Source organism: Typopeltis vanoorti, chromosome 23, assembly GCF_054136105.1.
Source record: "Typopeltis vanoorti isolate ZY-2024b chromosome 23, IOZ_Tvanoo_1.0, whole genome shotgun sequence".
In the NCBI taxonomy this organism is placed as follows: Eukaryota; Metazoa; Arthropoda; class Arachnida; order Uropygi; family Thelyphonidae; genus Typopeltis; species Typopeltis vanoorti.
In genome coordinates, this window is record NC_143571.1 from 93,273,225 (window position 1) to 93,345,313 (window position 72,089).

General features: G+C 37.7%; 2 protein-coding genes across 2 annotated transcripts; both read left to right on the forward strand.

The window, feature by feature from the left end:
- Window positions 1–8,418: 8,418 nt before the first annotated feature.
- LOC150094069 (protein ZBED8L-like) lies at window positions 8,419–25,343 on the forward strand. The gene is made up of 2 exons (XM_090412944.1): window positions 8,419–8,547; window positions 25,011–25,343. Exons 1-2 carry the CDS (start codon window positions 8,419–8,421, stop codon window positions 25,341–25,343), a joined length of 462 nt encoding a protein of 153 aa, XP_090269070.1.
- Window positions 25,344–25,370: 27 nt separating this feature from the next.
- On the forward strand, window positions 25,371–25,880 carry LOC150094070 (protein ZBED8L-like). The gene has a single exon (XM_090412945.1). The coding sequence runs from the start codon at window positions 25,371–25,373 to the stop codon at window positions 25,878–25,880; it is 510 nt and encodes a 169-aa protein (XP_090269071.1).
- The last annotated feature ends 46,209 nt before the right edge of the window (window positions 25,881–72,089 follow it).

A 72,089-nucleotide genomic window follows, 5' to 3' on the forward strand; every position in this document is an offset into this window, starting at 1 on the left:
TTTGTATTATAACTTTTAATTATAACTGTATTATATTCTGAAAATAACTGAATGTAGAGCTACAAGTATAACAAGATTACGCTAGTGAGCTTTGGGTAAACAATAATCTGTAAGGTCACTGAATTATGGGAGTTTTGCCGCCAAGACCTAAAGTAAGTGTAGGTGACGTCAAGGCGCTTCCGGAAAATCTAGGAAGTTTGAATGGTAAGACAAGACGTCGAATCATATAAAAGGCCATGATTGAGGGCGAAGAGGCTTTTTTCCAATTTTTCTGGAGTCTTGGGGGGAGTCACTTGGGGGGAGTCACTCGAGGAGTCGTCCTGGAGATCTTGGGAAGTTCGCTTGTAGGTTACCCCAGTGTAAGGGGTAACCTATCAGTCAGGAGAGGCCGTATTTAAAGGAACATTTCGAGATGTTCTTCGACGAAAGTACCGATCTACGTGCATGCTGATATGCTGCAACAGTAGCAGTTCCTCGCATCGCTGAAGAAATATATTACTTTTCCAAAAGAACTTGCAAGATGACAACGGTCGAATGGTGCCTGAACGCAGCCGTTTCGCATGAATGAGGAAGGAGCCAGCAGAACTCACCCACACCCCTCGAAGACCCTAGGACTTTACAAGATACTGAGAGCTAGTAAGTAGATTGCTCTATGTTAATGTCCAAGGTTGCACGTGTAGATAATCGATTCTAGTCTTGTTAATCAATTGTAGTACGTAGCAAAGAAATTAGAGAGCCGAGCGTCAGTCTATATGTGCATAAATGATTGGTTTAAGTTGTATATTGCTTGTGTTAACTAACGCATAGAAAGTGTTACATATAATTTGTCTTAAATTTTTATAAAATTGAATGCACGGCTTTGCTGGCTAAGGACCATTCACGCGCTAATTTAGTTGCGTGTGAGATTTCTTTGTTAAATGTCTCAAGTGATTAGCTTTACTTCATAATTGCGATTCAAGCACGTGATATGCCCATTTCTGTTTGCCTTAGTTGAAATAAACATGTTTTGTAAATAGCTTACCTGATCTTTATTAACCAAAACACTGTCTCATAAAAACTAATCGGACCTGTGTGACCAAGGTAAAGTAACCGCCGCGACTATCCGAGTTCATCATCATCATCATCACGAACCATGGGCTCACTGCCCGTTGATGTCTGATGCCTGTTTACTATCTTCTTGCACCTTTCTTTGTCCAGTGCACAGTGTCGCAGTTTTTGTACACCCATTCCACACCAGTCTTTTATATCGTGTATCCATTCTCTGTATGGTCTACTTCTGTTTAAACCATCCAAAATACCGAACATAAATGTCTTTATCTTCCGGTCCTCACTCATTCTACAGATGTGTCCAAATAATATAATCTTCTGCATTAGATTCTGTTTTGGTTGTATCTTCTGATAGGGCTCTTCATTGGTGATTTTCTGTACCAATTCTATTCTTAGAATCTTCCTGTAACAAGTTCTTTACTTGTTACAGGAAGATTCTTTGCAATCCTGATCTTTATTTCTTTTTTACAGCCCAAGTCATATGTCAGTTTACTTCCCAAATATTTGAATTGTTCTACATTTTCTATATCAGTTCCATCCACTTGTATCTTTTGTTGCATGTTATTCTCACCAAATACCACTGTCTTTGTTTTTTCCAAGTTCATAACAAGTCCAAATCTCTTCCCTTCCTCCTTTAACAGTTCCAGTGTTTTTTGTAGTTCTCTTTCGTCTTCTTCAATAATAACAATGTCATCTGCAAATCTCAGATTGTTAATTCTCATTCCATGTAGATATTCCTTTTGCATCTTCCTTCAATTTGTCCATTGCTCTTTCTAAATGTGCGATGAAAATGCTTGGTAATATTGGGTCTCCCTGTCTAGTACCTCTGCTTGTTTTAAACCATTTCCCCAAATCATCACCTATTCTAACTGCTGCAACTGCATTCTGGTAAACATCTTTTAATATAGCTATTAGTTTTTTTATCAATTCCATAGGATTCCAGAACTGCTAATATCACTTTCTGGTCAATAATGTCAAATGCTTTCTGAAAATCAACAAAGCAAGTATATATGTTGTTGTTTTTTTCTCCTCGCTTTCTGTGCTATTAACCGCATTGTCAAAATCTGTTGAATTGTATTTCTTTCTTTCCTAAATCCTGCTTGCTCGTCTGCAAGGTATGCTTCCAATTGTGTTCTCAATCTTTCTGTCAATATGATCATCATCACGTTACCAAAGTGACTTATCAAGGCAATTGTTCTATAAGTTTTACATTCTAGCTTATTTCCTTTCTTGTATAATGTATAATGTATAGTGGGTGAAATCAATACTAATATTGATTTCACCCACTCCTCTGGCATTTTCCCTTCTTTCCATACCATATTACATCGTTGGTGCATTTCTGTAACCATACTTTCACCACCACATTTAATCATTTCTCCAGTAATGTTATCGTTACCAGGACCCTTGTTGTGTTTTAGCCGTCCTATTGCTTTTTCTACCTCTCTTCTTAAAATGTCCATATCATGCTCATTACCTGGTGGTGATATCTGCTTCAATTCTTTAGTCAGTTTCCCAACGCTATTTGAATCTAGTTTTTCTTCATATACCTCACTACCGTTTCTTGTCCACCGCTGTACAATTTTTTCTTTATTCATAAATACTTTGCCTTTTTCATCTTTAATTGTGGTCTGTCTTGGTTGACACTTTCTATTAATGGTTTTGATCATTTTGTATACCTCCCTTGTTTTATGCTCTGCATAGTATTGTTCTATATCGTTGCATTGGGCTTCTAACCATTTCATCTTATCCATTCTGACTGCTTTTTTCACCTCATTACACTTTCTTCTATATTGCTCTTCTATTTGTTCTGATGTATCCCTTCTTATCGTCAACATTCTTTTCTCCTGTACTAACTTCAGTGTTTCTTGTGTTATCCATTTCTTCTTGATCTTCTCTTGTTCTGGTACTGTTTCTTCAACTGCATCTTCTATCGCCTTTATTACTCTTTTCACTCTTAAATTTGAGTTTTTTCTTTCTCCACACTTTTAAGTTTCTCTGCTAACACTGTTCTGTACCTTCTTCCTATTTCTGCTTTACTTATTCGTGCTATATCTATTCTATTCTGATGTTGGAGTTTATATTTCTTTTTTAATTTCATCTTGATGTTTGCAATCACTAAACTATGGTCCGAGTCTATATCCGCTCCTTGAAAAGTTCGACATTGCTGTATTGATGTTATCCATCTTCTTTTAATCATAATCATATCAATCATGTTTTTGGTTTTCCTATCATTTGATCGCCACGTCCATTTACTACACTCCTTTTGTTGGAATCTTTTGTTACAGATCATCATCTCGTGGTCCACAGCAAATTCTAACAATTTTTCACCTAGTTAGTTTCTTTCTCCGAAACTATATTTTCCCATGACTCTTTCCCAACCATCATTATCTATTCCAACTTTGGCAATCCAATCTCCTTCAATAATTAGCACATCTTGCTTTGGTATTGTTTCTATTGTCTCTGTCAGATCTTCGTAGAATAAGTCAATATCCTCATCTGTGCTGTCAGATGTGGGTGCATATATCTGGACTATTGATATGTTGAATGGCTTTGCCTGAAATCTTGCTACTATGATTCGTTCATTAACTGGTTTGTAGCCTAACAGTGCCTCTCGAGGTCTTTTGTTAAGAAGGAAGCCAACTCCTGCTTCGTGCATGGTGTCATATCCTGACCATATTACTTCGCATCCATTGATCTCTCCAGATGATGTCCATCTCATCTCTGCCAATTCTAGTATATCTCACCGATATCTCTTCATTTCATCACGAAGTAGTTCTAATTTTCCTGACATCCAGAGTGTCCGCACATTCCACGTTCCTACAGATAACAGTTCTGTTAGTTTCAGTTTCTGTTTATTTTCGGTATCCCACTTTTCGATCCAACCCCGATCGCTCGAGTGGTATCGCGGGCCTTGTTTATCCGAGCGACGCCCGAGCCGGCATGTTGTAGCTGTTGGTTGTATAGGCATCAGATAACAATCGTGTTTTTCCTTTACGGTCAGAGCATCGACATTCATCTGACCGACTCTCCTCCTTTATCCAGACTTGGGACTGGCATGAGACCCCTAAGGATCCCATGGCGGAGTTTTTTCCGAGTTGCTTGATATTAATGAACAAAGGGCTCTTATATGTGCTTAGCAGATGAATTCTGTAAAGAATATAAATTTTACATAGTCCTTGATGACGCAGTCGCTAACTAATATAAAATTTTTCAAGGACTACTAAACATGAGCATTAGCAATCTAAATTGAGGGTTTGGCCTTAATTAGAGGATTTATCCTTATTTTACGACCCCAGCACACATAAGGGTATACCTCATGGTTTAAGTTGTATATTGCTTGTGTACAATATACAAATTGTGTGTGTGTGGGGGGGGGGGAGTACGTTAAGCGGATTACAAGCAGAATAAGGTTAAGTATCAGTCGTGAGTTTTAAGATTAGAGCATTTTAGGCAAAGATAGAGGTCACCGTCTCCAAGGGAATTTTACGTAAACTCAAGCAGACACATAGTATCGATGTAAAAAAAGGGGGAAGGGTCAAGATAAGAGTAACTAGAAAACAAAGACAATTACAAATGGCGCAGTTCGATATAATAATCACAAATTAAATAAGATATATAATAATATTTACACTGGTATTGTGACCTGGAAGTTAACTGTAGTTATTGCATATTGAGGATAATGAGGATTAGTTGATTAAACCATGCTAATCCCTCTTGATAATATTCAAAGCTATGGTTAGCTTTCATGACGAGAGTGGGATTAGCCTTCAGTATTTATTTTGTTTGGTACTGTTTATGGATCGAATGTAGGCGTTGGATGCCGGTGATTTGTGAATTGTATATAGTTGTGAATGATATATTATATGTGTTGATATAGCTTCCCCAGTTCTTGTTTTAATATTCTGTAATTGTTTGTGTCCTAAGTTTTCTTGCAGGTTGTTGAGTACTGTGGGTATGAGATGTGATCTCACTGCAGAACGCAAAGAGTTGTTGAAGAATCTAGAGGTGTAAAGAGTTGTGGTGGGTCTTGTTATTCGACAGGTGTCACTTTCGTTACGATGTTCTCAGGTTATTCATTAGTAGCATTACGTAGTGTTTCAGATTTTTAATATTCAGGATTTCGTTCATCGCAATAAAGTGTTCTGTTATTAGCTGTTGTACGAGGGTAGTCTGAAAAGATCTCGGCCTAATAATGAAAAAACGAATTTATAATTTCAAAATTATTTTCATTTTTCAACATAATCTCCCTTAAGACTAATACATTTATTCCAACGATGCTCCAGCTCTATTATTACATAGCACCTCCAGGGAGTCCAAGGATTTATCGAGGGAGGGCACCTACTCCACAACTCTCCGTCTCCACCACTCAACTACATTCATCGTCTACACCAACGCCATCTGCCGCCGACCACCGCCACTAGTATTTTTCACAGAGAATGACAAGCTTCCATGCCCACGGCGGGATTCGAACCCGCAGCATTTTGACTGGAGAGCGGATGCGGATACTCTTACCACTCGGCCAACCAGGCTCAACCAGGTGTAATTGAGCAGAGTTGTCAATGTAAGCCAGTGTTTCTTTATACTTCTTATGTTTTTGTGTATGATGGTGAAATCGGTATTGGTGGAGATGTTGTGTGTCCATTTCTTCAAAGAGTCAAAAACGTCTGACTGGATATGTTCGCCTAGATTTGAGATCTCCATGATATAGTTTTTAAAATAATTTTAAATCTTGTTCTTAAGGATGAGAAAAGTTGATGTATTTTATTGGTAGACTGCGTAGGTCAGATTCTTTCGCAGTTATATAAACTTGAGTGTTTTCATTCTATTATTGAGTGTTTATTTTCCTTGCTGTGTATAAAAGATTTTTAAAGTATGGAATCCAGTATGCAGAGAAATAGATTGGAGTTAGGAGTTCCTTGTTAGTTAGGATCGATGTTTTTGGTCTTGTGTTCTTGATTGCTGTAGATTGCGGTCTCTCAGATGTTTGTGGTAAAACAAGCGATGATTAGTAGCGGACTCTATTTTTTGTGGTCATCGACTGGAATGCCCATTTTGTTGCCCATCAGTTTACTATGTGCTTGAATCTTCCATCTTTTCTTTTCTTATTTCATCTATTTGAAGGTCTTTTTTTTTTTTTCTTTTTGTTGTATATGCTCGATTTGGCACTTGAGAATATTTAACTCTTTCCGCAATTCTTCATTTTTCATGTTTTCTTGCTCTGCTATCGCTATCGTTAGTTTCTTTATTATGTCTAACACAGGTCCAAGCATTTCTAGGAGTCAGTATTGTGCTGTATGTGATGTTCCTACTCCTCGAATTATTTGTTAATTGTTTTTCTATTTGACTGCTAAGAAAGTCTTTAACCATCAGTTTGAATGAATCTAAGTTATCTCTAATCTTAGTTCTTTGTTCTTCATTTTTCTCATGGCATTGTGGACAGCGCCATTCGCTACGTTTCGCTGACGCCTTTACTTTCCACGTGCTTTCCGAGATTCCCAGCCACTGGTAGTGTAATCTGTGATTGCAGTCTGAGCAATGCAGTCTGTCCCCTTCATCGCTTGGCACACTTGTTACATGACATTTTGTTTAGTGACCTTCAATGTCCCGGTGTCGTTTGGACTTTCTTTCCCTGAGCAACCGTGAATGTGTGATAAAATGGCGACGTCCTTTGTTCTTCGCTAGTTAGTGATAGCAGTCCTCTTTGTCTAAGACTTTCAGCATACAAAATGTGAATACTACTTAGTCGATTTCAATGAATTGTACATCTCTGTCGTCAGCGTCACATGTAGAATTACCATTACCTTGCAACACTTATAAATTAAAACCTGAATTTAAAACCACTTTATACCTATAAAATTGGGAACAGCGATGTCAGTGTGCATTTACCCATATACTTACACAACAATCTCTAATTTAAAAAATATAGTAAATAATAAATTATGTAATAAAATATAGTAAATAATTGTTAATTGTAAAAAAATATTATTAGCTAATCATTTTTATTATTACAGGCTGTGCAGCTATGTGGATTTTCATTCATAGTGCAATGTTACCAGAAAGAAAGATGTTCTAAGTTCGATTCTAGCAGTCGAGTTGAGAAACTATCCTAACCCTTTCCTCGACCGGCTGCCAAGGTCATCGTTCTTCCTCCCTGTGGGCCAACCTCTTCATGGTGGAGAGGATCACTAAGTGATAGTAATAATGGTCCCTTTCATTCTTCTGCTTTCCCCCCCTTCCTCTTTGTTCTTCTTCTCGTATTCTTCGCTCTATTTATCCTGACTGACTCTTTTCTGCTATCCATTTTTTCCACACTACTATCGTTGAGACCAAACTCTCTGCTGCCATGTTCACCGTGCGGTGCGATCTGGAGAATCCGGAAACGGGGATCCCAGTAGTCTTGCACCACTTTCGCACCTGCTTCGGCAAGAGGGGCGATAGTGGATGTCCTGGCTAGAGTAAATCGGCTAGTTGTCTTCCCTACATGGATCAAAGGTGTTGTAGTAAGTCTCTCATCCCAAGATCCGGGATAGAGACCTAAGGCTTGCTGTAGTGCTGGTATAATGTCCCGGGTAGCCCTGACGTTCCACTCCCGAACGTAGTCATTGCTTGTCAGTTAATGACATTCATGTGTAGCTCCTTGGTGAGTGAGGAACTTTGAAGCTGAACCGAAATCCTTGATCATGAATTCGTCATCCTTAAAAGTTTCAGCTGTCATAAGATGGTCCCAGCCGAGTGTTGATATGATACACAAAATATTTGGTAACAGAAGTAAGAAACAAAAGATACGTGATACCTGTACAAATGTACCAATGTTTGTATCCGCACGACAGATGAAAAGCTAATAGGGAAAATAGCATCCCTTCTTTATTCAAAAGGGTTTGCAAGGACAAGCAGCATTTTCTGAAACTGCTAAGAAATTACATTCTGGTAATATCAGAACATGATATGATATTATGGCATGATATTAACTTGTGGTAATATCATGTCAGCAACGGATCATTTGATCAACCAGGAGCATCGTCCTTACATTATACACACCTAAGCCTTCAACTTCTGCAAAAGCAGGGCACACCTCAACTGTCCTGTTATATTGTACATCGCTAATCCACTAAGATGCTTTAAATGCCAGAAATATGTTCATTCCCAAACTGCCTGTTGTAGCTCTACCGCCTGTGCCCGATGTGGTAGTAAAGATTATGATAACAAATCTTGCTCTGCAAAGAAAGCTAAATGTTCCAACTGTCAGGGAGTTATCACCCGGTTAGAAACTAAAAGAGTACAATTATACCACATCAGGATGTAAAAAAAAAATAAAGAAGTGAACTGCCCCTACACATGTTCTGAGATCATCTTATGCTGAGAAGATGGCAGATGGCAGCAAGAAAATGTCAAGATCATCTCAAAAACGTATGTCTACGCCACCGCTTGATAATTTCACCATTTTTAGAGGAAGAGATGGACTTTGGTCGTCCATCTTCCCAAAATCTAAACCTCAGAAGGGTAAGTCCTCAATCCCCGGAAATCAGACACGTTTAATAAGCCTAAACAACAAGAAATTTTAATATGAAACTGACTGTCGTCAGTTTCATATTAAAATATGTTTCATATCGTCAGTTTCATATTATAATCGATATTATCAAGCACCTGCTGACTGTCGTCAGCAGGTGCTTGATAATATCGATATTCTGGGTTTTTCCAGAATATCGATATTATCAAGCACCTGCTGTTAAAACAGAACCGGAGATAGTCCTGCTCATGGAGGAGCAGGACTATCTCCATATCTATCATAGTCGACAGTCATTAGCCTATCCATCACGTCCAGCTTAATATTGCTCTGGAAACAGTAGAGATTCGCTTATTATTGGGATTTGTTGTTATAGTATGTTCAGTTTATTTATCACCGGTTGCCAAGATAAATGAAATTGATTCTGATAACCTTATTTTGCAACCACATGAATCCATACTTCTTATAGGCGACTTTAATAAGTACAACAGTATGAGGTGTAGTGTCAACACAAATAGACAAAACAGTATCATTGAACGAATTTCTTGACGATAACGTATTCTCTCTTTTGAATAATAGTCTCAACACTCTCTTCCAGATGCCTACTCGCTCATATCTGCAATCAATCTTACAATATGCGATCTGCCATTCTTCCCGCAATCCTGACTGGAACACTTTTCTAATCTTGCAATCTTGCAATCAGTTTCTGTCCAAAACCTTAGTGGAAATGAGAATGCCAGGCAGCCAACAAAGATCATAGGGTATATTTCGTAGATTCCCCATCACATCGAACTCAATACTTTTTATGCATAACCGGGCTAAAGCACGTCATGTCAGACGTTAGAGTCAAAAGTAATCTTGGATCTAATTTAGCTCATCAATTAATCAAATAGCCAGTGAAAAAATTATAAGGGATAAAATTTGGAAAATGAAAGGTAGATACAGAAAGATGCGATTATCTCCCCTGGACCGTAATGGATATGTCATTGCTGATCACAACTGCGGACAAAATGGTAGAAACCTTTGCCATAATTTTAGCAATACCTTCATATACCACTGAATTTTCAATATTGAAACATGAGAAATTTCAACAAGAGAAACAGCGCCAAATTTTTCTATCAATAGGCTTGGTCGTTTCTGTCGGTCATTTGTTAAGGAGAGAGTAAAAACGATTTTTTTTACTGTCTCACGCTAATTCAGAAGGTCTCGATGATATCCATTATGAAATGATAACACATCTTTAACCATCTTCTGTCGATCTCTCTTAATACACAACAAAATGCTTGCAGAGGAAGAGTCTCCAGATTCTTGGAATAAGTCAGTTGTTGTTGCTATTTCAAAACAAGGAAAGGATCCAGCACAAGCAAATAATTATCGACTTATTGTTCTGACCAGCTGCCTTTGCAAGATATTGGAGAAAATGGGTAATTATTATTATTATTAACCTTACAAACTACAATAGACTGAAAAGAGCTCTAAGGACATACTACGAACAAGAAACACGCACCCAAAATACCATACAATCTTAATGAAACACAATATATTCGTTCAGGCTTCCAGTTCAGCGACGCATCAATACATTCCAAGTTATTGTGTGTGTGTGTGTGTGTGTGTGTGTGTGTGTGTGTGTGTGTGTGTGTGTGTGTGTGTGTGTGTGTGTGTGTGTGCGCGTGCGTGCGTGCGTGCGTGTGTGCGTGTGCGTGCACGCGAATTTCTCAATCATAGATTTCGTAGCTTCCCAACACAGCAAAAGAAAAACAATAAATAATAACCAACTGGTGTCATCCTGAGATAAGCTTACATATACGCTTCGAGGGCGAAAGCAGAGAAATTAGTTCTCATCCAAGATGTCACCAAATGCATGTAATGTACGTATCACATGTAAACGAATGGATGTAATGTACGTATCACATGTAAACTAATGTATGTAATGTAAGTATCATATGTAATCAAATGTATGTAATGTATGTAATAATTGTAACAAAAGTATGCAATATAGAGTGATTATATCCATTGATATTGTATATATAGAGTGTAAAATTGCAAAGAAACATCTGCAATAATCATCATTATGAATATTATAATAATATACGTTGTAAACAGTTATTGTTAGTATTATTATTTTAAAAAAACTTTATGTACGAGAAAGTATTTGTTATGCATAATTGTGTTCCTATAATGTCTGTAATTTATGTGAGAAATAATAAAAATGTGAAAAAAATTATTATTATTATTGATAATAAGAGGCTGTGTAAGTATGCGAGTGCACGCATGCTGATATCACTGCTCCCATTTTTATAGTTTTAAAGTGGTTTAATTCAGCTTTTTAATTTATAAGAGTTGCAAGGTAATACTACTCGTATGTGTCACGCTGAAGACAGAGATGTATAATTCATCGAAATCAGCTAATTTCTAATTGCTCAGGGGAAGAAAGTTCAAACGACACCGGGACATTGAAAGTCACTAAACAAAACTGTCCTGTAACAAGTGTGCCAAGCGACGAAGGGGTCCTACTGCGTTGCTCGGAAACCATGTGGAAAACAAAGGTGTCTGCGAACCGTATCGAATGGCGCTGTCAACCGTGAGAAAATGACGAACAAAGAATAGACACCGAGCAAAAGCAACGATGCACACCAAGGTAAGTCCATTCCTGATCCAAAAATTTAAGTCCATTCCTGATTCAAAAGATAACTTGGATTCATTGAAACACATGATTAAGGATTTGCTTAATACACACATGGAACAAATTAACAAAACATTCGAGGAGTATGAAGATTACATACAGTACAATAATAAGCTCTATAAAATAATATTAGGAACTGTGTGAGACATAAAGACGAAATTAACGGTAGCGATAGAAGCGCAAGTAAACCTCAAGCTCGAAAATGAAGAATGTGGAAAGAGGTAAACACCCTCAAGTGCCAAATCGAGCACATCCTACAAAAAGAACGAAAAAAGAACTTCAAGTAGAAGGTATACCAAAACAAAAGACAAAAGATTTAAGCACCATAGTGCAATTGATTGGCATTTGTACTGAAATTGGCATTCCAGTCGCAACCACAGACGTCACTTCTGTTAACCGAGGCCCACATAAAAAACAAAGAGATACCACCACAAATCATCACTCATTTAACCAGCAGAAGTCTAAGAGACCGTCTTGTAGCAGTAAGCAAGAAAAGAAAGCCAACAACATCTCTCCTAACTGACAAGAATCTCCCAACACCAATTTACATATCTGAACACTCGACTCTGTACTTTAAAAATCTTTTATACCAAGCAAGGAAAACAAAAACAGAGAAATACTACAAGTTTCAGTGAATTAAGGATTCACAGAGATAGAAAGAAAATCCTCCAGTTAAAATAATTGCAAGAGAATCCGACACACGCCGTCTACCAAATATATAATACATTATCTCTTCCCACCGTAAGAACGAGACTTAAAATTATTTCAAAAACCATATCATGGAAATCCCAAATCGAGGCGAATACATTCAGTCAGAAAATATAACTTTCAAATTCTTTGAAGAAATGTACAGACAGCATTTCCACCAATACCAACTTCATTATCATACACACAAACATAAGAAGTATAAAGAAACTCAGGGTTACATTGATAACATTGCTGAACTACACCAGTAGTATACCAGGCACTTCTGACCAGATCAAGATCAAGAAAAGATAAGGAATCGTGACGTGATTGGTTGTTGATTTGATGACGTCTTGTAAGCGTGACGTCATGCGATTGGAATGTTAGGAATTTCCCTGTCGGCATATGTGTCAATGGGTTCAGTTCTTGTATTTTGGTTCGCGTATGGCATTATGGGTGATGGTAGAGATAAGGATTCATGTTGTGATTGGTGGTGCACTTCTGATTAGATGAAGATCAAGATAAGATAAGGAATCGGGACGTGGGTGTTGTTATGAGATGAAGATAAGTGACGTCATTTGTTAGTTGTAAATATGTGACGTTATTGTTTTGAATGGAAAGGATGACATTTGAGATAAGTAATCATGTCGTGATTAGTGGGACACTTCTAACAAGATCAAGATCAAGATAAGATAAGGAATCGTGACGTGAATGTTTGTTGTTATGAGATGTAGATAAGTGACGTCATTTGTTAGTTGTAAATAAGAGACGTTATTATTTTGAATAGAAAGGATGATATTAGAGATAAGGAATCGTGTCGTGATTGGTGGACACTTCTGAGCAGATGAAGATCAAGATAAGATAAGGAATCGTGACATGGATGTTTGTTGTTATGAGTTGTAAATAAGTGATGTTATTGTTTTGAATGGAAAAGGGAGATATATTAGAGATAAGGAATCGTGTCGTGATTGGTGGACACTTCTGACCAGATCAAGATCAAGATAAGACAAGGAATCGTGACGTGGATGTTTGTTGTTATTGAGTTTAGAATGTTTGGAATTTCGCTCGGGCCCTCGTCTGTCGGGGACATCATGTGATGTGTTTGGTGATATTTAGAGATAAGAATCGTGACGTTATGTGTTTGGAAATTTCTGGGGAACATATGTCTCTCTGTGATATCACATAGTGTTTTGGTTTGGCTATGGAATTGTGGGCGATGTTTTTGAGATAAGATATCTTGGAATTTCCCAGGGTGACACACATCCGTCATTGTCGTCATGTTTTGTTTGGTTGTCTAAGGATGGGTGTACTAATTTCCAATACATTATGGGGTATTTTTTCTTTCCTCTTAAAGGTGGGAATTCTTAGAGTAGAGTAGAGTTATGATGGCGCCCGTGTTTAGGATTTTCTGAATAATTTAATTATATATACTAATGTCACTCAAACATACATTTTCATTTTCTTCTATAGATGGTAGTACTAATTTCCAATACATTTTGGGGTATTTCTTTCCTCTTAAAGGGCGGGAATTCTTAGAGTAGAGTCTAGTGGCGGCTGTTTTTCGAGCTTTTCTGAATAATTTTATTATATGCTGGTGTCCCTCAAACATACACTTTTTTTTTTTGCTCCGAAGTTTTCATTATCAGTTGGAGGTGACATTACTAAAAGATTATTGTCAAATGACAATATCTTTTTCGATTTAACGTTATCTTGTTTACAAATGTTTGGGTAATGGTGTTTTTTTTAGTTTACATGAAGCGGTATTTTAAAAGTAACGGAGACTTAAAAGGTTGCAATAACTTTTTTGTATGTAGTCTAGAAATGCTAATGATAATTTAAATTTACATACAGTTTTCCAGAATGATTCTTTTTAATGCAAATAGATATTCCAAAATAGTTGAATTTTTATCCACACCACAACACACAAAAACACAATCTTGAAAGAACGAAATTCTGTAATAATCTGAAAAGCTATTTGACCTTTGTTCCTTAGATTTCTGTCCGTTTGGTCCACTGTTAATTCCTTAGCATAGGGTCATACGATGTTTGATGTGACTATATGTTTTTAGCATTCACATGATTCGTTCATTGTGACACACATATCCTAAGTCGTGTGTGTTTCATGAGTAATAATCCGGAACCGAGCGGTAATTTCAAATCGTGGTATTAACCTTTTAAATGACTCATATTCTTCCTTTGATGTTTTGCGCGGTATTATCAGTTCGGGGGAAGTACGACTGTTTTTCTATAGTTAAATATTTAATTAGATTACTATCCGATTGGTTCTCTGTTTAATTCCTTCCCACAGTTGCTCATGCTATGTTTTCCTAAGCTTGGTGGGAAAGTCTATGCACCTTTTTGTTTAGGGTAAGTGTAATTTCCTGTTTTGAATTCCGAGTGCTGTTAGGGTATGGAATTCTGACAAGTGAAATGATTTTTTTTTTCAAATTGAATGATTATTTTCTGTATTTTACTTTTAAAATTCAGTTCAATTACACATTCTAACAGAATAACTGAGCAAAATTAATGAATAAATAAAATGTATGTGGATTTATTTTTCAACACTGTAGATTTCTTATTAAATCTTATCTTAAAGATATCTCTCTTATCCAGTCGCCAAATTGTTGTACGTAAGTGAGAAATCGTGTGTGTGTGTGTGTAGTATAGTTAGCCCACCGTTTGTAGGTCCCTGCTTCGCGTCTTTCCAAGAATAGTCGATTCATGCTGAAGGGGAGAAAGAAATGAAAGATGTCCGAATTGGTCGCCAACATGCAAAATCACATGCTTTATAGGTAAAATTTTCCAACTGTTATACAAGCAACATAGTTAACTACAATAATCATAAAAGAGAAGTTAATTTTCCGACCGGTAATAATAAACAACTCATCCTACAATACGGACTGATTACCCTATTATCGGAATGGGTTCTCCTTTTTCTGAGATGCGCAGAAGTGTCGAGGGACCTCTAATCGGTGGGCGAACTATAACGTGTTGGTTTAAAATATCTAATGGCTCTGTAAAATAACCAAATTCTAGCAGTATTGTAACATTTCAGGTTAAATCTTCTCCACTAAAATTCTGGTTATTAATTTAATACCCGATTATTCCTTTTGCTTCCAAGAGTTGACAGTTTCTTGATATATTTGAGGGCTTGCATGAACAAATAAGACTTTTAATTCACTGAGTCAAAAAAAAATCTGGTTAGTTTGTGGCATGAAATATTACAAGGAGAAAAAAAAATTTATGGTCTTACTTAAATTTGTATTTTGACTGTTGTCCTCTCACCCCGACTCTTTTTTTTTCCACAGTAGGGATATTCATATATTTTAACACAATTATTATATTAGATATTCTTTCCAACACAAATAAATAATTATGCATTCTTATTTCAAATGAATATTAGCTCAGAAAGAAAGAAAGAAAATTGTAAAGAGAATAATGTTTACCTTCAAATAACTACTTTGGAATCACAGCAAGCAAGAAATTCATCACCTTTTCAAAGTTTTGAAATTCCTACGCATATTGTTTTCATCATTTGGTATCATTTAAATAAAGAACGGTTCTGGCTATAAACTTTGTTAATGTTATTGATTTTTCTCTTCCAATGGCGGTCATTTTTTTTTTTTTTTGATACATTCATGCTGATTCCTTGTTATCTGCACGCTACGATACCTTTTTATTTTCTACAACAAACGTTTTTGAGTTTAAGTAATGTGATTAGCTAAAATATCAGCTGTTTGTCTCTGTAAATAATCAAATTCTGACAGTCGTATTGTTTGAATTTGGTACGACTGTTTTTTCTAGTCTGATGAAGGTATCTACAGATGTAGTAACAAATTGTCACTTATCAGTTCATTTTTACTTTATTCACAAAACTACAAATCTGTTATTTGGTATGGTCTCTGTTTTTAATTCCCCCATCACCAGCATGCGAAAACATGTCTGTGAGTCATCTGCGCGAAAGTTTCATTTTGGAAGGAACGGTCAGGGTAAATAGTCAGGTAACCAGTACTATAAGGAAAAACAATCGAGTCGAGTTCTTTTCAATTACACTTCAAACTACACTTCAATACCCACATTGCACACATATGCGCCAAAGCAAACACAGTCATAGCCCAAACATACCCACAACTAACAGACGCAGCTGCTTAAGCATAGACAACAAACTACTCATCTACAAGTCAATAATAAGACCCATAATAACATACGGATCACCCGTGTAGAGTCACACAGCACCTTACAACATCAAAAAACTCCAAACAATACAAAACAAATGTCTAAGAATGTCATTTGACGCCCCTTGGTTCGTACGAAACACACAACTCCATTGAGAAGCAAATATACCGACAATTCTCAAATTCCTCCAACAAACGGCCACAAGTTACTTCACACAAGCAGCCACCCACCCAAACCAACTAATATGGTCAGCAACAGATTATAATGAACATGATACAATGAAACACAAACGCCCCAAAACTATCCTGCTATTCCAAAACTAACTATAAACCACACAGACAGTCCGAACAGGGCGAGCGCTTGCTCAATAACTACCCCCCCCCCTCAAGAGACAGACACACAAGACAAAGGGAGTAAATGACAAGGGTTTGGTTCTCCATCACACCAGTTTAAGTCACAAGTCGAGTGTCTTTCAGTTACTGCAATTCGTTAATCCAGTGCAGCTATCGTAATGTGTTGTGTTGTGGTGTTTGTGTCCAATAAAGTAAAATAATGAGTAAACCACAAAGGTCTTTGAAATTTTCTTTCATCAGGAAAATAGTGTGAACTAAATATTGTGAAATATTTTTAGGTAATTACAAGTTTCGATTTTTTTTTCTTTGTAAGTAATATTTCAGCAAAATAAAATAAGCATTTGTAAAACTTAAATGAACAAAGATGTGTGTTGTTGTTGTGTTTTCAACAGTGAAATTTTTACTCAGTTATTCAGTTTAGAATTTGATAATTAAATCCATAACTTTATACCTTAATGCAATTCTGTTTAATTATTGTAAAAAAAAAATCACTACTGTGAAATTGATGCCAGGAACATGGGAAACCTGATATCCTGTAATTAATTATTTAGAAATTTGTCTAATGCTACCTATTGACATTGTTTGAGTTATCTGTAAACATTTCGTTCGCATACTCGAAAATCCTACCTGTTAGAATTTGGTGATTTTACAGAGAGAAAGCAGATAATTTTTCCCAAAACGTAACTTAAACTCTTAAAGTTTGGTATAGAAAAAAGGTTTGTACTCTCCAGATAACATAAATACAAATTTTACCTTTTCCCACACAAAGTAAGATAAAAATTTGGTTATTTTACAGAGTGAAGATATTTTAACTCATCACGTTACCAACTCTTAAAATAGCTTTATGTAAAAAAGAAAAGAAGGTACCTTTTTCTTTTCTTTTCAAATATTTGTACATGATAAAAGTTTAAAAAATATCACTGCCAGTCGAAACTTTTTTTTTTTTTTCAAATCTTGACAACACATAGTTATAGTTGGTGAATAAAGTACAAATGAACTGAAAAGTGACAATTTTGTTACTACACCTGTAGATACCTTCACCAAACTAGAAAAAAACAGTCGTACCAAATTCAAACAATACGACTGTTAGAATTTGTTTATTTACAGAGAGACAATTGATATTTTAGCCAATCACATTACTTAAACTCAAAAAACGTTTGTTGTAGAAAATAAAAAGGTATCGTAGCGTGCAGATAACAAGGAATCAGCATGAATGTATCAAAAAAAATGACCGCCATTGGAAGAGAAAAATCAATAACATTAACAAAGTTTATAGCCAGAACCATTCTTCATTTAAATGATACCATGGGTAGGAATTTCAAAACTTTGAAAAGGTGATGAATTTCTTGCTTGCTGTGATTCCAAAATAGTTATTTGAAGGTAAACATTATTTTCTTTACAATTTTCTTTCTTTCTTTCTGAGCTAATATTCATTTGAAATAAGAATACATAATTATTTATTTGTGTTGGAAAGAATATCTAATATAATAATTGTGTTAAAATATATAAATATCCCTACTGTGAAAAAAAGGAGTCGGGGTGAGAGGACAACAGTCAAAATACAAATTTAAGTAAGACATAACATTTTTTTTTTTCCTTGTAAAATTTCATGCCACAAACTAACCAGATTTTTTTTTTTTTTGACTCAGTGAATTGAAAGTCTTATTTGTTCATGCAAGCCCTCAAATATATCAAGAAACTGTCAACTCTTGGAAGCAAAAGGAATAATCGGGTATCAAATTAATAACCAGAATTTTAATGGAGAAGATTTCACCTGAAATGTTACAATTCTGCTAGAATTTGTTATTTTACAGAGCCATTAGATATTTTAAACCAACACGTTACTACACACACGATTTCTCACTTAGGTACAACAATTTGGCGACAGGATAAGAGAGATATCTTTAAGATAAGACTTAATAAGAAATCTACAGTGTTGGAAAATAAATTCACATACATTTTATTTATTCATTAATTTTGCTCAGTTATTCTGTTAGAATGTGTAATTGAACTGAATTTTAAAAGTAAAATACAGAAAATAATCATTCAATTTGAAAAAAAAAATCATTTCACTTGTCAGAATTCCATACCCTAACAGCACTCGGAATTCAAAACAGGAAATTACACTTACCCTAAACAAAAAGGTGCATAGACTTTCCCACCAAGCTTAGGAAAACATAGCATGAGCAACTGTGGGAAGGAATTAAACAGAGAACCAATCGGATAGTAATCTAATTAAATATTTAACTATAGAAAACAGTCGTACTTCCCCCGAACTGATAATACCGCGCAAAACATCAAAGGAAGAATATGAGTCATTTAAAAGGTTAATACCACGATTTGAAATTACCGCTCGGTTCCGGATTATTACTCATGAAACACACACGACTTAGGATATGTGTGTCACAATGAACGAATCATGTGAATGCTAAAAACATATAGTCACATCAAACATCGTATGACCCTATGCTAAGGAATTAACAGTGGACCAAACGGACAGAAATCTAAGGAACAAAGGTCAAATAGCTTTTCAGATTATTACAGAATTTCGTTCTTTCAAGATTGTGTTTTTGTGTGTTGTGGTGTGGATAAAAATTCAACTATTTTGGAATATCTATTTGCATTAAAAAGAATCATTCTGGAAAACTGTATGTAAATTTAAATTATCATTAGAATTTCTAGACTACATACAAAAAAGTTATTGCAACCTTTTAAGTCTCCGTTACTTTTAAAATACCGCTTCATGTAAACTAAAAAAAACACCATTACCCAAACATTTGTAAACAAGATAACGTTAAATCGAAAAAGATATTGTCATTTGACAATAATCTTTTAGTAATGTCACCTCCAACTGATAATGAAAACTTTGGAGCAAAAAAAAAAAAGTGTATGTTTGAGGGACACCAGCATATAATAAAATTATTCAGAAAAGCTCGAAAAACAGCCGCCACTAGACTCTACTCTAAGAATTCCCGCCCTTTAACAGGAAAGAAATACCCCAAAATGTATTGGAAATTAGTACTACCATCCATAGAAGAAAAAAAAACTGTATGTTTGAGTGACATTAGTATATATAATTAAATTATTCAGAAAACCTAAACACGGACGCCATCACAACTCTATTCTACTCTAAGAATTCCCACCTTTAACAGGAAAGAAAGAAATACCCCATAATGTATTGGAAATTAGTACAGCCATCCTTAGACAACCAAACAAAACATGACGACAATGACGGATGTGTGTCACCCTGGGAAATTCCAAGATATCTTATCTTAAAAACATCGCCCTACAATTCCATAGCCAAACCAAAACACCATGTGATATCACAGAGAGACATATGTTCCCCAGAAATTTCCAAACACATAACGTCACGATTCTTATCTCTAAATATCACCAAACACACCACGTGATGTCCCCGACAGACGAGGGCCCGAGCGAAATTCCAAACATTCTAAACTCAATAACAACAAACATCTATGTCACGATTCCTTATCTTATCTTGATCTTGATCTGGTCAGAAGTGTCCACCAATCACGACACGATTCCTTATCTCTAATATATCTCCCTTTTCCATTCAAAACAATAACGTCACTTATTTACAACTAACAAATGATGTCCCTTATTTACAACTAACAAATGACGTCACTTATCTACATCCCTCAAGAACAAACATTTACGTCACGATTCCTTATCTTATCTTGATCTTCATTCGGTCAGAAGTGCACCACCAATCACAACACGAATCCTTATCTCTACCATCATCCATAATGCCATACGTGAACCAAAATACAAGAACTCAACCCATTGACACATATGCCCACAGGGAAATTCCGAACATTCCAATCACATTGACGTCACGCCCACAAAGATGTCATCAAATCAACAACCAATCACATCACAATTCCTTATCTTATCTTGATCTTGATCTGGTCAGAAGTGCCTGGTATGCTACTTACACCTTGACAAATATAGACTTACTAATACTTGCAGAAGTTGGCATGAACATTGTAGAAACGTATGCACATAACTTGGATAACAACCAGACCTACAATTTATGTACACCAAACAAGAGGAGATGGCATCGTGGCATTTATCAAAGAAAAATACACTGTGACCGAAAAACAAACTCGTTCCGAACATGCGGAAACTAATTTTCTAAATCACAAATAGCAACAAACAAAGCATCAAATACACAATAAACATAATATACAGACCCGCACATAATAATTAACTCAGCTATCTGCATGAATTAGAATAAGGGCTAAGTGGCTTTGAATCCCGTACAACACATTGGCTTATCCTAATAGGAGACATTCACATAAATACTGTTGACCATGCTTCTTCAACCACTAACACATACCTTGATGTACTTCGATACACCGAATTTTACTGGCTTTTTATAACAGAGTGACGGCTGAGTTGGATAAAGGAAGTAGCTCCACAATAATTTTGGTGGATTTTGTAAAGGCATTTGAAGGATACCACATGGAACTCTGTTACAGAAATTAGAACAAATGGGAATGGATATAACTCTGGTTATGTGGATAACAGGATTTCTGCTGGACAGATGTGAAAAAGTGTTATATAGAGCGCAGAATCAAGGCAAAAGCAGGTGACTATTTGTGTGCCGCAAGGTTCAGTACGAGGACCACTGCTGTTTCATTTGTACATAAATGATATAGGAAATAACCTTAAAGGTAATGTTTAGTTGTTTTTGATGATGATAAATTAGGTAAGGTAATAGTTAATGAAGGCAATGAGAAGAGCTTACAGGACAATTTAAATAGGCAGTCAGCAGAGGCAAAACATAACGGTTGTCCGTTTAATATGGAGATGTAAAGTTACGCAATGGCTGGTATTCACCCCCTCCCCACCTTCAATTCGAAGATCTGCATTCTCAGCTGACGAAAGAAGACAAATGAATGATGAATGCCACCCACCTTTCGGCCAGATCACAGTGCCACAAAGACTAAGAACCCGACATAGCTTCCTAGCAACTGTTGAACCACCTAAAATCCCTCCAGAGACAAGTCTTCAACAATGGTTCACTATACTCTGAGAATAATACTGGTATTTCAACAGCCGACCATCTTCCACGTGGTACCCACTTGTACTTGAATGCTTGGAAAAGCCTCAACAGACTTCGAACGACAGGACGCTGCAAATAAAACCTCATCAAATGGGGCTACCTCATTGGACCAAATAATTGTGAGTGCGAGACAACTCAGTCCATGGAACACTTTCTATCTTGTCCCCTTCTACAATCGCCTTGCACAAAAGAGGACCTTATATCCTGTACAGAAAGAGCAGTTGATTGCGCAAGATACTGGAGGAATATCTGACCATATTTATTGTATATAAGTTATGTATAGTTTCTTTTTCCTTCATATTTTACGTACTAGTCCCTGTGTAATTCACCAACCAAATTTAAGATGTTCTCATTTTTAATGTATCCTAATTTGCTGTAAATAATGTAGACCCACTTACTCACTACTGTACCACTTCTGTTTGGATACGAAATAAATAAAAAGTTATGCATTTTGGGATAAACAGATTACAAGCTGTGTAGCACATTGATGGAAATGTACTGTGCGCCCACAAATGAAAGACCCTTCAACATTTGTACGCATGTCAGAAGAAGGAGAATCCATTCCGATGATTGGGCAATAAATCCATTTTGTGGGATGAATTGTTTATTATTAGACGTCGGAAAATTAACATTTCTTTTATGAACATTGAAGTGTTTAAAGTGTCAACTATTTTGCTTGTATAACAGTTGGGAAATTTTACGCTTATGCACGTGATTTCGCGTATTGGTAACGAATTCGTACATCGCCTTCTTCATTTCTCCCCTTCAACATGAATTGACTCTTCTTGACACCGAGCCAACTGAGGGTCTCGGATCTGTGGTCGCACAGTACTCCAGGAAATAGATTTAATTAAAGATTTAAAGATTTAGGGAAAAGTGTTTTGTTATGCATATTACTTAGGTCTGACGTTGTTGACTTTTTCTTCTTGCTAGCAGCTAGAATGCTATCTCTCCAGCGTTCACTGGTGAAGTGTGCGATGACTGGTCGCTCTTTACTTCCTTGTGGCCCTCGGTTACTACTACCACCACTACGAAGTAAAGAGCGACCAGTCATCGCACACTTCACCAGTGAACGCTGGAGAGATAGCATTCTAGCTGCTAGCAAGAAGAAAAAGTCAACAACGTCAGCTTCTCCCACTTAAGTGGGGTCACTGTTTGTAATGAGTTTCCTCCACATCCTCCTGTCTTGGGCTGTCACCACATCCAAGTTCTTCATCTTCAAGTCCTCTTCTACCAGCTCCCTCCATCTCTTCTTTGGCCGCCCACGCTTCCGCCTTCCTTGCACATCCATCTGTATGACCCTTCTTCCCACATATTCGTCCTCCCTCCTCATCACATGAACAAACCATCTCAACCTTGCCTCCTCTATTTTCGCTCCTAAGTTCGTAACTTTCACTGTTCCCCTGACATAGTCATTTCTCAGACGATCCTTTCTGGTCACACCGCACATCCACCTAAGCATTCTCATCTCTGCTACTTCCATCCTGCTGATGTTATTTTTCCTCAGGGCCACAGTTTCTATAGCATATGTCATAGCTGGCCTCACTACTGTCCTATAAATTTTGGCTTTCAGATTGATCGGCACCCTCTTATCGCATAACACTCCAGCCATCTCCCTCCAGTTCCTCCAACCTGCTTGTATCCTGCATCCCACTTCCTTCTCAGCTCCTCCATCTTCTTCCACTGTTGAACCTAAGTATCTAAAGTCTCTCACCTTCCTGATGACATTTCCTTCCAGCTCCAGATCTGTCTCCTGGCCACCGCCCACTGCGCAACACATATACTCTGTCTTACTTCTGCTCAGTCTCATACCTCTCTCTTCCAGTACTTTTCTCCATCTTTCCAGTTTAGTTCCCGCTTCTTCTCTTGAATCTACACACAGTAAGATGTCATCTGCATACAACATTGTCCAAGGCGCATCTTCTCTCACCTCCTCTGTTACCACCTCCATCACAATATTAAACAGAAACGGACTTAATGCTGACCCTTGATGCAAGCCAACTGTTACTTGAAAATTTTCTGTCTGTCCCAAACAGGTCCGAACACTTGTCTTCACATTTCTGTACATTTCCCACACCAACCGGACATATTTCTCCGGCACTTTCTTCTCCCTCAGCCACCTCCAGACTTCTTGCCTTGGCACTCTATCGTATAATAATATTTATTAATAGTACTAGTACTATTAATAAATATTATTATTAAGAATATTTTTATTATTATTCTGATAACACTTTTTATTCCTGATAGGGAATAGATGACGAGAGTGGAATAATAATTATGATAGTTGGAAGCAGTTAACCTCCACTGCTAGCCAATCGGAGATAAGTGACCCTTGACTCTAGGGTCACCTATCTCACCTATCTGTTTAGGAGACGTCACGCCATGTTGAACTCCAAACAACTTGGATGATAAGGCGTTGTCAAGTGGCTAAGCAGATATTATTTGTCAGTTGTCTATTACCCGCCTTAACCTTATTTTTGACACGTGTTTTTGCTTTGTTTAAGTCGATTTAAGTCGTTATTTAATTTAATTTATTTCATTAGTTTTATTTTAAGTATAAGATTTTCATTTATTAACCATATTTTGGTTTTATGTTAGTTCGATAATTTGATTAATATATTTTCTCCTTGCTCGATTAATTTTCGATGATCAATAAAATAATTAAATACTGCCTTCATCTTGGGGACATGTCTTAGTGCCACGTTTACCAATAAATTATTGTAAATTTAAATGAAGTTTATAAAACTTAGATTAAATCACTGTCTTTTTTACCCTTCAGATGACATCAATTAGAAAAAGAATAGACCAGGAAGAGTTCCTCAATTATGGGTTTACACAAATAGAAGACAAAGGAATAATGAAACCAGAGTGTGTTGTCTGTTTGAAAGTACTGACTGAGAATCTTTCTAAAAGAGTCATTTGAAGAAACCCTTGGATAATTTGCACCCACATCTGTCTTCCAAACCGCGGAAATACTTTGTAAATTTGGAAATGTCTGTCAAAAGACAAAGACTGGACAGCAACTTGAAAGGTACATTCGATCAACGTTGAGCATCAAAGGCTAGCTTTGAAGTGGCCTGGTTGATTTCCTGAAACAAGAAACCATATACTATTGGTGAGGAATTGGTTAAACCAGCAGCTTTGAAAATGGTAGAGATTATGTGTTCAGAAAGAAGCCATGAAACTAAATTCAGTGCCCTTGTCTGCAAAAGTTGTGAAAGAAAGAATTTCTATTTTAGCAGAAAATGTGAATGAGCAAGTTATTTCTTCAATAAAAGAGAGTAAATGCTTTGCTATTCAGCTTGATGAGACTATAGATGTCAGTAGTAATTCGCAACTGATGGTGTATGTTCGCTACAAAGGGTTACATGCAATTGATGAGGAATTGTTGTTTTGTTCTCCTCTCGAGTTGCGATCTCGTGGAATTGATGTCTTCAATAAAGTTAATGATACTTTAATAACGTTAATTTAAAGTGGGAAGACTGCATTGCTGTGTCTGTTGATGGAGCACCAGCTATGTTGAGTCATATAAGTGGTTTTTCAGCTTTGGCAAGAGAGAATAATCCAAAAATTGAAGTTAACCACTGTATGATCCATCGCCAGGCACTGCTTGTGAAACATTTGGAACCTGCACTGGAAGCCTTCATGCATGATTTTCTCAAGGTTGTCAATGTTGTCAAATGCCATGCAATAAACACGCGACTATTTCGTGAATTATGTAAAGACGGTGAGGCTGAATATACAGACCTACTTCATCATACAGAAGTGAGGTGGTTCTCACGTGGAAATGTTCTGAACCGAGTGTGAGCTCTCAAAACTGAACTTGTAATTTTTATGGTTGATCAAAAGCATGTTCTCGCAGATAAGTTTACAAACTCCTCGTGGGTTGCACATCTACCATATTTAGCTGATATTTTTGAATATGTGAATGCATTGAACGAAGAATTGCAAGAAAAAAACATCAATATAATTTCAGCCAGAGAAAAGATTTTAGCGTTTGGATCAAAGCCTTTATATTGGAGACAGAAAGCAGAACAAAACAAGATAGCTGCCTTTTCAAAGTTAGCTTTGTTTTTGGAATATTGTGAAAATATTACTTTTGAAGACATCAAGGATACGGTCATAAGGCATTCTACAAAACTCCAAGAGCGGTTCTCTGATTACTTTCCAGATCTTGATCCACATACTGTCAGTTGGGTTGTAGATCCCTTTAAATGTGAAATTGCTGATGTACCAGAAGAGCCTCAAGGGTTGGCAGAGGCATTTTTGAACTTCGATCCAATAATGAAGCACGTATTGAATTTGAAAACAAAGCAGATCTGTCCTATTTTTGGATGTCAATAGCTGCAAAGGCTTTCAAAATTGCACATGAGGAGGCAGTCAAAAAGCTGATGCCTTTTGCAACAACCTACCTTTGCGAACAAGGATTTTCCACTCTAATGAATTTGCAAACAAAGCCGAGAAATCGATTGGACCCAGGAGACAGTATCCAAATTGCTCTGACATCAAAATTCCCCAATTGTGATGTTATTGTATTCAAAAATGAAACAACATCATTTCTCCAAAACCTGAAGTGAAAAGGTTTTGAAAGAAATCCTTCTGTTTCATAATGATGATATTAATTTATTTTATACTTTTTATACTTATAATTGTATTCTCCGTATAAATAAATTCAATAAACCTTTTGAATTTAAATAATCTATGATTTTTTATATGATTTTTAAATAATCTATGATTTTTGGCGTTACTCCCTTTCAAATCAAGGGAGTAACGCCAGCGTAAATATATATATTTTGGTGTAACAGGCAAAAAGTTCCCCTACTCCTGCCCTAGAGTATCGGTAATTTTAATCAGCATCTGGTGAAGACAGAAAGACAAATAGTGCAGTTTAGTTGTATCTGGGTCTATCGCAATTATATTATTGCCTGAACTAATGGGAGTTCTACGGTCGATACAAATTGCCTTACATATTAAAAACTCGAGTTTCCATTAGAAAACCCTTTTTGTCCATGCCTTCCCTTTAACCCTCTACTCTTCTTGCATGAAATGAAAAATTCCATCCGCCGTTATTTTGTGTGATGCTTTCAAAAGTTTTGAAGATCCCCATCATAACTCCTTTATCTCTTTTGTAGAATCTGCAGGGCAGGAATTTCAAGTCTGTCCTTGCATTATGAAATGGATTCCCCTCTACTCTGCCAGTACTCTCTTTGTACCCTTTTTGTTGTAGCAGCATTACTTTGTAACACAGGAGAGTAGATCTGCACACATGAGTCCAAAAGGTTGTACTAAGGCTCTTCGTGCAATTATCCTCTGTGTTGCATTTGCAATGTTCGCTGTATAGCCTCTTAAAATCCAAGATCTCGCTCCTGATCAGAGTCTTCTGTCATAATCACATAAGATTATACACCACTGGGTGATACTTATTATTATATTACACATCACATCAAAGTGCGTAATTTTACGTTCACTGTCATTGACCTGAGAACCATTTTCACTTATTCACAATTCCGGCTTATTCAAATTATTCAACAAATGCTCAGTTGGTGACCTGATTAACCTGCCTATCTTGGCATTATCAGCAGACAGTTGTCTCTTGTCAAGTTCTTCCGGATGTGATCATATATAAAGACTGAATGAAATGGGCCAAAGGATTAAAGTTTGTGGTGCACCCTGGTTAACTTAATTCTACAGACTCACATATCCATACACCACATTTTGATCAGTCACCCATCTTTTTTTACAAGATAACTGGTCATAAAATACTCTCAGATCTTCAAACGTATGTATCCGTTCCATGCTGTATCCTGTCAAGCTTCGAATATTCATTATCTCCTCTTTAAAGCACCGTAACATTCTAAGATGTGAATAAGTTGCTCAAACTTCCCCTAGTAAATCTACTCAGATGACTTCAAAGTATAGATGTATACATTTTCTCTTTCTCAAACCTTTTCTATTTTCAGTCTATTGGAAACCTTGCAAACTGAGTGATTGTAATAGGTCGATAGTTACACGTCAGTCCTTGCATCACCCTTGTGCGATAGGTTTATCGTACATTCTTTCGGCTCTTGTAGAATCATTCCTGTGCGGTGACTCAAACTGTGCAATTAGGTTGAATGTAAAGACAGATCCACTGAACAGTCTTTTAACTTCCCTGCTGATATCCGATCAAATCCTACTGAAACATTCTTATCCAGTTTATTTATGCAACAGCTCTAGTAGCTCCTCTTCCTCCTGACACATCTAAGTTTTTAAGTCCAATGTAGAGATCGCATTTCTCACTATGTTGCATACATCAGTTGGACAGCCTTTAACAAAATGGGTACTCATTACGAGTAGCTGAACAATCTCTTCTATATTTTTGCTACCACATATCATCTGCATTGAGAAGAGTTATACTTCCACATTATTTCTTTTGTTTCCTTTACTTGCAGCTTAATAATAGAATAATTCATCTTGGTTGTGTTTGGATTACAAAGCCAGTTTCGTTTCGTAATCAGCTTTTCTTACAATTCTTGTAATGCTTCTGACCTCAGCAGGTGGCACCAGTAGCATAATTATAGTCAAAATGAAAATATTAGGAATCTCAAGTGGTATGGTTACTTAAACTGTATGGTGAAGAAAGATTAGCAAAGCAACTATTTGATTCGATGATGGCAGGAAAAAGATCCGGAGGAAGAGAAAAATATACGATCTCTCATATTGGAGTTCTGGAAGATAGGCTAATTTGGAGAGAAATTGACGATAGGAAGATAGTAAGCATTGTCGGATTTCATGTAACACTGTCGTAGTATCCTATGCACCCCTTGAGGACACTTATTCCGATTGCACACTGCAGCTATGCCGTGTTTCTGATCTTTAACTGGTATTATTGTCTTAAACAGTGCGAGTTCGATGGTCAATCATTTTTTTGAGTTGAACGATTAAAAATCCGGAGAAAATCTTCTTGCCTGCTCCAAAGATGACAAACTTGGGAACTAGCTGAGAACACAAAGTCTAGAAAAAAGTCCTTTTGTCGGATTAAACCTTTTGACTTCGCAAATATTAGATTCCACAGCCATGAGTATATTTATATAAGTAAGTTTTGTTGTCTAGTGCGACTCTGATAAAGTTCAGTGGAGCATTTGATCAGTCGTATGTGCAAGATGCATCTTCTTTTCCCATTTTAAATTCATGGATAACTGTAGTGGAGTTCATGTGCACATTTCTCGGCTGAAAACCACAAATGTTTCAAGTTTCATTCTATATGCTTGTCATAAGTCTGTTTCATTATCTTCGGAAAGTTCATTGACGACACCAGTGCTTAGTTTGTAAGATTATAACTGATGCCCTTACCACTTTCCAGTGGTTTGTCTTTAGTTGCTACGTTTCATAATTATGTGCTTGTTTTTGTTTCTGTGGCCGCTGGCTCTTCATAAAAACTAACAATTTCGAGGATAAGGTTATTAACCATTACTTTAACTCCTATATACCGCACATACTGGCCACTGAAATAGGAAATTCTATTTAATACAGTGGCTGCGTATAGGCATGCGCCAGCCAATACCGATTCTCTTCAATTCCCTGCCTGTAGTTCAGTAAGTTCTGGGTCGGGAACAGCTTTCATTAAATGATTCAGCGAATTGCTGCACGCAGGAAATTCTGTTTGGACGTACACATCTCAGACAGCAGCGATTTCGTTCTTGACAGACTGCATTAGGACCACAATTACGCCTCTTAAACAAGCAATGTGGTTCATTTTTCCACTGATTAAACACCCAGGATATCTCACTTTTGAGAAACCAGTGAACTCTGTTGTTTTCAAAGTCGTGGTTCCAGCCAGACTGGAACCCACAACAATTTATCGAACTCCGAAAGATCCTTTGTTTTGCTCATTGCGATCGACACTATTGATGATTACTGACCACAAATATTCTTGAATAGTTGCCTACAACACGTGGTCACGCACTGACCAAGTGTTTTGCATATATGTTGCGTAAGTGAAATCTTTATGCAGATGTTACCTACATCTGCATAAAGATTTTTAATTCAGTGGCCCGGATGTATATCTACCTAATGAATGTAAGCTCGATATACAGTTTCAGATTGGTGCTTCCTATTTCTATAGTTTTGCTTGTCAGTTTTTTAATTTCTTGCTTCAGGCCAGTAGTGATAGATAGGAAAGCATTTAATTGGCTCGGAGAATTTCAAAATATAGAAAAAAATATAGAAAATAAAAAGCTGGAAATTCTGAAAATCGGAGAAGTGATTTCAGAATACGGACATTTTAAAAATAGAAATATTTAAAATTTGAAAGGTTGGAATTTTGTTTACAATCAAAACTTTTCCAAATTATTTAAAGCATTACACCTATAAAAAATTATAGGTGTAAGGCAAAGCAACAGCTCAACTTGTTACAAAAATATCTAAAGATTACCAATGTACATAAAGAGTAGTTTAGTCTCTCTCTCTCTCTCTCTTTCAGACGCATTTTATGTCTGACGGGTGACCTTAAACAGCTAAACTACAAAGAGGGCAGTTCTGTTTGTTGATCGCTTTCTGCTGTTACAAAATATAATCGACAATTATTCAAATTCCATGTTAAGCACTTTTTTTTTCTTTTCGTTTTTCCCTTGAATTTCCACCATCGAACATGCTCGAGCAGGGAATCGTTTTTATTTCTTTCTATTTATTTATTGTTATGACTTTATTTTTGTCGGTCAATAACTTTCTTTTATAGTTCACCGAGAAAGGAATATTCAGCCTTTGTGTTTTTCTTGTTTTTATTGCTCTTCCTGATATGGGAAGATTATTAAATGAATGATTTATTCCGCTACGATGCCAAGATAATTCGCACAGAAGAGACATTCTTATTTGGACCATCTTTATTTAAATAAAAAAAAAAAAATGGGGAGCTCTGATTTCTTCCACAAAATCTTATATCCTTTCAGATGGTTCCTCTTCTACGTCAAATTTTAAAAATGATTCGTGTATTTAAACACAAGAAAAAATTGCCCTTTAATCTTTCCCCTATGAATTTATTTCTGTTTAAAGTTCAGAATTGCGAATCATAATGTTGACATTTTAACTCACGAGGTGGATCGATTTTGGTTCGGAAGCTTGTTTTAAAATATGTTCAGGCGTTCATTTTCTAATCTGAATGCGGTTTATTTATTGATTATTTTTTACAGACATTCGTTGAATTTTGGACGTACTCTTAGACGCTCACAAGGTACACAGTTTCACCCCCCCCCTCCAGAAAGGAGTGAAGGAATGTGACACCATGTGACTTAAAATATCGATACTCAGACACCTTTAAGGATAAACCCTGATGATTCCACAGGTCCAACAAGATACTGACATTCATACCTCATACTTATTCGTTATCTTTCACAAAGAATTGTGACTGAAGCTTTTCAGTTTACGCGGAATTTCCTTCATTTATATAATTTAAATGAATGCTATCCCACAAAGAGAACTCCTTGTGTTAGGAAATTCGGTACCAGATTGGATACGGGATTCGATAATAAATAATTCTTCCTGGGCTTTCTATCACAGTGTGATTGTCATCGCCATACGATTTTCTGTTTCTTCAATATGTGAAGATATTGTCGATAATGCCGTATATGTTACACAACTAATCCCGATCAAAAGTAGTCTGGAATTTGTATAGTGGCTTTGTATAGATAGTGGCTCCATCTACCGGAAGTATTTGCAAATAAAATGAATTTTTTAAAGATGAGTTATGGCATGACTGTACATCGTATTTACTAATTGCGTGCATTCAACGGTCAGTTTTTCTCTTTATTAATAAATAAGCTGATAAATAAAATGTATTCATTTATCTAGTTTGGGGGAAGAAAGAGGTAAAAATCTCGACTTTCCTTGAAAAAATTCGAGATTCTACTTTTTTCTGCCAAATGAGAGAATCTTCATACTCTGGCTCATTGAAAAGAACCCGAAAAGCCCAGCTGACTCCAATCCTGAATTTGATATTGATAACGATGAAACCCTTTTTTTATTGCGATTCTTTCTTTCTTTTCTTTTTCTTTCTTTCTTTTTTTTTAATATGAATCCTAATACGAAGGGCTGTAATCTATAGTACAAGCGGTCAATAACTTCCGCAGTAAATAATTAATTAATTAAAACTATATTTGCGTATACGATATAAAAATAATATATTTGGTCAAATTTATTATTTTCGCCATATGTTGGATATTGAATATTGAATCCAACATTATTTCTCAGCCGAATAAGAAACTCAAAGATAGAAAATCTAAGAATTTCATGCCGAATAAAACTATATTCTATGTAGTTTTCTATGTAGAATAAAGTTCGGCGAGTCCAAGCGTAAGCCAACACCTGGTAGTGCAATGCCAGGGCAACTCGTAGTAAAGGTGGAGTAAGTCCGATCACTGTCCTTAGTATTTTCCCATAATGTAAAACACAACTCCTAGGAGATGTATGTTGTTATACATTATGGGGAAAGGTCACTACCCAGACCGGTTTCGACCTTTTCTGAGATGTCATCAGTGAGTAGGTAGACCCAGATGTAAATACTGAGGTTGCAGTAGTGCAGAGCTTATTTCTTTACTGTACGAGTCGCCAAAAGGTGCACTACTAAATTACTGAGATAAGAGCCAACAGGCTCCACTTCGGCGAGGTAATTTTATTCAAATTAAGTGGATATTGAATCCAACACTATTTTTAGCCGAATATTGGCTCTTTATCTCAGTAATATATTTGGAATTTACAGAAGATTAATTCAATATTTCTCACAAAGGGAGATAACCGAAGGTCTGTTAATATTTGGACGATGTAGAAAGGGTTCTCTTTGTACAAGCAATCTGTTTCTGTGTAGGGGCTTGGCTTTCCCCCAAAGCACCTTGCGTCTAGTAGAGATGGCATGTTCAGCCAAGCCACGCATTTTTAATGTAATTAATTAGGAACTTATTGACCATTCGTTGTCTTATTTGCGCCGTGATGGCACTTTTTGAAATGCCCCTGCTATTCGCATTTTATTGCTTCCATTGCCCATTGGGATCGTCCATAACAAGACGGAAAGTTATCATTTATTTTCACGCAAGTTTCCTCTTCCGTCTCGTCTCAACTTTGAAACAACTCTGAGATTTAGATAATCTGATAATCCACATTGCCTAACCGTATATCCAAAAAGTCACGAAAAACGAATGTGCGGTGAATGGGTTACTGTTTCATCCAATGGATGTGACTGCACGAGAGCGTCCCGTCCACCCAAACCATCCGCATTCAGAATATCTAAGAGGGAAACATTTTCTTCTTTTTTCTTCACAGTCTCATGCTTAACATCTGAGCATGCGCACTTCTCGTTCGATCGTCAGCACTATTTCAAAGTGCAGGTGATCTCTGGATTAACGACTGTTGCAGATTTCTTAAGATTTAAAATGTCCATCCGTCATTTGTCATTCTGACATTCTTGACGCTGCCAGAGACCTTTCTGAGAATTAAAATCTCTTAACTCCTGTGATATTCGTCACTCTCTTCTTTCGTTTTTCACGATATACGATTCTGCTGAAACCTTAAATCCAGTCTCTCTCTCTCTCTCTCTCTCTGCAAGTTTCCATTTTTAAAACGTGAAAATAAAGTACAACTCACCAGATGACTCGCTTCGGCGTTCCCCTCGAGAGTTCCACCTTCCCCTTTGTCATGCCAGAAAGAATAGGAAATCTGTGTCGACGCTAAGTCCTTTATTACTTAGAGTGCGAAGTGTGCAGGAAAGTTGTAATTAAGAGATTAATTAGGGGGCTCATAAATTTTAATAATTCTGCGCAACTCTTGGACGAGCTTCCGACGAACGAAATCAATATTCATTTGCCCGTTGAAATGTAGCGGGGCAGTACATGATGTATAACAGGGCTGGACGCACACCCGAAGTTTATTTTTGTGCGGCAAGAAATGATGACATCGCTGGCGGAGAATGACGAGGCAAAAGTAAGTGAGGAAGATTACGAACACGGGTGGACGGATAGCGAGGTGTTCCGGATCGGTGAGTGAACAAAAAATAGCCATCACACGGCTAAGTGAACAAGAAGAAAGAGCTAACTGGATTACGAATATAAATGGCCCAAGACGGAGAGATGAGTTATGCGAGACGCTGATACACGGCAGCACAATTGCGGTTTTGACAGCTCGGCCAGATTTGAAGTTATTCGTTCGCCAGCAGATCGCATTTTTATTCGTTTTATTTGAGTCGTTGTCCCATTTGAAAGCGCCTGAAAGTTTATTCGAGTCGCACCACATGAATCTCTCGGGCTTAAATGCTCGAAGAAGAACTTTCATTTCTTTGCGAATTAGCGATGAATATTTTCTTTCGTTTTCTTGATAAATGGACTTACCCACTTGCTGTCATTCGTCCTATTATCTCTATTGCCATGCAGACACACCGAACAAGTATCCTGCTCTAAAATTTTCAAACTACAATAATTTTATTGTCGGTTTGTTGTGTGTTGGCAGATATGCCGTCAGTGGTTCCCTGGCACCGTTGTGGTTTTAGATCAAAGCATCACGCACATGCGAAACGTAGTAGCGACAACTGGGAGCATTCCATCCTTCTTTAGTTATCATCGATGCTCCTGTTTTATTTCTGAGAAATGAAACATCGATTATGACTGCTTTTTGCACAAGAGAGTCATTCTGCAAGTTTCACTCCAGTTGTTAAATCAAACGTATTTAACAGAGTCCATTCACAAACCTTGCACATATTTTCCATTCTGCATTATCATAACGTTTGGGTAAGTAATATTCCTGCCAGGAATTCTATTTTTTTTTTTTTGTGGTTTGATAAGTCCGGCCACTTCGACAAGACCCCTCATCAATGAAGCATTTCTCCTGAAGTGATTCTTTCAACTTTGGAGGACTCCATATAATCTCTCCCGACTATCGGATCAGGTACTCCACTTTAAATATTTGATATTCGTCCCTCTGCTTTTCTTTATGAAGAAAAGCAGAAGGACGAATGGGAAATGAGAGATGTGGTCATTTACTTCAAAATACAGAAACTTCCTTCTCGTGGTAAACCATTCTCATCGTTAACTTGACCTGAATTCAGTTGTTGAAGTCGACATTCTTTTGGATGGACGAAGTTGGATGTTTCCACTTTGAGGATTGACTTTTCTGTTCAAAAACTCATTCCATGTTTGGTCAGCAGCAATTCTACCCCCAAACGGTTCTCCTTCAGGCTTATAACGATGAGCAGTTTTCCTGTAATTATCTTCCGAGCTTGGTGTGCTACATGGTGGGTTGAAAATACAGTACATTAAATAGATGTGGGTGAGAAGCTTGATTCATTGCAGTTTCATTACGATTCGAGCTATCCATTTTCTTCCCGAACACTACTGACGATGACCACCGATATGCCATCCGTAGCTGTGGATGGCCTGCCACTTGGTGGAAAGTTTCTAATAATTATCGGAACCTCACAGAAGCGAGATACTCGCCACGATACTGCGCCGCCATGCACTGAATAAACACAAACTTCACATAAAACATTGTGAATCTCACGTGACTTATTTCTACGTAAAGGTTTCAGTTTTATTGTATGATCGCTGGTCATTGCGCTAATGTCTGTTCTGGGTTCGATTCTTCCTCAACTATGAAGTCTTATTTGCCGGAACAAAAACATCAGAAACAGAAAACAAGGCACAGGAGAATTTTATTTAGAACATAGTTAACAGATTGCATAGAAGCGAAAGCTATTACAGTTGCCACTATGCAGTGTGCAGAACCTTTGAAATAACTTACGTATTCTGAGTTTAAAAAAATATAAATGAAAAGCAGGTTCGATTCAGTATCTGGAAAGCAGTGCAACCGACCAAAGAGAGGTGCTTTTTAGCATCTAATTGAACTCGCTATTTCAAAAGGAAGTGAACGAGATAGAAATTTACCAAAATTAAAAAAATAGTTGTTGAAAAGAAATAAAGAAAATCTTCTAACGCCATTCCATAAAGGGAGCAGATGGACTCGTTGAGTCGTTCCGCAAATTGATAGCAAACTGGGTTACACTCACTGATAGTTGAGGTCAGGGATACCAATCGATTTTAAGACTTACGGAGAGAGAGAGAGAGAGAGAGTACGGAAGACAACTGCCGCCATCTTGTGTTCACAAACCCTAACTAGTATTATCATCAATTTTTTAAACTTACAGGATTAAAAAAAGTGAGTTTCCATAAGAAATAAAAACATCCTGAATACCCGCGCAGGTGATCTACAACATTTGGGAACAAGCAGGTGAAAGAAGGCCTGAAAAAGTTCTTTTTCTAAAAGAGTAGAAGCGAACGAGCTTTCGTCTGCTCGTGTAGCATCATAAACGCTGGAGTGTTATTAGAAGGCCACACACGTCTTATTTAAAATATAAATACCTATCTACAACCATTTAAGTCTTGGAATAATATCACAAAAAATGGAAACACAAGAGTGGAAAGTTAAATCTCTAAGAATAGCGAGAACTCTTAATTTTAATTCGCACGTGTTCAATTAAAGCACCGTCGGTCACCTTGAGCATATCGTAGCCATGAAGCGATTTCCTCCTACATATTTGCGCTGTTTTACAAGGCACAAATGTGTCGCTAAGAGTTTAACAGAATCTTTAGCTTCCTTCCTTCCCCGAATGGTGGGATGCTGTCCATGATCCCTTGGAGGTTCATTCACGAGGATCGCTCTTCCAGTCAGGCGGTTTCTTCTCGAGAAAGCAGGCCTTCGTTTGGTCTGCAACCTGATAGCAGAAATGCGCTGTCAAGATGGAGGCAGCAACATCTGCGTCCTCACTGGGACCTGAGAAACAGAGACAGAAGATTCACTTTTCAGGTCATTTTTAAAAATAAGCATTTCATAATGCGAACGGGATTTGTGAAATCTCATTTACATGCTCGAAAATTGATTGCAGCCGCGAATTCCTGTTTTGATCAAACCTGACTCAGAGGGATTTTCTTGGATGTGAAGAATGCTTTGTATTCTTGTATATGCGGGAAATACTTCATTTCTTTTGCGGTGAGTTTCTGCGTTAGAGGAAATGCACTCTCTACGTACGCCTCACATTCTCCCAGCAAACAGAATTTCCATTTTGCGAAAAGAAAACGCATTGTTTTTTTAGCAACGGTTATTATGTAAAGTGATGTACGCATCTTATAAGTGCATCTTATTTCTTTATAATGAAGTTTAGTAAATACTCGTCCTATCATATTTCATTTCATCTGTCACGAGATCACAAATTGCACAGAGAACTGGCAAACAGCTTTCTTTTTTTCTTCTAATTGTAAATTCTCATTGTAATCTTCATATACAAAATTTTCACAATCGTACGTTTAACCTAAGAGCGACAGCTCGTCCAGGTTAAGATATGCACAAAGTTGTGTAATGCATCATCATTATACTGTATACACACATGCACATCTATATAGCTGAACATGCTGATATACACAGAAAAAAGTTGCAAACAACATTAATTAAGGTTTGGAACAAAATAAAACAAAGTAGTTAAATAGCAATGAAATGTTACATTTTTCACATGACCCCCGATCTTTGAACGCGTATATGCCAGAAACTATTACCTTCTACCAATCATTCATATTATTACTTTGAACAGAGATTTCTCATTTATGTATAAAAATAAATATTCTTTCATTTCTTTCTTCTTCATGTAGCTTCCTCAGTGAGAGGGGGCAGCACATGTCCTTCCAGTCTTCTCTGTTGGTGTTTTTTCTTTTTGTTTCTGCATAGCCATGAGAGTTTAGTAAAATATGTTTGGGTTGGTTTCATTTCTTATTGTTAAAGGTGGTGTGTTGAATATTTTTAGCAAAAAATAAGTATAATGTTTGTGTATTGCTTCTTTATTTGCTTTAGGAACTACTGTATATATTTTAGACCCTTATGTCTGCTAAGGAAAGCATCTTGTTTGATATTTACGTATTCGTTCTCTTTTTTTGTGAATAGCTGTAATCTTTAAATATAAAAATATCTAAGGTGTCGTACGTTTAGCGTAGCGTATTTATTGCACATGGGAGTTCCCTAGTATTTGTTTCTTGTTAAAATTTGAATTATTTATTCTGAGTGGAAACTAGAGGTTTCAGTTTAGTACGATAGATTCCCCCCCCGCCCAACTTAAAAGATTATATTGTATTTTACCAAATTCTTATTAACAGATTCCTGTTAATATCAAAACATCTACCTGATAGGTTAAATTGACCTAAGTAATTCTGTGTACTCTAATCTTGAATACCTTTTATATTTATATGCATTATTTTTACAGTACTTGCAGTGTCTGAGAACAAAACGTTCCTTAATGCGACTCAATCATGACACGCTATTCATTTATGAAAAGTAACATCACAGTTATTGTTATTCTCATCCGCCACTATTGTTCGCAATTCAGTTTTTCCTCTCGCTGTTTTCTCCTTTTCAGGTCTCTGATTCGCCATATTGTTGATGGATCAGAAGAGTTTGCCCTCTTTGACCAAGAAATACTTGCAGAGTGTCGAAAAGTACTTGTAGTGAAATGTTCGTGCATTTCTTGCCAATAAACCATACATATTTTAGATTTGGATATATTTTGCTATCTTTAAAACTGTCGCATATATCAGTTGTGTTCAGTCCATACTTGCCATTTGTCTCTGATCGCTTTTCAATTATATATAAATTATATATTTTAAATAAATCTATTTAAATATAATGCGTGACACGTGCTTACGGAGGAAATGAAATTTGTTGAGATCATTACTTATAATTTCTAAAATAGAAATCCTAAGAAACTGGAGAAAGGAAGTAAACAAGGAAAAACAAGAAATAGAACAAGTATACAAAGGATATCTCTTACAAGAAGAAATCATAAAAATACTACATCAATCACGATTAACAGATTACCTGAAAGAAGGCAAAATGAATGAAGATATAGAGTATGGCGCAAAAAAAGTACTGAATTGCTACAACGATATATGTTATGGAGTAAACGAGTTTATTAACAAAGAAATATATGTTGACACACGGTGATATGCACATGCGCAACTATCGGTGGAATCTTGGTTGAATAAATCATTAAGGACGGCAGAGTACGTGCTCGAAATGGGCAGCACCTTGTCTTTCAAGACAATTTTCGTAGCCATGCGAAGGTTCTCTGTCATCTTGGAGAACAAGGGTGGGCATATCTGCTGGACATTTTATTCCTTAATTCGATGGTGGAATACCCATTCCTTTAACATATTCCAAACGAGGGCATCAAGCGATGTGAGATCAGGAGGACGTGAAGGGTATGGAATTCTGCGATCCTCGAAATGGGCATTCCAGGGAAGTGTTCTGATAAATGGGCTCTAGAACCACATGATCTGTGACAGGTTGCTCCGTCCTGTTGGAATACCTGTGACGAAAAGGAACGCTTTTTGCACGACACGTTCCATGCAAATCATGAGTGAACGGAACCAACACCTTCTGGATGTAACGTTAGCTGTTTTCAAGGTCATCGTTACATCACCCTCTTCAATGAAGTAGGTCCAATTATGCCGGAAATCGCACTCCATGCGGTGACCTTTTCTATGTGAAGAGGTTTCTCTTGGACAATTCAGGTCTCGAGAAACCAAGAAACCTGTAGATTCGTCTGTTCACATGATCGCTTAAAATGAAATACGCTTCGTCCGAGAACCAGACATAATGGAGGAAGGACGGATCTTCATAGACATAGGGTAACACGCTGCACAGTATTCCCGTATATATATATATATATATTATTTATTATTTTTTTTTCTGTATATGCACTTTACTCCTGTACTCCAGTGATGAATTAAGGAGTGCAGAGTCCCTTTTGGTCGTGAAATTAATGCGGCCCACAGGAATTGAGTTGAGGATTTACGAATTCGTATGAAGTAAAACAAAACTAAACATTAATAAATTTTGAAGTGAGTTAGCCGATCTTATATGGACGTGGAATGTGTTTTTCTCTCAGAAACGCAGGTTTTGCATCTCTCGACGTAGACCAACGTGAAGAACACCCTTGCGATTAACAGACATAATACGTCGCCTCACAGTCTTAGGCGCTCCTGAGGCAATGCGAGGCTTCCAATAATCAAACAAAATTTAAACCGAAATTTATTACAACTCACCATTGATCCTCAATCTGCACTTTATGCAAACAAATTTATTGATCGCTATTTATAAAGAATGCGTTCGTTTTGCTAATTGTGGTTTTCAGATTAGCGGAAGTGGGGAATATTTTCTCTTTAAACTCCTTACCCATAAGCGAATCCAAGCATCCCCCTGCTTTCTTCAATTGTTGTCGCAGTTCGCGAATTCAGTTTGGAATACTTCCTTGAATTTTTGATTTCCTTCTCCACAAGCTTCTTAAATGATCTGCATTCTCTTCCAATTTGCACATTTCCCAGAGATTCTTTTTATGTTTCTTGTATTCCACTTCCTACCTGTATCATGATATTCCGATGTGTCTGTTTAATCTGAGTGAGGTTAGTAGTGTCGGTGTTTTTTTTCCTTGTTTTTTCTTTTTTTTTCCTATGATTGTATGAATGAGGGCGGATAACGGACTGCTATGTACTTATTCTCAACTAGACGGCTGGGTTTCTGTACATCGCGGATTTAATCTTATCAGTTTAGGTACAGCAAACTCCTCATAAATCAAAGTTTATGGGGAGTTTGCTGGCATCTAGATTAACGGCATTTGGATAATTCCTTGAGCAGCAGGTGGGCATGAATGAATACCACAGCTGTTTAACCCGCATATTGGAAGATCGTGCTCTGAGAGGTGACTGATTAATATCATGCATATAATAATAATCAGCTGCACAATATCATACACAAGATGTTATGTTACATGATATTATAACTAATATCATATGTATCTGGAAAGCAAACCTCTCAGTGGTTTGATTTAGAGATATTAATGAGAGAAACTGGAGCTCCCTCTGGAACTCCAGGTTAGAAGCGACTCTTTACTGCAAGTTGATCAGATTTGTGTGACCTGTTTTCTGTTTCGAAGGTAATTTCTAAACCATGCGTGCCGAATCCACCTATTCCAGTATGACGTGACATTTCGAGAAGAACTTCATGTATGAATGTGTCAAATGCTTGAGATAATCCAGTGAAGACAACCGTGACAGTTTTTTTTTAGTTTTGAACGTTCATGAGGTCTGTGAAATCCTTACTCTTTTAAAAACATACTCTTCGGGGTTCATTTTCTTATTCATAATTCTTACAGAGGTCAATGTAGTTCATGCTCTTCGTTTCTGATCAGCGTTATGCTTTGTAAACTTCTAAACCTGCGTTAGTTTTATATCATTTTATCCGTTTCCATAGCACATTCTTTCTTTGCATATGTAAAATCATATGCCGTGTTGTTCAAAGATGTTGGTTTGTTTGCTTTTGTGCGTGGTTTGATTTTCCTTGTAGTTTTTTTTACATGTTTTTTTTCAGATGTAGGTCAATAATAATAATAATTTTTAGTTTTATTTATTGTTGTTTTAACATTTTAATAGAAAGTTCATTATCCCCTTCACATACACAGAATATTTGCAAATATATAATTGAATTATTACTATTACCTTTTTGTTCACTACAAGTATTCACTAAAGAATATTAAGTGAATATCTTATTTAAATGTGTGTAAAAATAATACTAACAACGTAGTTTACATTCGTACATATATATTTACAATGATCCATTTAATGAGTTAAGAGAGAGATATTTTTCATATCAACGATACTGGTTGTGGAATAATTTTTTTCCTGCATTTTGTCATTTACATTTATATTTATAGGCTAACGTAAATAAACAAGTGTTTGAAAGGAAAACTAAGCGTAAGAGTGGGAGAGTTTCTGAAATGAAGGAAACAGTGCTGTATGGTGACTCGTTATTAAGAGGAGTGATAGATGCGAGTTGAACTAAATCGTACTTACCGGGTGCGAAATTTAAGAATGTAAGTGAGAGTATTAGAGTGCAAAAACAGGGTGAAAGAATTAATAATTGTGGCGGGTACGAATGAATTGAAAGGAGATAAATTTTTTATGAGAGAGGTTTTTTAAAGGATTGTTAAAGGAAGCGAAAGAAAAGAGTGACAGAGTTAGGAGGGTGAGTCTGTTTCTGCGGTACGACAGAGAGGAGTTTCAGAAGGAGAGCCATAATCGCAAATGACATTATGCGCAGGTTATGCAGACGGTGTGGTGTGGAATTCGTGGACGTGTGGAATGAGTTTGATGGGCGAAAGGATTTATACACGATGGATGGCCTGCATTTGAATGGATTTGGTGTGCGGAGACTGGAAAAAGTGTTGCTGAATGAAATGAAAATGGATGTGCAGAACCAGGGAAACTAGAACTACCAAGGAGGGGGGGGGTGGATATGCGGACATCAGTGAGACAGTTGAGTGTAAGAATGTATATAATGTACCCGAGCCAGTACTAAAGACAAAAAATCGGAATGGGATAGTTAGAATAACGCATCAAGATAGGGGTGGGACAAAGGGATAACTGCATGTCATGTCATGTATACTAATGCCAGGAGTATTAGGAACAAGAAGGAAGAATTTTTGGCCTTGATTGGCTCTTCCTGGCCACAGGTTATTGGTATTAGTGAAACATGGCTGACAGAAGATGATATAGTGGGATAGAATGTGTAGGTTATAGTGTGTTTAGGAGGGACAGAGAAAATAAAATGGGGGGGGGAGGGGTGTTATTGATGATAGCTGATGAACTGCAGCCAAGGAGAATTGAAGTTGTATCGCAGGATAGTGAGACGAGCTCATTTGAGGCTATTTGGTGTGAGATTGAGACTGGCAGAATAAAATATACAGTGGGTGCTGCTATAGAGCAGGTGATGGAATAGATGGTGGAGATAGCATGCATAAACAAATTGATGAAATGAGTGGAAGGAGGGTAATTATTATGGGGAATTTCAACTATGGTAATATTGATTGGAAGGAGGAGAGAACACATGTGAGGAAGGAAAAGGATTTTATTCAATTATTAAGGGATAACCATCTGAGACAGCATGTAATTGAAAATACTAGGGGTAAGAGTGCTTTAAATTCCCTTCATTCCACACCTTTAGCCACCTCCCAGGTCAAGGACCTGGGAGGTGGCTAAAGGTGTGGAATTTTCGATTAAGATAGGGTATATGTAAAATTACCGTGCTGGCAAGTATGACAAGCTTAGGAGACTGCTTGGATCAGTGCCATGGCATGTACAACTGCAAGGGCTGGATGGCGATAGAGCATGGGAAGTGGTCAAGGAGCATTTATAGGCGGTTATGGCTGATTGTATACCTAGGGTCCGAATAGTAAAACAAATAGGGGTTAAATGGACGAATAACACCATTGAGCTTGAACTGCAAAAAAAGAAACAACTTTGAAGGGAATTTAAAGAAAGAGGTGACCTGCAGGCACACACGAACGGTATAAAGTTCAGGCCAGAAGGGTAACGAGTGTGGTAAAAAAAGCAAAAGCGGATTATGAAAGGAAACTAGCTATGCAAGCTAAAGAGAATCCCACAGTTCTTTCAATATGCTGCAAGCAAGAAAAAAAAACTGTACACAGCAAAATGATTTTAAGGAATGACGATGGTTAGGAAGTCACTGAATTAGTCGATATAGTGGAGTTACTGAGCGAGCACTTTGCACAAGTATATCATCCAGGTGGTGACATTGAAAAAATAAAGGAACCATTAGTTTATACGGGAATTGTAATGAATGAAAGGGAGGTGCATAGTTTATTACAGAACCTTAATGTGAATACATCTGGATTGGATGGTACACCGGCACGGGTCTTGCGTGAAGCGGCTAAAGAATTATCAGTGCCCTTGACCATGTTGTTAATCTGAGTCTCGGGTCTGGTTCTTTTTTTTTTGTTTATTCTGTTTATCAAATAATTCTTGGACAAGATCTACCAAGGTGGCTTTTATATTTTCTAAACCTTTTTCTAGTAATAAATTTACGGAACTCAAATTATAAGACTCACCGGTATTTTTTTATCTGTTCAGTTCATCGGACGATGAACTGAACAGATAAAAAGAAATCAGTAACGTCGTGGGTTGCGGCGTTTCTTTGTTCTCTCTGCAGTATAGGCATTTCCATTCCTCTCGCTTCGCATTGGATTTGCGTTGCCATGTTGTTTCTGAGAACCGGAACATGTAAAATGAAGATTCCTGAGGCATTTCCTGCAGGTTATATGACTTCCGTCGGATGATAATTCCTTCAGGCACTTGTTGCACTTCATGGCTCACCTTTCTCCCCTTGGACAACTGTAAAGATGGCGACGTCCTTTGTTCTATGCTCGTTAATGACCACGGTGAACTCTGCTCAACCCTGAGCACACTCAAAATTTGGGTTCAACTTGACCTATTTCGATGAATTATATATCACTGTTTTCAGCGTGACAAGAAGAGTCACTGTATGACACTTTTAAATTAACAACAGGAGTTTGAACCACATTAAAGTCTAAAAATTGGACCAGCGATAGATCCATGCAACCGTCCATATGCCTGCACAGCGCTCTAATAATAATAATAATAATAATAATAATAATAATAATAATAATAATAATAATATAAATATATTTTTTTAACATTTTTTATTATTTCTCAGACAAATTACATAAATTATATGAACACAATTATGCATAACAAATACTTTCTCGTACATAAAGTTTTTTTAAATAATAATAATAAAAATAACTGTTTACAACGTATATTATTATAATATTCATAATGATGATTATTACAGATGTTTCTTTGCAATTTTACACTCTATATATACAATATCAATGGATATAATCACTCTATATTGCATACTTTTGTTACAGTTATTACATACATTTGATTATATATGATACATTACTTACATTTGTTTACATATGATACTTACATTACATACATTTGTTTACATATAATGCATACATTGGTTTACATGTGATACGTACATTACATGCATTTCGTTACATATGATACATCTTGGATGAGAACTAATTTCTCTGCTTTCATACTCGAAGCTTATATGTAAGCTTATCTGAGGATGACGCCAGTTGGTTATTATTTATTGGTTTCTTTGCAGTGTTGGGAAGCTATGAAATCTATGATTGAGAAATTCGCGTGCACGCGCACGCACGCACGCACCCATCCACCCACTAAAGTGAGCCCCTGAGGAATATAATAATTTATAATAATTTTTATTACATAATTATATAATATAATAAAATATAATGACAAAAGAAGACCTGGACAAATTATACCTTCCAAACTAAAAAATTAATGACAATGCATCATTCATTACATCCACGAAGTGACGGTTATATGAGTACCTACCAAGGAGAATAAGTGGACGGGGTCTGCGGAAAGTGAGACAGACAGTGGAAGAAGAAGAAATTAGTTTAATAAAAAGTTACACCGACAATAGCTCTGAGCCAATGCTTCAAGGAATTACGCAAGAGGGCCTTCTAAAAGCAACAGGAAATAAATCTGATTTCAAAAAGGAACAACAAAATAACCGATATGTGCCCTGGAAAAATAAACCTTTGCATGGCCAATTTCTTCGAGATACCGAGGAAAAAATTGACGTGAACAAGACATGGCAATGGCTATAACACGGATACATTAAAAAAGAAACAGAAGGATTCATTCTAGCAGATTCATTCAAGAATAAACTGTTTGTTGATCCCGATGTCCATTAGATATTGCGATGCGTTTTGGAGCTCTACGTGGGCTCTGCGTGGTGTATATAGGAAACGAAATCTGCGCTCGTTAAAAAGGCGATGGGGATTTTATTGAAAGGAAGTTTCTATTTGTACGGAGCAAATGTCCTATGACAAAAAAAAGTGGAAAATGTTGGTTATCTCAATTAAATTTAGGACACTGAAATTGGAATTCCAGTCATTGATATTATGCAGTTTGTTACTTTCCCATGCTTTTAGAGAGCACGAATAAGTGATTCACGCATTCTATCACTTAGAACGAACCATAAAACACAAAAATTCCGAAGCAACCGCATTTAAAATGTATTTTTGTAACATCCCCACCCTGAAATATTCATAAGCCTGTAGCGGAGGAATGCTCTGGTTACGGAGTTCTAAACACGAACCAGAGAACGGTTTCGAGTCGGATTAGTCCTTTAGCACGCAAGGCAGTGGGTGGGTGGTGACACTCATGTGTCCATCTAAAGACCCGAATAAGCAACACATCACATTGAGATTCGAATTCACGTTCTTTTGGGTTGTAAAGAGAAAAGTCTGTTACCAAAGGGCAGACGGGTGCTAAATCTGAAATTAAATTCTGAAAAGAGGAGAAATCGTGTGGTTATTTATTTTTCGAAAACCTTGCTCAAATCCAAATGTTTCAATATGCTGCCCCTCTCTTTATCTCATTTGATTCATTCTGCTTCTTATCATTGCATTGATTCCTGCTCTGTGAGTGTTGTGCGGATATTTCCCTGAGCGGTGATAATTGGTGATACTTACTTCATCCTGCAGCACTGAATGATCATGAGTTGGCACAGAATTCAGTTCCAAAACTCATCCAAAATCTCTCTCTCTCTCTCTCTCTCTCTCTCTCTTCTATTATGTAGTATAACTTTCCTCTTTCCTTCTTGTACATTTCATGTGACTCATGTCCACGAAGGTTTGTTATTCTACAGTACCTTAGTATCGTGGAGGGGCTAACGAATTTTCTATAATTATTTCTATTATTTATATATATATATATATATATATATATATATATATATATATATATATATAATCTGAAAACCCTGCTCTTTAGACCAGACACGGTACGTTTTCAAGCCACTTCAGGCCTCCAATAAGCAGAACAATGCAATTCATCTGCCACATGCAGAGAATCACAACCATCCATGCCCACGGAGTGAATCCTACTGGCATTCTGTTGTGAGAGACCAACTAAACCCTGCTAATTTAATTTAAATATTAAACTTAAGTCTACTACTTTAATTTAATTTAAATATTTAACCAAACTTGAGTATGCAATTTAATTATTAAACGAAACAATTATGAAAATGTCTCTGCTTTTTGTAGTGCCGTTTGAGTAGTAAATCTCAAATCCCAAAATCTCAGTTGCAAGTAGAAATGCTTCGCAACCATGATTATTATTAGATCTCAAGGAAATCAAGGAATCGACGATGAACGCCACATATCATCCATCCACGTCCTTCCTTCTGTTAACTCATTTACCTTTCAACACGAAAACTGTTCTTCCACTTACCACTCATTGCTTTGCGAGAGAAAACTCTGACAAATTAAGACAAAATCTGAAGCTTTGGAGATAATTTTGAACTTGTTTAGTTTCTTGAACTCCTGCAATGCGGAAATATCTATCGAAATAAATCCGAATTTTTTTATAGTAAAGATGCAGTTCCTGTCTGTATTATTCAGTCCAAAAACATGTGATACGATAAGGTTCATGGCAAGAGTTTTCTGCGAAGCTGTCGTAAACAATGCTGAACAAATGCAAGGTAAGAAACTCTATTTTAGGGGTGCTTTTTTGTGATATCTTCTAAGAAAATCTGAAACAAGAAAAAGAAAGGGAAAAACTTATCGTCTGATGCACACTGAATGTTTTTTCTTTCAACTGCTGAGTCGAAACTCAGATTAAACCGTGATTTGAAGACTTGATTTCCACGCTTTTATCACTTCATTAGCCATTCAGAAATCAGTAAGAAAAAAGCTTTGGTGGACTCTGAGGTTTTCACGTTCTCGTCACTTTTGAAATTTTCAGCTTATCGTTACACGAAAGAAGGCGTTGAAAAAACTCGTTTTTTTTTTTTTGTTTTTTTTGTCGTGACTTTCTTTTCTTTGATGGATGTGTCTAATTAAGTGGCTCATGCACCTTATCTCACTTATCGATTGCTCCAAATTACCTGACTTTCGAACTTCCGCCAAGTTCGTGCATAAATTAATTTCACTTTTTGTCAACAAGCAAATCTCTCGTGGCAATGCACGCGGGTCCGAGCAGGCGTCTCGCTGCAACTTAAATAAAATAAACTTAAACGACTCCGCTTTGCTTCGTTTTATTCAGAACGAAGACTAAAAACCTTCCAACAAACTGGAAACTTTCATTTTTAACGAAATCAGTATGGAAATGCCAATTAGAATGCCACGTGAATTTCCAATTATCATATCGCAACTGCGACATTTGTCACGTCTCCTTGTCTAGTTTAACTAAATAAAATCTTTCTCGTACCGTGCTGGAGACGAATAAGTAAATTTAAAAAAGATTGCTTGCTTCGTACGGAAAAGCAAAACTAAAAGCAACGAACGATATCCTACCATGAGCCCGGTTGAGCGTCTCGTTCTTGCGAGCAGTTTATTATGGATTTATCAATTCGCTGTATCAATTCGCCATCTTTACATTTCGGAAGTAAAACTGTACGATGAAAACGCCCTCTTGACAGTTTCGTATGCATAAGAAATAAATAAATGAATGCAAATTAAAAATAAAATTACAAATGGATGCAAATTACAAACCGCATCGATATATATTTAATGGCGTCCTTTTTATGAACAATTTGCCACCGCCTTTCTTTAAGCCAAGCACACTAATTAAACAAACATTAGCGCCATCTTTACATTTCGGAAGTAAAACTGTACGATGAAAACGCCCTCTTGACAGTTTCGTATGCATAAGAAAAGGAGAAAAATTATGCTAAGAAAAAATGAAAAACAAAAGAAAGCACTATTAGTAGCAGTTGATCGTATCGTATTGAGCCCCCTAAATCACTGGAGCAGCCATTGCAATTATTGGAAGGTTCTCGAATAAAGTATTTCGTACATGAAGATAAGATAAATATTGTGTTATTGCATAACAACGAAATATCGCGAAACAAGCGCAATATTTCATCTTAGTAACAACTGATACGGATCTCAATGGCCACTTTCAAAAAATAGACAGCGATATAAAAGGGAACTAACATCACGAAAACTCCTTCAATCTTCGGCCTTGAAAGACGACTTTTATCTCGATGGAAAGCGAATATTATACCCACTCGTCTTTCGTGCTCCGAGGCAGAAGAAATACGGTTTCGGTACGACATGACGCACGAAAAAAATCGAAATCAAAGCACAGCTCTATTCCATCATGTCGAGGGCTTCAAATTGTTACTCGGGTTAATATTTTAGGTCAACGGTTATGGCGACGCCAAAAATATGAACGATATAAGCTTGCGGGACGACATTCATAAACTGCTTTTGCTGCATACAAAAGAAATAATTAATTAATGCAAATATTTATTCTCTCTCATTTTAATTCTTGCATCCTTTCGCTAAACTTCACTTTAACAAAGATTATTATTATTATTATTATTATTATTACTTTATTCACATAATGGGTACACAGTCAAAACAAGACCACTTCCAGACAACGATTTGACTGGTGATTCAAATTCAGATTCCACCCAGGAGTCGTAAATTATGGACTGTTTCAAGTAATGCTCTTTTCTGTAGGTCAGATGGGGTCACTTTGTTGATGTTTCATTCTTGTAAACATTTGGATGCCTTCGTTGAAATTGTATCAAGTGCACCGATGACTGTTGGAATGACTTTGGTGTGTTAAAAACACAGCAGGCCAACTTCAATTGCCGGGATATCAATATTATTTTTTTTTTTCCAGCTCTCTGTTTTGAATGTTTTTATCGGTGGGTACTGCGATCTCGATAATCCAAACCTGTCGATGTAGATAATTGTGATGTCAGGTCTATTGTGTTCCAAATGCTGATCAGTTCGTTTTCTAAAGTCCCAGAGAACTTTTGCTGTTTCGTTTTCCAATGCTGTCTCTCTTTTATGCTGCCACCAGTTATCAGAAGTAGGAAAACCATATTTCTTGCATACATGCCAATGAACTATTTTGGCCACGTGATCATGACGGTATTTATAGTCAGTTTGAGCTATTTTGCTGCAGGCACTGATTAAATGTTCTATTCTACAGTCCCATCTTTCTGATCATAATTTCCATTTGCTGTTATTATTCATGTTCAAAATTTTAGCTTTCATTGCCTTAGTTTGTAATGCCTGTTCTTGTGTCTTAATTCGTCACACCTTAATTCTTTTGGATGCAATCTTGAGAGATTTCGTTTCCTCCCCTTGAGAATGTTGCCATGTCCTTCCTCTTTTCTTCATATGAACGGTACCATTTTAGTAAAATTTTTCAAGAAGTTTAAATATAAACGTGAATACCCCAGCCTTCTGACTGCTAGTAAATATTGATTGGCGAATATTTCATGTGGTGTGCATAATTGATTTGCTTACTTTTTTTTGTGGCTGCCGAATATTTTGAAAACGATCCTAATTGAGGACAAGGTAATTTATCGATAATTCAGAATTACAAAAATAAATGAATACATAATAAACAGTTTAGTTCATCTTGCCATAGGGAAGCTTTTGTTTATCTCAGTAAAAAAATTCGTGCTTTTAATTACAAAAGAAAGGATTGCGGACGATCAACTAGGAGGGTGCGTATCCTACCTGCGATCTTGCATAGTGACATCATCCTTTATGAGAACAGCAGCAAGTTTCCTGTTTCCTATATGCACTTTCGTTTCGCCTAACTTTCCCACTAAACTCTCGCCATCAAAATGAAAGGATTCGATTAGTGTTTAATAGATGGATGTTATATGCTAAATTTCACCACAATGCAACTACGGAGAAATTAGTTTGATGGTTTAGAAGAATCATTTTGCCAATAAAACGATTTCGATTTTGTGTTTGTCCAGTTCGTACCCATCACAAATGTGAAGGATGCCTACATGTATAAGGCACTAGAGAAGAATAGAGATATGCAATTTATCCAGACTGCAGACAAGACAAGACAAAAGAACATACAGGTAGATTATTATGTCTGTACACGAATGCTAGGAGTATCAGAAACAAAGGACCTCAGGTTGTAGGCATTAGTGAGACTTGGCTATCAGAATCAGACATACTAACTGCTAATACTAATTATCGAGTGTAAAGGGTACATATTTTTAGGAAAGATAGAGGATATGAGAGGAGGGAGCGTGCTAATGATATCGGATGATTGAATCCAGTTAGCTTTGAGACCTATGATTGTAGTACTGCTTCACCTCACACCAGATGGCTTGAAACTCACTGCCACATGAAATATAATAAGATCAGTTACATAGTGGAATGTTGTTACAAACTTGGTGAATTGGTTGCGAGGAATGAAGAACTGAATCACCAAATAGAAACGAAGAGGGCGAAAAGAGTAATCATAATGGGAGACTTTAATTATCCAAATACTGATTGAGAGGAAGTAGAATCTCATGAGAAGAATAAAAATGCATTTATTAATCTGTTGCCGGACAACTTCCTCAAGCAGCATGAGACAGATGGAACTGGAAGTCAAAGAGTGATATATTTGATTACAGCGTCAGAGGGAGTTTCAGTTAAAAATGTAACTATTTACCTCCCGTCGGCGATAGTGATCATGCGGTACTCACTTGGGAAGTGACTAAGTTTATGAATGTTCCATTCAGCAAAGATTACATGCTGAACTACAAAGTAAGAAATTATGACCAACTGAGGAGTACACTGAGTTCAGTGGAATGGAATCGGTTCCTGGATGCCAATAATATCGAAAATGCATGACATGCATTTAATCAGTACTTTAATGACATAATGATATCAGAATGTGCCCATAGAATTCGAAAAAAAATGTGGTAGGAGAGACCTTTGATTATATGATCGCCAAATGGATGTGTAAGCTTATTAAGCAAGAGATTCGTAAGAAAAGGACGATGTGGAAGGAATACCTTGTGCATAAGGATGATGTGTGTTATGAAAATAATAAGCAGCAGGCTAGAATAGTCACAAATGTTTTACAGAAAGCAAAGTCTAAGTATGAAAAGGAACTGGCTCTGCTTGCTAAAGACAACCCACAAGAATTCTATCGATATGCTGCAAGTAAAAGAGAGAATGAATATGGCGTGTGGATTACAGTTGCAGAAACGGTTGTGCAACTAATGCGTGCCCGTTTTTTTAAAAGCTATCAACCTGGTGTACGCGACATTGAGCTCAGTGCTACCTCTTCACGGGATGAAGAAACTCAAGTGTATGAGGACGACGTATTAGAACTATTGCACAAACTAAATAAGACTTCAGCAATAGGGACTGATGGAATATCAGCACGTGTTCGGCTGATAAAGAGTGTTCGGCTGAGCTAGCCATTCCTTTTACCAGGCTGTTTAATATGAGTCTCAGAACAGGGAAGATTCCACAGGAACGGAAGGAAAGTATGGTAATTCCATTGCACAAGGGTAGTGCAAAGACCGATGTATCCAAATAACGAATCTCATCAGTACCTCAGTAGTGGTGGTGAAGATTTTAGAAATATTGGTTAGGGCTCTCATTCAGAAATGGGTTGACAGTGAATCTCTACTTTGTAATGAACAACTTGGGTTTACTAAGGGTAGGTCATGTTTTAGAAACTTGCTCACGTTCTATAACAATGTTACCATCGAACTAAAAGGAAATGGATACACCATGATACTTTGGGATTTTGCTAAGGCTTTTGACAGAATACAGCATGAGATTGTTGCATAAATCGGAGAATATGGGTTTGGGTTATACAATATTAGCATGGATAAGAGGAATGCTGACTGACAGATATCAAAAGTAGTATACGGGGGATTTGCAAGGTTCAAGGTTCTCTTCTCTCTGATTCCCGCCGCCGCCTTAAGCCCCCTATATATGGCGTCGCTGGACCTCCAAAAGGTATTTGATAGCGTCTCCCTTCCTGCTCTCTCCTTCGAGCGCTGTCTATTGCTGGATGTTCAGAACCCTTTCTTTCCTATGTTATGGAGCTATACTTGGTTAGCTCCATCACTATCACTACAGGGTCCCCGACGTCTACCTCCGCAGTGCGGATGTTCCTCCATCTCCCCTTTTCTTTAACTGCGTCATAGATGAGTTTCTACACTCTCTTCCTAGCCATACAAGCTACTCTCTAGGCGCTTCTTCCTTTAATGCTATGGCCTTTGCGGACGACCTTATTCTCGTAGCCTCTACTAAGTTAGACTTGCAGGAACTTCTTGACCGGATAGTTGACATTTTGTCTATTTGAGGCCTTTCTGTAGAGAAGTCCTGCTCTTTAGCTATTTTCCCCTCTGGTCGTGACAAGAAACTTAAGGTCGAGACTATAGAGTTTTCGTTCACTGGAGGCCGTTTCATGCTTTGACCATCAGTGGAGATACCTCCATATCATGTTCATCCCAAAACGAAGGTCTTCTGTCCCTTCTATCCTAGAAGCCTCCCCCACTCGATCGCTTCGAGGAAAGCTCCTCTCAAGCCTCAGCAAAGACTGTTTCTCCTTTCTCACTATCTCCTACCTCGCTTTTACCACAAGTTGGTGCTTGGTAGGACGTATATCTCGGTACTGTCCAGAATGCACAGGGCTATCCGTTTAGCCGTGAGATCATGGCTCCGACTGCCGCCTGACACCCATACTGCATATTTCCACACGTGGGTGAAGGACGGCTGGGTCGTGGTTCCATCATTTAAATGGCTGATCCCACGCCTGCTCCTGTCCAGAATCTCGGCGTTAGAACTATCTTCTTCCCCTATCTGCAGAGAGGCTTTCTATAGTCCATTAATACTAGAAGTCTTTAGGCGGGCTAAAGGCTGGTCCCATTATCAGGGTACCTTAATTGAGTCAGCACCCGCAGAAGACAAGATATGGGCATCTCTGCTGCACTGTTCTGTAGGATCAATGCCCTCCCCACTCGAGCCTGCACAGCTCGATGGGGTAGTGACGACTCAAACTGAAGGGTTGGCTGCCACTACAGTGAAATATTGTCTCATATAACCCAGTGTTTCTTCCGCATCCATGGGGCCCGCGTGCGGAGGCGTGACACCGAGGTCTCCATTCTGAATAACGGCTTTAAGAACAAAGGTTGGGAGACCGCGGTGGAACCACATTATAAAACCTCCGCCGGTTTGCGTAAGCCAGACTTAGTGATTAAAAGAGATGGTGACGTTTGGGTAGTTGATGCCGAAGTGGTAGGAACAGGGCGCCCACTAGCCTGTAGCCATAAAATAAGGTAAACTGTTATAAGAATAACCAAAATCTACTTAGTAAGATACGGGAGGAGCATGGGGAAACTCCGAGGTTTACCAGCTCCACCATCTCTTTACATGGAGTATGGAGCGCAGATAGTAATAAAGACTTAACAGCTTGGGCTTACGCAGAGGATTTGGAAAAAGGATATAAAAGTTCTTTCCTTGAGAGTCCTACAGGGCACACTGGTGGCATAGCGTTGCCACCAGAGAATGACTTGATTGATAACTAGAAGAGGCATAGGGTAAAACACTTGTAAAGGCTTAGTCCAGTATCAAGTGTGGACGTGATGTAAGGGTAGTACTGCCCATAACCAGTACGAAGATTAATAAAAAATAACAAGTGATGTATCACAAGTATCAGTGCTTGGTCCACTGTTATTCAATCTGTGTGCATTAATGATATCGGGAAGGATTTGACAAGTGACATACAGCTATTTGCTGATTATGCAAAGATAAGTAAGGTAATCTGGAATGCTTCTGATATGCAGTACTTGCAGAACGATTTGAATTACCTGGAATTGTGGGCATGGGAAAATGGATATCAGTTCAATGTCAGTAAATGTAAAGTCATTCCCTTCGGCTTGAGTAGATATCCAGTGTCGTATTATATTGGTGGGATTATGGTAGAAGAAGCTGATGAGGCTAGGAATCTTGGAGTGTTAGTAGATAGGAAGTTGAAGTTCAGGGGCGATGTAGCAAAGATTAGAAATACAACTCAAATGATAATTGCAATGCTGAAACGAACCTTCACATGTAAAGATAAGGATGTCATTTTGCCTCTTTACGAGGCCTGGATAAGACCTCTCTTGGACTATTGCGCGCAGGTATGGTCTCCTGGTTTCCGTCCTGATTCTGATATACTGGAGAGGAGTGCAACGGAGTGTTAAAAATGATATCAGGATTGTGGAGTACTGATTATGAAGACAGATTGAGAATTTGTAGACTGCAGACACTAGAAACAGGAGAAAGATAAGGGTGATATAATTGAGGCTTATAAACTTCAAAACGGGTTACATAGAATTTCATTTGATGGAATGTTTCATTTTATGGAAGGTAGGGAAAGGACAAGAGGGTATCCTTGGAAGCCGAGAATGAATGCTAAGAAGGAGTGAGGGCTAGAGTTTTCGCTCAGATTGTGTGCGTGATTGGAATGGATTGCCATTGAATGTTATGTGTGCAAGCAGTGTGAATGAATTCAAGAATAGGTACGATAGCTGGTGTGTGTAGTATTGGGCCTCCCTCGATGAGTCTTTGACTACCTGGAGGTCTCTTCCTTAACAATATAATACTAAGGTAACTCCTTTTATTCCCTTATAGGGAGTAGGCGAGGCCTTTAAACGCTATCTAGCTTTTGGAGTCTGTGTGGGTAGTTCAGTGTCCACCTGTAGCCAATCAGAGATAGCTGGTCATGTCTATCACTGATTACAGGTAGTCACTGATGAAGAGACGGGCAAACAACTGATGCCATCTCTTAGTATCTAACTCTAATACGATATGTAATTGTCTGAAATAATGTGGGTTCTAAGGTCAATTTTCTTAAGTTTACGGGATGAAAAACCCGAGTTTCAGGGTGAAAAATCCCGCTTGCCCGTGCTAGAGATCGACCAACTCGGGTTTCGTGCGGTCTATCTAGCGCAGAGGATGCAAGCGTCAGTTCCACTGAGCTAATAATAAAAACAAGCAAATTACAGCGAAAACGATTATGATTTCAGATTGTTTCGTGAATAAGAGTGTCTATTAAAGCCAAAAGAAATGTTTCATGAAACAGTCTAATTTGAAAACGGAAAATTTGTGTCGTTCGCTCCACGGATAAATGTCGAGTGAAATCATTCACTGTTGAAGCTTTCGTAGCACAACTGGAGAACAAGTGTGTCCTTTGAGTGGAAAACAGTTGATTTCAACTCTTATTATCACAAGAGGAATCCTTGAATGTTTTTTTAACTGAAGCGGAGTTAGCTGATCGCTTTCCCTTGTAGCAGAGTTACCCCCCCCCGTCCCTCGGAAACTGGAGTTTTTCATCACGCATTCAGGCAAATTGGCCACGAGGATACACACAACTTTTGTAGCTTGTTTGTAGTTGTTTGTAGTGGGGACGGTGAATTGTATGCGGAGTAGAGTAGAATAGAGTAGAGAGTCATCTCTCGAAGGATTCTTGGGGGTGCATTGATAGGTGGATTAATAGGATTTACGATGGCGACATATCCGTTGTTTTTCGCAATTATTATCGTTGGGACAAAGTTACCTTATTCAATGAATCCAATCGAGTAATGAAGTGTTGGGGAATGGATGCACATGATTCTAATTACCAAATGTGAATCAATTCCAGCCAGACTCCTGAAAAAACTCGTACGAAGAGCTAATATAATCTGCAAATCTATCTAAAGGTGACTGTAGAATCGGACGATATTCCTGCGAAGTATCGTCTGGGATTAGGAACACGAGATGGCGTCGGTTCGCCGTTCTATTCTTCATCGCCATCCCCCAGTCTCGCTTGATAAGAATGAGCTCGCACTGTGACGATGGTACGAAGCGGAACCTTCTGCTTATCGATATCCAGAAGCTTGAGCTAAGAAAATCTTTCCAACTACTTCTGGCGGTGAAAAATGCATTCGAGTCTTATTGAATGAATAAATAAAAAAAAAAAAATACTTGATTTGGGTTTTCAGAAAATGAAGACCGCGAACTATGATTTAATAGAAACTGTCCTTTTAAGGTGTTTCCTGGATGCATGTCTGCAATGCGGGTTCGATTGCATTAGCGTGGATTTCTGAGCAGCACCCCAGTGGCATTTTGGTAAAAAGGTGCAGGCGTGTCCTCCCTTTTCCCTTTCCTCATGTTAAGCGTAGTAATGAGATTTCCTCCCCCGTTTAATCCCGTAAAGCTCAGCTGCAGCACAAATACGTTGCGAGGATTACGGAATGCATTGTCAGTGCAATTAGGACTGCGACTGAGCATTGCCATTGCTTTGCGCTTAGGCGTTTTGCTAAGCGAGTTTTAAGGCCGTCAGGGCTAATCTACATCCTCCCGCTATCTAAGTATCTCATTTTTGTTCTCCGAGCACTCATTTAAAGATGAAGGCTAATGAAAGAACGTTAGCGCTAAGGTGTTTTTAAGAGCTTCATTAAGGCGTTCTGAAAAAAAAAAAAAAAAAAAAAAAACAGCTTCGTTTAAAATTCAAAAGTTATGGCGCAATTTCCTTTGCTTCCCTGGAGCCATAAAAATTATAATTTAAAGTGAGGAAATGATGTGTGCCTTATGAAATTAGTAATTCTTGCAGAAATTACTTTGTCAAGCAACGAATTTTATGAAAGTTTCGCGAAGAAAAAGAACGTGCATATACACAAAGAAAAAGCACACACTTTTTCTTTTTTTCTATTGAAATCCGTTTGCTGTTCTGCAGAAGAAGAAGGAGATTGCGATCGCGTTTCTAGCAAAGGGTAATTTTTGTTTTCTTGGAAGAGGCACTTTGCGTGTTTCATAAATCTGAATGCACTTTAACCTTTTCGTAGACTGGAAGCTAAAATGGGATTACTTTTTGAGGTCGGGATTTCATTCAGATCTTCAAAAGGATAAAAAGATGTGGGTAGGTATGTCCCGAAGCTAATATATATATATATATATATATATAATAAAACTTTATATAATGAAATAAACACAGTTGACCCTTGAAGAACGCCGGTTTGGATTGCGCAGTTCCACGTCTACCCGGATTCTTTTAAATAAATATATTGGAACCTTTTTTGGAGATTTGCGACAATTAAAAAAATACTCGCAGACGAAACGCGTAGCCTAGAAATGACGAAAAAATTAAGAAAACGTTAGGTATGTCATGAATGCATAAAATATATGTAGACACTAATCGATTTAATCATTTACTATCATAAAGTATGCCCAACTCTATTTTAAAAAGTTCAAATTTATCAAAACTTACAGACCGCACATGGCCGCTTGCAGTCGAGAGAAATGTGGACAAACTTAAAGAAATCATAACTGCGTAAAATAACTTAATTAGTTAAATTAATTAGCAATAAATAATCGTAGAGCATGCTGTGGTCTTCGACCTGGCTATAGCTAACACATGGTTTAAGAAGAGAGTTCGACACTTGATAACCTATAAGAGCTGAGATAGAATGAGTCAGATTGACTATATTATGTGCCGTAGGAAACATCTGAAGGAGGTGAAAAACTGTAAAGTGATTAATGGAGAAAGCGTAGCTGCACAGCACAGGTTGGTTGTGGTAGACTGTGATATTAAAGGGGAAAAGGAGGATAGACGGAAGTGGCGGAAAGATAGGAAAATAAAGTGGTGGAAATTGGAAGAGGAAGGCCAAAGGAATAAGTTTAAAGAAGAGCTACTGAAAGAAATGAAGTTACCAGATGATGTGGAAGAATGGTGGAACGTAAATAGTCGGATTATGAGAAACATTGGAGAAGTGGTGCTTGGTATAACATCAGGAAAGGGGCCGCCTGAGGATAAGGAGGCATGGTGGTGGAATGAGGAGGTGCAGTTGGAGATCTAGGTAAAGAAAGAGGCAAAGAAAAAATGGGACATGACTGGAACTAGAGCCGATAAGGAGGAATATAGATTAGCGTTGAAAAATGCAAAGCGAGCTATGGCAAGGGCGAAGGCGAGGGCAGTCGACGGAGGTGTATGAAGTACTGGAGAGAAACGGTGGTGAAACTCAGTTGTTGAGAGTAGCGAAAGTTAGAGATAAGGCCTCGAAAGACATAACATCAATCAAGCAGATAAAGGACGCCTCAGGAGTTGTAGTACAAGAGGAGGACAAAATCAGAGGAAGATGGGAAGAATGTTTCCGTAATCTGCTAAATGAGGAGAATCCAAGAGAGAGAGAGGTGTGAGGAGGGAGAGGCAAACGAGGGATCGGTGCAGGATATCAGCAGAGAAGAAGAAGTGCTTTGGGTACTGAGAAAAATGAAGAATGGAAAGGCTGTGGGGGTTGACCAGATACCTGGGGAAGTGTGGAGAAGTCTGGGCAGCGAGCGCGTAGACATGCTAAGGGATCTGATGAGGAAAATAGCCCAACAGGAAAAGATAACAGAGGAATGGAGGAAAAGCATTCTCGTCTCAATCTACAAAGGAAAAGGAAAAGTTCAGGATTGTGGCAACTATAGAGGGATTAAGATGATGTCACACACGTTGAAGTTGGGGAAAGAATAATTGAAGGAAGGATACGGTGGGAAACGAAATTTGGCGAGGAGCAGTTTGGATTTATGCCAGGAAGAGGGACAACGGATGCGATATTTACGCTAAGGCAACTGATGGAGAAATATAGGGAGATGCAGGTGGAGCTGCATATGGTGTTCATAGACCTGGAAAAGGAGTACGACAGAGTGGCCAGACAGGAGGTATGGAGGTGTATGAGGAAGACGGGGGGTTTCGGAAAAGTACGTAAGGTTGGTGAAGGAGATGTATGACGGAGCGAAAACTAAGGTCAGGTCTGGTGTTGGCATGACAGAGGGGTTTCCCATTGTCGTCGGGCTCCATCAGGGATTAGCTCTGAGCCCCTACCTCTTTGACCTGGTCATGGATGTACTAGTGGAGGACGTTAAGAGGGAGGCGCCAGGGAGCATGATGTTTGCCGACGGGAAGATTCGCAAAGAATAATGGGTTCACCACCCATTATCCTTTGCGAATCATCCCGAGAGAATCTTGAAAAGACCCTGGAAGAGTGGAGAAAGGCATTGGAGGAGAGAGGCATGAGAATTAACGGTGAAGACCGAATATATATCAATTGGGAGTGCTGAGGATATGGTTATACGACTCCAGGGTGAAAAATCAACTTCAGGGAAGAAATGCAAGTACCTCGGGTCAGTCGTCAAGAGGAATGAAGACCTGGATGAGGAAATACAGCACCGAATAACATGAGCTGGATGAACTGGAGGAAGATGTGCGGGGTCTTGCAGTTGCAAGATGAAAGGAAAAGTGTATAAGATGGTGGTGAGGCCGGCGTAAGTTGTGTCTCCATGAATTCTTAACTATGAATGCTGAGCACCGTGTAATGCTCCATGGCACGGAGACGTGGCCTATAACAAAGGCACAGGAGAGGAAATGGAGGTGGCGGAGATGCAGATGTTGAGTGGTGTGACGAAGAAGGACAGGATAAGGAATGACTACATCAGAGGGACGATCAAGTTGGGAACGATCGGTAAGAAGGTACAAGAAAGCAGGCTGAGGTCGGTCATGTAGAGAGGAGGAGTGAGGAGTATGTTGGTAAACGAGTGGAGTGGGTGGAGGTAGAGGGAAGGAGGAAAAGAGGCAGGTTAAAGCTCAGGTGGAGGGATAAGGTGGCAGAGGATCTTAGGGAGAAAGGATGGAGTCGGGAAGACGCCCTGGACGGGAGAACCTGGGGAAGAAGATTAAAGATGGGAACGCCGACCCTGTTTAACACGGGATAAAGGCATAGCGAAAGAAGAAGAAGAATTAGCATAAAATAAAATAAAAATATAACGATTCATTCATTAGTGTATAGGATAGCCTACCAAGAAGCAATCGTATCGATTGCACTTGGCTACCATAAAGCAATCCTATTGCTGCTTCTTCGTTACACCTGTAAATAAATATGAATTTCTTTTTCACATTATCTTTTCTTTTTCTGATGTGTAGTGTTAGTAATGTGGATAACATCTACAGTGTTTTTATCATATAAGACAATATTGATGCAAGTACTGATAGACAGACGATTCATCTTGTAAACAGACGACGTAAACTTACGGTATCGAAAAATACAGTACAGTACAGTACTTCAAACTTCAAAACGAAACTTCAAAACAATATATATATATATATATATATATTGTTTTGAAGTTTCGTTTGAAGCCAGAAGAAAGATGTATGAAGGCATCCCAATGGTCTAGATCTATGATAGTGGAAAGGTTACCGGAACGCTACATAGAACTAATTGAAAAATAAAGAAAATATTCGAAACGTTCCTACCCTGTGCATGCTGATGATTGCAAATGGTAGCTGATCATTAATAGAGTGGATTTTTTCCTTTTTCATAACAAGAAATGTGTCGTGTATTTATACCCATACAGTTTAAATAACACCACCGAGCTATTTCAGTGATAATTTGCAGTTTTAATTTTTCTCTCCATACTTGCATTTATAAATTTTTATTTAGAGGGAAGTGACACAGGATATTTCAAAATTTTGTAAACGCTTTATAACAAACTTTATTTCGTGAACAGTATGAATACTTGAACATGTTTTTCTTTTGTATTTTAAACTAAAACACGTAGTTTTTTTATAGTAAACCAAACGTAGAGGAGGTGCTCAATCTGTCCTCTTCAACAACGATGCACGAGGAACATTTCTCTTCAGCAATTCTACAAAGTGCAAGGCACAAGTTAGGTGAAACGGTTTGTGCTTCTTGCTCTACTGCCTTGCACATTTTCTCCAATGATCGCGATTGAAAAGTTTATTTTTAAAGTGTCCCCATGCAATAAAGAAAATAAAAGAAAATCCAAAGGTTTTAAGTTCGGAGACTTCGGAGTATGTTCAGAGCACTTCTACGAAGATGGAAAAGCATTTTCCATCCTTTCCACTTAAACAAATAGTTCGATGTTTAGAACTGTATGTGTTTTAGATTTAAAATAAAAAAAACACATTAAAATAACCCGTAACCCGTATTGTTTATGAATTATAAATTTTAAGGCGTGTGCACCTAAGTTTGAAAAATCCAGAAATCTCTAGTTAACAACTCAAGGAGATAAAATCCTCCATTGGATAAACGGAGCTGCTCTGTTACGTGCCAACTGGTAAATGTTTGTTGCCGCATCAAGCTAGTCCCATCTTATTTGGGCGCCTGAAGTGGCAGAAAAGTTCCGCGTTTGCTCTCTCGAACAGAGCTTCCGATGTAAAATGTAAAGATTAATAAAAATATTTTTAAAATAAATTAAATTTTTAAAAATAAATAAGAAATCCTTAGCCAGCCTTTTGTACTAATGTGCTACAGGTTTATAACTTTCGTGAGTGGGAGCTATAATAATATAGAGGAACAGGAAGGAAAAGAAAACAGTTTTGACAATAAGTGTGTGTGTGTGAGAGAGAGAGAGAGAGAGAGAGAGAGAGCAGAGATAGAAGACGGCCTTCTTGGTCGTCTTCTATCTCCGCTTCTATTTTTTGATCTGTATAAAGCAAGGGTACAGAATACAAGTGAAGTCGATGCCTTACTTGAGTCCCAATCATCTTAGCTGATCTTAGCTGAAATTTATGAAGTGTTTCTATTAGAAATCTTTGCTGGATTCATCCACGAGTCAGAGTATTGGGCAGGGGGGGGTGGATATGATCTTGCTATGTATATTGTTGTCATGTTAATCGAATGCATGTATTGATTCTATTCATTGTCCATTGAGTAGCAATGTCCCGTGTCGGGGAACACATGTCCGTCAATATGGCTTCAGTGATTTTGTAAAGAAGAATTTTCTTGTTTGTGTGTAAGTCGGAACTGCCAAAAAAAAAAAAAAAAGAGATAGACCTTTTAGCCAACTAAAGAGTCTTGTTTGAGCCTTTCTTCTATTTCATTTTTAGAACTTTATTTGCATAGCAAAGTGCTTATGTACTGTCGTATCCTGTTGATTTTTTTACAATTATTCTCGACCCATTTTCTGTGAGTTTGAAAAACATAGGCAAGGGTAATAATAAAGAGAAATGGGTCAAAGGGTTCTGTAAAGAATTCCGGCGGAAATAAGAAAGCTCATCGTCGCCTCTGCATTAACCTTGACTTTTGGTGGACCTCGTATGGCTCTGCTGTTGCTTTTATTATTTCAAAGAGAACATCACGCTGGCTGGGAATTTATTTTGAATATCTTTTGTCGGTTGATTGAATCGAAAGTTTCGGAGAAATTCAGGGGACCTTTTAGATTAAAGGAAGGGCCTTTCAGCACTTGAGTCTAAGGTAGGAGATGTGTTCGGAGGGCTTCTCGAAAGCTGCTTGCTTATTTGAGGGAAAGGGGTGTTACAAGGGGTTCAGTTGGTTTAGAAATGTTATCGTATAGATTTTCCCTTGGCTAATTTCTGGACTGTTGAGATTGCCTCCCCCCCCTGGGATGGAGTGTTGGACGTAGCTAAATCTGCAGTGCGGATATTGAGTGACTGTTTCTCTCATCTTCACAACCCGCGTGTGCTGTGCAGTGAAGGAGTTTTGCATCCATTTTTTAGTTTTTATTGAAGTTTCAAATTTTATATCGTGAAACCATTACATCTAAAGGGAAGTTGTTTTTTTTTATTTTCGGCAAAGCATCTACAGCGAAGTTCAGTAGTAATTATTCCACCGTTTTTCGAAGTAATTCTTCCACAGTAAGAGAGAATTAAATTTTTATCTTCGAGCATTTTGCAGTTTTTAACTTTGATTATTAGTCTACCCGAGAAAGTTCCTTTCTTTGTTGCTGAAATTAACTACAAAGTGTATTCCGCTGGTTTTATGCCTATGCGATATCGTTGAGCATCACTATGAAGTATAGTTTCGCTTTCCGACAGATAGTCCGGATGTGTTTTACCTTCTTATTTCGAAACGCCGTGCATATGATGAAACAAAAATCCACGAAACAAAAGCAACCCATGGAAACAAAAGGCGATCCTGAAAACGGCGCAGCAGTTCATAGTCGTTGAGTGGAACGTCGTGCTTTGAAGGAAGAAGGAAAATCAAGATGTATTACGAGCTTGTTCGAGAAGCCACGGAACAACCCCCTGCTTTCTGCTGATTAAGAAATATTCATCTGTAAGGTAGCCAGCATTGAACGGGAAATGCCTCGGCCTGTCAACTGTCAGGTTCAGTAGGACCTCGTCTGTGCGCGCGGGGTTTAGCAACTGACAGAGCGAGCGGAGTGTCACTGATCAATACTGACCACTTCTTCAGGTTGCAACGAATTAAATACCTTCCGGTGTCTCCCGCGACAGCTCCTCGACTGTGAGTCTGGTTTCGAGCAGAGTACAAGCCCCAAAAGGCCGATGTAATTAAAAGAAACGTCTAATGACTTCGTTTAAATTACTTCATTAGCGTGCAGAATATTTAACACGAGCCGAGGTAAAAGGTCGAGCGATTTCGGGTCTTTCGAGATCCGCGTAATTAAAAGGAACCCTTTATTAATCAATCAAGACGCCAAAGTGGCAAAAGGATTTTATAAAATTACCGTTTTTATTTTCGCTCTTCACAATGCGCTGTTTTCGCTGTTCGGAAGCCATTTGTTTTTCGTTCGTTCGCTCATTGTTATCAGCTTGTTGCAAACGGACGCGAACCGTGGAAATTGAGTTTTTGTTGCGGTCTTTCAAGAAATGGATATTAATTTCGATGGCTCTGTTAATTTTAACGCCGAGCTAATTAGCGAGGCGATTATGCATCCCTATTTCATGCGAGCCCGAGTTATTCCTAGAAAACACAAAAGGCGAGATTAAATACCTTTGTTTATAAAGAAATTTAATAACAAAGATTTGCGAGACATAAAGCCTTCATTGCAGCTCGGTGAAAGGAGCTCTCTCATATTTCTACCTTTTATCTGCTATTGTAAGCAGTTATTAGACAAAGGAGCCCTTTCAAAGCGGTTGCATAGCTCACACGGTACGAGGCTTTCATAACGGCCGCATAAAAATCCGCGACAATGAGATCCAGGCTTCATTACCCTCAAAGAAATCCATTGTACGCTATTATTTGCGATAAGGGGGGTTCGGATGCGTTAAATGCGTTGCATAAAAGTCGGCCGTTGTGTCTTGGAGGTGCTCGCCAGAAAAAATATGTCACTTTATGATTCGCAGCATTTTAAGGAAAGAAAAGAACGCGCACACGCCGAAGCATTTTAATAACAATTTTAAAATCGCAGAATGTAAACACAGAGCGACGGTCTGTTCTGCTTATTTTTTTCTCCTTGTTCTGTGTGTGGAAGAGAGGGAGGATGGGGGAAGCTTTGCTCATAGTGGAGATGCAACCAGATGAAAGCGCGCGGGGTTGATATTTTCGTAAGAAAAAATGCGCTTCGCAACGCCACTTGTAGGCTTGTCGTTGGCTTGCTGCAAATAGAAATCACTTGCGATTTTGACATGCCGATGCGTGATTCGCAGGCCAAGCTCGTGTTTGAAGAGACAGCTCGAGCGACAACAATCGAATGCAAAAAAAGAAAGAAACAACGACTCGCTGAAGAGGAACAGCGTTTTCTTCGTAATATTATGCACATTATTAGAAGACTTAACAAGCTTATTCTTTCATTCGGGCCGTCGATTATGCTACAACTCTGAAAAATTGCAACTTATTGATATTTAAAAAAAAGAAGTTGAAAGAGCGATGAATTATAGATGGACGGCGCGATGAGATAGGGATTGTAATGGGACCACTTTCCCCGCTAATTATCTTAATAACCTGAAAGCAGTCGACACCCTCTTATTACAGAAGAAGAACAAAATCTCAGCGTCTGCTGTTCGTAATTAGCGATCGCTGTTTGTAAAGGGGTACACCCGTCTTTTCAGGGACGATGAAGTCGACACCGCCTCCTCTGGTTTAACTGTCAAAACAACACCGAACCTCCATTAATCAGAGAAAGACACGATTTTTTGGGGGCGGAGAAAAACTCTGTAAATAATTTAACAACTTTCTTCGTCCAGTTGAAACCACGCGCACTTTTTTCCTTCTTCTTTGGAACGTGAGATTATCAGGAAACACTTCGACATTTTCTGTTGAACAAATTTCCACTGCCGCCCCAAGACAGGCATCGCAGCTTGAGGGGAGGTCCGCCTTTCCGTGTACAGAAATGTCCGATGAGGAAGCTGCCAAGAATTTTCGGTTTTTATTTTTGCATCTTTCACTTAGGAGAAGACGTTTTTCGACAGTAACAGAGAAGGAAGCGACTTGTTAAGATATGTCGAGCAGCCAAGCCGGTTGGAAGAAGGCGGCAGATGTTACTTTTAGCGCATCTGCTGAGCGCAAAGGCAGCGCGAACTGCAAAGCGACACCTGGTGGAATCGTTGATAATTGCACTTATTCTAGCAGATGTTCCGCGAGCGCAATAGGGTCAGCAATATGGTGTGAACAACGCCTGTGTCATCACGGTGACATCGTTATTAACATAGCGGCAGCAATGACATGATTAATTAACGACACTGACAAGCATAGTTACCTCTTTCCTCCCCTCACCCCCAGTCATACTGTCAGGATCCTGCAGTGCCGTAATTATACCTCCTTGGGTCTCCTTGCTGTCTGCAGACAATCAATCGAATGGCCGCTTCTAATTACTCTTCTGTCAGCAGAGTGTGGCCGTGAGCGAATGGGGTCGTCATCTGTCGCACCTCAGGAGAAGTCAAGAAGACCAACAAACTCTCTTCCGAAGAGAAGACGAGCTTCGTTTTATCGGGAGGGAAGCCTTTTCCTTCCCCAAGTGTGTGTGTGGGCGGAAAGGCTCTTTTTGATTTCTTCGTTGAATAACATCCCCATGGGTTTGTTAAAATCCACTGCGAGCGATGCAAATGGTGATAAAAAATAGTCTGAATTGTAAGTAGCATTTTCCAGCTTCTACAGATAGAAAAAATAAAATTTATCAGTAAATATCCCCCTCAATAAAAGCATGTACTTATTTTTATAAAGAAACTTTAACTAAACGAAAAAATTTATTTTATAAACACCTTTAAATCAAATAAAGTAATTCATCTTTAAATATTTCTATTAACGAAACACATTTTGTGAATTTATTGAATCGAAAAACAGCTTCTGATAGGAGAAAAGCAGAAAAGAAGCCATCTGGGGAAGAGGTACAGAGATTGCCACCAAAGTCTGAAGAACAACTCAGATGGAAAACTTGACTGACGAGAGAACAGCTTCTGTGCACAGCTGCGGGTTTTAATCCCACTGAAGCATCGATGTCTGCGTCTTTAAGCAAGATGATTTGTAATGCCTGGTGCGAGACAGCCTCTCTGCTTATTGAAGATCTGAAGTGGCTCCTAAAATTAAAGCCCATTTTTGTTTTTGTAGAGCACAGTCTCCCAAATAATTAGCGTTTAGTACTAAGTGTGCTAGAGTGATATGATCCTTCGCTGGTAGGTTTCGCATCGTTAAAAATGCCATTGTGGAAAACGTTTGATGGCATTTATCTTATCAATTCTACGTACATTAACGATGGAACCTGTTAGGAGCGACAGTTTGAACTTTGGTGAAGAACATTTCGAATAGTTAAAACCGGCAAGCAAAATCAAATACTTCCTGAAGAGAACTTAGTTTAAAACCTCATGTTGAGTGTACGCAGGGAAATTGGCGGTTGAATACTCGACTTGCAATGTACTGTTTTTAGGTAATCTTCTAGATGTTTAACGTGTTTTTGGATCTTTTGACAAAAAGTTTTCAGTGAGACCGTCCAGACCCTGAGAATTTTAGTTGAGCACTCAGAGTCCTCGTTTGGACGACCTGACCTTACAGGAGTCCCCTGTAAGGTCAGGTCGTTCTCCCCTGATATATATATATATATATATATATATATATATATATATATATATATATATATATATATATATATATATATATATATATATATATATATATATATATATATATATATATATCAGGGGAGAATAGAGAATATTCCGGGTGTGCGGTGCTCATCAACGAAATACACTATCACAGATTTTTTTTTTGCATTTATTCCCGTTAAATTCAGACTTTGCGTGATTCCTAAAATTAAACCCAATATACTAATGCTTCATTGTCCTCTTCACGAGGGTAATGAGGCATTAGTGCTTCATGAAGAGGGCACTTTTCGACGCGTAAACATTGCGTCACATTCACGTTAATAGCCCGGGTGTGCTTTCAAAATGCATACACCTTCGAGCCCTTTGAAAAGATGTAAAGAGGGCGCAGCAGGTCAAATTCTTAGCTTCTAGTATTTTTAAACCGCTGAGAAGGTGAGGCTGGGTGAGCTCACATTTTGAGCTCACCCACCACCTAGCGGCTGTGATTGTGTCAACCAATACAATTGAACGTTGTCACTTGTCATGAGTTGAGTTCTTTCTGTATCCGATGCCTGTATTACAAACAGCTGTTACGCATGTTTTCTGGAACTGAAAATTTGAAAGTGGATGTTAGGAGAAAAATGCTAATCGTTTTTTCTTTTGCTTGTGCAGTATAGCATCTGTTGAGGTTGCAAAGTTTTGTAACCGTATAGAGACAGTTTTTATTCTAGGCTTCGGAAACAACAAACAGTAAAAAAATCTCTTCCTGAATAAAAATGAATATTCTGTGTATTATAAGACGTTGTTGATCTACAAAAAAATACTAGAAGATGTGAGATTGATAAGACAGATGAACGACTGATACTAAAAAAAATAATGAATATAATGAATATAATGAATAAAGTGTGGATAATTGCGATAATGATCGGATATTATGTACTCCGAGTCTCAGTAAACCAAAGAAAAATTTGGAAAATGGAGCGAAATATACACAAAACAGAGAAATACACATAACATGGGCAACAAATTTTACGAAATGATTGGCTGCAGCATCAAACCATATTTATTCCTGCCATACCCTCTGTCTCCCTGTAAGTTTTTTTTAATTATGCTATCGTAAATTCACTTATTCATGTCTAGACTTTATAGGCTCGTGCTATTCGCTCTACCCAGCAACTTATAGGACACACATATCACAAATGTTAATTATTAATAATTCGTTTAGCATTAATGAAAGTATTTCTACTTACTTATTCTTTCTTTTCATTTCCTATTCTCGCATGTCTTATAAATGATGGTTCACATATTTTCATCTTTGAGTATTTCAAATATACCAACCAAATACAGCATTCTCCTTCCCTGTTGTTTTCTAATAAATCCTAAAACAAACAGATTATTCCCCCACTCTATGCAGAAGTATTCAAAGTTATCTTGCAATTAATTGCATTGGACCAATTAAGAGGATCGCTGATGCGCTATGCACTCTCAGAACTTTCATACATCCATAAAAATGCAATCATACGGTGATGTGCATCCACAGAGGGGGAAGCAACGATGAATCCCCCCCCGGAATAGAGTAAACAATTCCACAAATTATAATTGTAAAAGTGATTGAGATATGTAACCTTACACCCTCGACCATCGGATGCTTTTTCTGTCTTAAAATTTTATTATGGGTTGGCCTGTTTCGGCCCACGGCGGGGTAGCCATAAAATACGTGTTTTATTGCGGCAATAAAGCACGTGTTCCTGTTTTTGGTTCATCTTTAGCTGATTTGTGAAAAAATGTTCATTACTGTTGTGAACAGCGACCAGTGTCTGTTTGCCCTCTGTGTCTGGTGAATCACTGAGTGAAGTGTGAACTGTAAATTTATAGAGAAACAAATTTAAACAGAAAAATACATTTTTAAAAGGTAAGTATGTAATTTAATATTATTTTACTTGTTAGTTTTATGATTTTTTTTACTTTTAAACTGAAATAATTCAATTTAGGATTTTGGGATTAATTAGTTAGTTGATTTTTAATAAAATATACCGGTCAATTTTTTTATGTATGGAATTGCGCTAAAAACTGTATTAATTCCGAATGCTTTTTTCCCCAAGAATTAAAGATCATTAAAATCGATGTAAAATTAAAATAATGTATTTATAGTTTACAAATAATTACATCCAGATGAGGAAAAAGAAACAATTTGGGCATAATTATAGACGAAGGAGTATTGACTTACTTTTCAAAGTTTTCGAGATATTCCTAAAAGTATTTAAAAGTTATTAAAGCAGAATATGAGATAAATTTGGCTAGAAATGTCGAGGATGAAAGGAGAAATCCTTGTTTAATTCGCACCTTCAGCAACGGGAATATTGGCGACACATTAAGTGGGACTGAGCGAAATCAATATTTTGCATTCACGTTCGCACGAGAAGAGAACTGTTACAAGCAATCGAGTGTTGCGCAGCAATGGCGAACGTCCAGATATTGTAATGATCGAAAAAAAAATAAAACAAATATATCCAGCGGTAGATTACTTAGTGTTATACGATGCAAGGAGAGGGGAGTTGTCAAGTGGTGAGTTTTAATAACAAAAAGATCAACCCCAGTTCATAAACACCATAAACCAAATACAGGCAGTTAAGAGGTTCAAGATCATACATCGGATTGGATGGCTGCAGTTAACACGTTTTTCATAAGGTTGGGTTTATTGTTGTTGTTATTGACGTTCTTCATTCTTGTGAATGTTATTGCTCACAGGAAGGTCGACATTTCTCAGTCAGCCAATTCCTTGGTAAGTCGACCTGCGTTTCTCATCTCTTAAGCTCGGGATTTTAATCTTGCTTTTCAGGTAAATCGACCGCAGATTCCCATAATTTCAGGCAGCAGTGCGAATTAGGATTTAGGATTATGAGATGAGTATTTGAGGTTTGTTCTCCCTCTCACCCCGATGCCTTCAAAATCCTCATTAGCCCTGAGATCAGATATCGCTGATGGAAGCTTACGCCGTTAAAGTTCAATTAACCGAATGATTTCTCTTCTAGAAACCAACTCGATGAAAATTTCTTTAATGAAAGAGCAGTTCTGCCGAGTCATTCCTTCACTGATCCGAATGGTTTTGGAGGGCTTTAAGGGGTGGATGAACTTCATCCTCTCGCTGCGAGACCCTCACCATCCTGCTTTTTGGAGGACTGAAGTGGCTTGAAAAGGCTCCACGTTTGATGCAAGATCAAGGATTTCTGCTTATCCAATCCGTAGCTAGGGTACCGACGTTGATAGATTTACAGCCTTTCAAGAATATTCAAAAGGGTTAATCATCGGAAGAAACTTCCGGAAACTATTCTACTAGCGGAAATCTAAAAGAAATGTGTAGCGCCTTAGACGATCGTTTGGAGGCATTTACTAAAGTTGCCATTGATGTTATAGTGGGGGATCGTGGCTTGAAATCGTGGGGGTGCTGCAACTTTCGAAATATACATACACGCTGTAAGTACAGTGCATACGTTTGGATAAAATATCAAAATTATGGTAAAGATTAAAAAAAATAATTAAACATGAAAAATATTGTTTATTATTGATAAAGTTATAGAGTTTAGTATTACTCAAAATTATTTAAAAATAAAACCCATTATCATCACCCCAATAATGTTCTAAAATAAAAATTATAACAAATGTTGTCTTTAATTGTTTTGTAATTAAATTAAATTTTATAATTATTTTATAATCCAAATATTTAAAGAGACGAAATAAACACGATAAGCACTACGAACACTCTACAACTGGTGCAAGCTGCACATAAACAACACTGGAACTGCGCGACGCACAGTGCCGCATTACGCTAATAGCTCGCATCTCACTATAACGTGCATGTGCTTGCACGTGTAGCAATATGACACTGTGGTAGACACAGTGCAGCTAGCGTCCTTCGCCCTCCTGAGTGCTACAAGATGGATTTTTATTATTTTTTATACGAAATAAGAGAATTGTATGGGATTGTTGATAATAAAATTAAATATTAGAAGCAAATATAAATAAAGTAATAAATATATTTATATATCGAGAAAAATTGGGGGTGCTGCAGTTCAGCAGTGCCGTCCCTGAATATTACAACTCAATCGTTTTTTGAGCCATATTTTGAGAACGCTTGCTGTGTGTGTGTGTGTGTGTGTGAGAAAAGCAGACGCCAAACGTCAAAAGTGCGCCAACGTCAGAATGTCAATTCTGATTAACCAATTTTGTTTTCTTGCATCGGAGAGAGCGCTGTCAGATAATAAAGAAATTTTTCTTATCTGGCCCGCCTCCTTTGACGTGTTAGACTCAGTGGTTTGTCACGATTAAGTTGTTTTAAGCCACTTAATCCGGGTTTTGCTAAGTAAAAGATATTGGCGCTACTCCTGAACTGTTGAGATTATCTTATGAATAAAGTCGGAAACAATAGTTTGCTTACAATTTAGAAATATGGAAATGCAAATAATTATATTTATAAACAACTTTATTTGTGAGTTATGCGATAACCGCGCCAAATACAAAACTAAATCTTAATATTTTAAAATATTGCGAAAAGGTTTCTTTTTTTCAACAACCTTTGCCGACAATTTCGAACCTTCCTTCTCCCCTTTTTCTGAGAGATTTTTTAACATATTCACTACTTTTTTTTTTTTGAAATTCGGATTTTTAAGTGAATTTTTATTACTTTCTTTATTCTTTAATCATCGCCTTACGTTTAATACTTGAGTGCCTTTAATAAGATAAGCCAAAGAGTAGAAGTCTGCAATGCATAAATAACCGAGCGTAGATAACCTGCCCTCTAGTGGCAGAGTGTCTTGCGCATGATTAAGTGCGTTGACAACAAATCTCAGTCGAAAATAAAACGAAGGTTTCATTGCGTAAGTTAAGTTTTCATGAGAGTTTATTAGGATTTCCCTTTCTGAGTCTTTTGTCACACCCCCTTGCAAAGTTTAACAAGTTTTAATGTGCTTTGATGTGATACTAGTAGATTAAATATGTTACAAGTTGTTAGTTATAAAGCAAACAATAAAAATTAGACGCAGAAGACTGCATGCGATGCTTT

Bases quoted from the DNA above. Each gene is read 5' to 3' on its own strand.
- LOC150094069 (XM_090412944.1), top strand. From the start codon at position 8,419: ATGGCAGCAAGAAAATGTCAAGATCATCTCAAAAACGTATGTCTACGC. The intron at 8,548-25,010 runs GTAAGTCCTCAA...GTTAATTTAAAG, and splicing joins AAAATCTAAACCTCAGAAGG to TGGGAAGACTGCATTGCTGT.
- LOC150094070 (XM_090412945.1), top strand. From the start codon at position 25,371: ATGGTTGATCAAAAGCATGTTCTCGCAGATAAGTTTACAAACTCCTCG.